The sequence below is a fragment of the Toxorhynchites rutilus genome, chromosome 3 (assembly GCF_029784135.1).
Source record: "Toxorhynchites rutilus septentrionalis strain SRP chromosome 3, ASM2978413v1, whole genome shotgun sequence".
In the NCBI taxonomy this organism is placed as follows: domain Eukaryota; kingdom Metazoa; phylum Arthropoda; class Insecta; order Diptera; family Culicidae; genus Toxorhynchites; species Toxorhynchites rutilus.
In genome coordinates, this window is record NC_073746.1 from 291,897,707 (window position 1) to 291,964,912 (window position 67,206).

Below are 67,206 nucleotides of genomic sequence, written 5' to 3' on the forward strand. Positions count from 1 at the left end.
AGAAAACCGAAATGGTCGTTTTTTCTAGGAAGCACGAACCCGCCCAATTCCAGCTTCACCTATCCGGCAAAACGATCAAGCACTCGATGTTTTTCAAATACCTTGGAGTATATTTTGACTCTAAATGTACCTGGGGAATACACATTGCGTATTTGAAACAGAAATACCAGCAAAGAATCAATTTTCTCCAAACAATAACCGGAACATGGTGGGGTGCCCATCCAGGAGACCTCATTCAGTTGTACAAAACAACGATATTATCAGTGTTAGAATATGGCAGTTTTTGCTTCCGATCAGCTGCCAGGATTCATATTCTCAAGCTGGAGAGAATACAATATCGTTGCTTGCGTATAGCAATGGGGTGTTTGCATTCGACACATACGATGAGTCTCGAAGTTTTGGCAGGAGTACCCCCGCTTACTCTTCGGTTCACAGAATTATCCTACAGATTTCTCATCCGTTGCAAGATCATGAATCGACCACTTTTTTATTTTTTCAGACAGTCTCAGCTCATTAGAGGCAATCCGCTCAATGAAGGTTGATAAACGCTCATCTTATTTCCTAACAAGAATAAGACAACTATTGAGTGTTTTGGTCGAAAAATTATTCAAGATTACCTTAGCATGGGTTCCCTCTCATTGCTCGATTCCGGGGAATAAGAAAGCGGACTCACTAGCTAAGGTGGGCGCTTTAGAAGGCACTCTTTTTGAAAGGCAAATTGCTTATAATGAATTTTTCCACATTCCTCGTCAATATACGCTCGTAAGTTGGCAGCGCATGTGGAGTGAAGATGAGTTCGGTCGTTGGTTACACACGATTATCCCTAAGGTCTCGACGAGTGCATGGTTCAAGAGATTGAATGTGGGTCGTGATTTCATTCGCGTGATATCTCGGCTTATGTCCAATCACTACAACCTAAACGCGCATCTCTATCGCATTGGGCTCGCAGTAAACAATCTTTGTGATTGTGGCGATGGCTACCACGACATCGAGCATGTTGTCTGGTCGTGTATCCGGTTCCATGCTGCTCGCTCTCAGCTCTCTAGAGCACTGAGAGCTCAAGGCAGACAATCGGATATCCCCGTCCGGGATATCTTAGGTAGCCGTGAACCTGATCGTCTGCTTCATCTATACCTGTTCCTCAGAAACGCCGATGTCAACGTTTAATGATGTTTCCTTCGTTGTGTCCCCGTTTCATATCCCTCCTATCCGATCGATAAACTTTTACTTAGTCGCGGCAATACATACACACACTCTTTACAGACACACGGGCCAAAGGTTGTGCAGTCCACTGATCATTCAACAAGAGCCAAAGGTTGTACCGCTCATGACAACTCTACACGAACTGATGATTGCGCCGGCTAGAGACCATTCTATCCTGGATTCCTCGAGTCGAGAAAGACACACCACGCTAGATATGAGGTACAGACTAGGGGGGCGTTGCTGATTAATGGTCAGCTGCATCCCAATAGGAAGTATCCCGTGTCGGGCACACGTACAGAGCATTGGAGACAGCAACATCCCAATTACGAAAACACTTGCAATACTAACCTCGAGCCAACCGCGAGTAATCGGTTACATATTACTAACATAGATAATAAGAAAAATTGTATTGAACTCCCGGCCTCGTGAGGCTAACGCCATATGAGCCTTTATAAAAATATATATTTTGGAAAAAAAAATAAAATAAAAAATAAATCGGGTTACGGTTGCCTAATGTGTAGAAGGCCTAAATGTACTGAGCTTTAATGTTAGAAATCGTCGAATAATTAATAACCTGGATTTCTATGGGTTCAGCCTTTTGTTTAACACCATTTATGGGTATCGATACTACCTACCTATAATACTAAGCATTTGCAAAAAAGTGACTGTCAAAACCATCAATAAAATGTTTGCGTCAGCAGATTCCGTAAAGCGCCCCATACACGCACAAACCTATTGTACGAATTTATTGACATTACTATTGAAGGTTGTCCACAGACGTAAAATATTATGGCGTCACAGTCATATTTGTGCAATGAAATTGAATCATTTGGGGATGATATGGAAGTCGGTCCTGAATATTGTGCAAGGCTGGCTATTGACGTTCAATATTTCATCGCAAGTACTTGTTCGAACCTGACACTTGATATCACACAATGCCGGGAGTGAACGATTAGTCTCAATAAACTCGAGAATAAAATTCCCGTCGGCGTTTCTGATGGCCATCGCGACACACGCTTCCTCAAAACAGTCTGTGAAATTTTTTAGGATAACACTCATTTCACACCCGAGACGATGTAAATGTAAACATGAGATTTGACATTAACTGACATCGTATTGCACAACGTCACACATAGATCATGCAATATTGTAAGCGTTGCACAATAAATATCTAAATTTTTTGATATCATACAATATATTGTACAACATTTCAATATCTGAAACACACCCTCAATATTATTTCACAACCACCTATGTTGTGCAATAATATTGTAGATGTATGGGCCGCTTAAAAGCAAACGTGAAAGCAAACAACTACATAGAATTGTATTGGTGTGGTTACATTGCTTCCCCCTTGCTTCGTTCGAATTCGCCTGCTTCTAACGAACAAAATTGTTTGTTTCTTTTCTTTAGTACAATCAAATTTTCGTGCGTACACTGAGAGGAAAATTTAGTATATATGACCAATTTTTTGGTAAATATTACCAATCCTCTAGTCATTTTCTACCCTACTAATCATTGGTACATCCTACGAAAAAAAATTGGTAGACACAAATGTCAAACAAAACTATGGTTTGTAAGTCCAATGTTGGCTCGATTTCGGCTTTGGTAATGGCTAATTTGTTGTTCCTCCATTGGTTAAATATAATTTTTTTTTTAAATATTTTAATTTTTATTAATCTTCTTATTCTATTCTTATTTTTATAAAATATTGAAAAGCTTTTCCTGCATGCTTTTAGCGAGCGAGTTGGGTATCACAGTACTCAAAAGTGTGCTTTTTCGGACACTTGCGAAATTTTGCTGGATCGCAAATTGTATCAATTCGTTATCTTCGAAGATGATTTGACGCCGAAAATCGACACCGCGTCGTACGTACTCGAACGGGACGTCAAAACAGTAAACCTCGATAATGCATGCCGTACGCTCTTCGCTTTCTCTGATGTGGCTCACACTGGTCACGGGTGTCTCTTATTCGAATACGTTGCCAAATATGATAACCGCGTTCAACACATGGAACAGCGGTATTTCTATAAAATAAAACGAATTGCGTAACATAGTGCCAAATATTTTTAAAAAAATTGAGCATTTACCTATTTTTCTGGAGCATTTATTGAGCATTTACTGGAAATCCCAATGGAAGCTGCATAGTAAAAAAAAAATTCAGTTCAGTCACATGCGGATTGATCACTGTGGATCAAAATTGGTAGTACTTGTTCTTTAAATTTGATACAAAATTCTCCACTCAGCCACATGTTAGCTTAGAACCGCTGCATATTAGATGTGACTATTTTCGATTTTCCAATACCTCCCCCCTAGAGTTCGATGTCAAAAAAATACTTCTTCACGGTGGAATCTGTCATGGGCAATACCTTCGAAGAGATCCCAGTTTTCTCCAGTGGACTGTTGTTTTCTGATCCTATGCTGATGTTGTCCGAGGGGAACATGCCAGTAGGGGCAGTTGACTCGGTTTGGCGCTAGGCTTTTTTTTCTGCCGTGTCGACGATGGATTTGGATCTCTGTGTGATAATGATGGTTTTCGCTGGGTACCTTCGCCAAGTACTGCTGTAGAATTAATGTTGTCGTGACGATGTGTTTGAAATTGTGATACTTTCGCCATTGCATATCGTTCATCTGCTAGTGGAGTTTTTGCTGCAGACAATATATTGAATAACACAGACGATCTGCGCTGTTGCTGCTGCTTCCATCCGAGTCGATGTTGTCCGAATCGGTAGCTGTTGATTACTCAGTGTAAAACGGTTGTTGCTGGTTTCCTCGCTGCTGACGGCACAATTGGCCCAACTGATATCCATCGTTTCCTGGAACAACAAATGGATCGAGAGGCGATCCACTGCTGCTGTTGGTTGCGATCTGTGGATAATAGAATAAGGGGAAAAATCAAACAATAATCGGATCATCAATCAATTTTGCACAGCGACATCCGCCGTTTTTGGCCTCTGATGTATCTAAACACTTACGGCTGCGTGAAACCGTTGCTATGGATTTCTACGATTTTAAGCTGAAAAAGGAAAATATTTAGGTAAAAGGAATCATTATACAACCAAATGTTTACCTCCGTATCGCTTCGCTTCCATTAGAGAAATGGCAGTTGCATACACACAGTTGCCAGAAATGAAAATACTCAAGGTTACACCCAAGACGGGTCTATGGTACTAGGTGAGGCCGTTTCGTCACTAAGTTGGTTAGGGGAGCGGTAAATGAAAACAGTACGGAAGAAAGCAGAAGGGGAATTATTTGCTTGAAGCGTGAAAGAGACAGACTGATCAGGAACGAGCTTCGGCACTAGCGTATTGTGTTTTGTTTACAAACAAAACACAGTAGACTTCCAAGATGGCTGAAGAGTGGTTTTAGCAAGTTGGCCCACCTTAGGATATACTTCTACGCGCCTTGGTTACACCTAAGACAAGACGTGACAACTGGCTTCTTATTCTTCTTTCTGCATTTTCGTCGACCAAGTGCTAGATAACAGGGAAACGAGATGTGAAGGTTGCCAAATGTTATAATATTTCGAAAGTTTATTTTCCCATGAAAAACATGTGTTCTTCGTATCATGTATTTTCTGAGCTACACCATTTTTTGTATTAATTTTTCAACCGAATGTCACATATTTTAAACAATAAGTATTTTCCTGTTTTTTGGTATGCAAAAAAATTAAATGTGAAGAGATAAAGAAAACTAGAAAACGTAGATTTGATAGTAGGAGTATGATATGTTGAAATACATGAATTCAATTCAAAGTTCATTTCATTGATCAAGGGATTATGGGCCTTACCGTTTACACTTCACGATGAAAACGAAATGAACGACACGCCTTTTAATTTCGTTCTACGAGTTAAAGAAAATGATGGGTTTTCAGGTAGAATGAACACTTTTCAAATAGAAATTATGAATGAAAAGTAACTTTTCCGTTTCAAATTTGTGTTCAATGTGAATGGAAAACTTTGCTCTCTTCATTTGGTAAAATAATCTCGTACAAAAATTGTATCTGAAGATAATTTTATATTATAATGATAAGTTTTAGTGAGAATATCGGAGTGTATAGAAAATAGGTCATGTTAGGGTAAGAAAGACGTGCTTCGAGTGGATAAATAACGCCAAGTAAAAATTTTCATTCAGATTTTAGCAATTTGAAAGTGCCGAGTAGTAAGACTTTTTAAAAGCTAATTTCGTATCCAGATATCGACACCGTATCGTTGTCATCGCGGATACTTTCAATTCGTTTTCACCGTGAAGTGTATACGGGAATAAAACTTAATAATTCAACTTGGATATCGTTTATATACTAACAGTACTGAAATATTGATAAAATAATACATTCCCACATTATAACATAGCGATTATTCAGGTTTTTTTTGTAGGTATGTAGGTATGTATGTTTATTCAGGTTCCAACATGATTTTAAATACTTTTTCTGCTGTTATATTTGTTATTTGATCCTAATTTTATAGCTAACTGCTCTATGGTTGGAAAATAATTTAATGTTCTTCTTTGCTAGGCCGCTGCTATTATGCTATGTGTAGGGACCTACTACTACTAAGATATCAAAATAGAGTACTTACCTGAACGGGAGAGATCTTGGCTGGCGATGAGAGAGGCAATAGTGAGGGATAAAGATAGAAGGGATTACGAGGAGGACAGTGATACGCGAAGGTTGTGAATTAAAGAGTGGTGTAATAAAAGAGTCTATTACGGAGTTATAATTGATTAATTAATTTTTAATTTGAGTGTCCGAACGAGTCGATACATTTGGCGACGAGGTGAAGTAAAAAAGGGTATGTAGGATACAATTTTTTTTAATTGGAAATTTACATATCTATGCCATGGTTTTTCGTTCGGCGACGAATTCAAGATGGCTGACAGAAAAGCGAACGAAAAAAGAAAATATATTTGTGGAATGTGCTAGAACGTATGCCGTTATAAACCTAACGGATGTCTTATAATGAAGTGTGTGTATGTGTATGTGTGTTATTCATTGGAGGAATGGGAACATTGGGAACGGAACATATGACAGTTCGGGAAAACAAAACAATTAATATGAATGTCTTCAAAATTAGTATTTTCCAGTGATGAGAGAAGAAAATGTGTCTCAATGAGTTTATACAGGTAAGCTGAACAATTCTGTTAACTTTGTATTAAAGCGTGATACCGCTACTTTATTATGAAAAAGGAACCATCGTGTTAAGAAAGATGATGGTCGGTGTACTGTCTGATGGGAATCAGCTAACGGTGAATTGAATTTCTAATTTGGGAATCAGCTAACGGTGATCGGAGTGTCTGATTTGGGAATCAGCCTGTGGTGAGAAAAGTATCTGATTTGGGAATCAGCTAGCGGTGAATAGAATGTCTGATTTGGGAATCAGCTAACGGTGAATAGAATGCCTGATTCGGGAATCAGCTTGTGGTGAGCGGAAAGTCTGATTTGGGAATCAGTTATTGGTGCGTTTAGTGTATCATTTGAGAATCAGATGATATGGTGATATACAGTGAAATGATGCAATCGACGGTTTAACTAGATGCTCCTGCGTATGAGAAGAAGGCTCATGTTCCGATTTGGGAATCGGTATTCGAGTTGACTGGTCGGTGTGGAAAGAAATTTTAAAACAATAGTCAGCATTATATCATGTGTACCGGTTTGGGAATCGGTTATCCTCGAAGGATGAGATGCTTTATATTCAGATAATGGGTTGTATTGATATAATTGTTGTTTTTAATGCACTGTTTTATTAATTATTGATGGATAGATGATACCTGAATACACACATACACCCACTTATTTGGAATCACAAATGAATTGAATTGATGGAAAAGATAAATTATGTTTATTGGATTTAACAATATTGTTATGGTGTTTTATTTATTCTGTTCATCATACTTATATTGTTTTCAGATGGATTCGTCAAGGGTCATTCCGTCATTTAGATGCAATGAAATTGAAAAAACAAAATTGCATAAAGAATGGCAAATCTGGAAGCGATCATTGGATTATTATTTTGAAGCTGAGGACATAACTTACCAAAAACGAAAGCGTGCTAAACTTCTTCACCTTGGAGGTTCACAGCTGCAAGCGATATTTCAATCGTTACCTGACAGTGAAAAATTCGCGGTGGTATCTTTAGAGAAGGCTTATTATGATGTGGCGATTCAAGCATTGGACGATTTTTTTCAACCGGGTCGGCAAGATGTACTCGAGCGCCATAACTTACGAAGAATGAAGCAACAAGAAGGCGAGAGGTTTGCGGAATTTGTTATCAGGATTAGACAACAAATTAGTGAATGTGGCGTCGATAAATATGAACAGAGCGTTTGTAAGATTCTTACAGACATCATGCTGACAGATACTATAATAGAGGGCTGTATATCAGATGAACTACGGAAGCAGATTCTGCAGAAAGATCGATCAGTAGAAGAAATCGAAGAAATCGGAAAATCACTGGAAGGAGTTCAGAAACAAATGAAAGATTTTGGATCAAACCGCGAGGAGTTTAGGCAACATGAGCGCGTTTATGGTATTCAAACCAAACGACGGTATCAGCCATTGAAGCAGAAAGAAGACTTTCTACAGAAGTTCAAAAATCCGGAGATGAACTGTTTCAAATGCGGGATTTTCGGACACATTTCGAGTGACACACGATGTCCGGCCATAGGATAATGGTGCAAGCGATGCAAGAAAATAGGACATTTTGAAGCCCGATGTCGGATGCAAGTCAGACCTTTCTCACGTTGGAAGGAAGAAACAGTAGGAGCCAAGAAGATTCGAGCTGTAAAACGTACTGCTGCACAGGACCAGGAAGTCCAAGAATTAAATGTAATTGAGGCTACAGAACCGTCGTCGGATAATTCATCGAAAACATATTACGCTTTCTATTCTGGAAACGAGTCAAATACGGTGAAATGTGTGATCGGAGGTGTTTCTCACCCGATGTTGGTTGACTCAGGAGCAGAGGCAAATTTGATTACTAGTGATGCTTGGAAGGAATTTAAATCTGTGGGAATCGAAGTAATCAGCTGTAACAAAGGGAGCGATCGTATACTGAAAAGCTACGCCAACGACACTCCTCTCACGGTATTGGGCACGTTTACAGCAGTTGTCCGGGCTGGAATAAGATCCGTAGAAGCTGAGTTTTTCGTGATCCAAGGAGGTCAACGGTGTCTGTTGGGAGATTCTACGTCCAAACAATTGGGAATATTAAAAATTGGCCTGGAGATCGATCGTATTTCAGAAAATATAGAGCAACTTTCAAAGATTGCTGGCGTTAGTGTTCATATTCATTTGGATCCAGATGCTAAACCGATTTTTCAACCTATGAGGAGAGTTCCCGTAGCACTGGAGGAAGCTGTGAACAGGAAACTTGAAGAGCTAATTGCGAGAGATATTATCGAGGAGAAAAAAGGTCCGGTGAGCTGGGTATCTCCATTGGTAGTAGTTGGAAAGGCGAACGGCGAACCAAGGATTTGTCTGGATCTAAGGAGAGTTAACGAAGCTGTACTGAGAGAAAGACATCCAATGCCAATGATCGATGACTTCCTAGCTAGAGTTGGACCGAATATGATACGTAGCAAATTGGACGTCAAAGATTCCTTCTTGCAGCTCGAGTTGAATGAGTCTTCAAGAGATGCAATGGTATTCCTTACATCAAAAGGAATGTACCGGTTCAAGCGCATGCCCTTCGGACTAGTGTCGGCTCCTGAAATTTTTCAAAAAACCATGGACGCAATATTGGCAGGTACTGAGGGCACTTGGTGGTACATCGATTATGTGTATATAGAAGGAAAGGACAAGGAGGAACATGATCAACGTGTAAAGAAGGTAGTAAAAATTATGTAATTCTATCATGGTTTTTTTTCTTCTTCCTTTTTCTATGCTTGGTTGCTTGAGATCATCTTATACACAAATAAAATTGAGTAAAAATAGTTTTTCATCGATTTATCGTTGTTTACGTTTTTTTTGTTTTATATCTGATTTAATCCAGGTGCTAGCTAAATTGAAAGCAAGGAATGTGCAGCTCAACTGGGATAAATGTATTTTTGGGGCCGCAGAGCTCGAGTTCCTAAGTCATAAAATAACTAGAACTGGAATAATACCATCGGATGCCAAAGTGGAAGCTCTAGTCTCTTTCCGACAACCTGAGAATGCTAATGAAGTGCGGAGTTTTCTTGGGCTGGCCAACTACTTGAATCGGTTCATACCAAACTTGGCAACAGTAGATGCGCCACTAAGAGACATGATGAGAAAGGAGTTGGCTGGTCGAACATGAAAAAGCCTTCCGCGAGATCAAGACAAAATTGGCTGATTCATCTACGTTGGGTTTTTATCAGAAGGGAGATAGAACATTGGTAATGGCTGATGCCAGTCCAATAGGACTAGGAGGCTTACTGATAAGCATGGAAAACATCGAATTATAAGCTATGCGTCCCAATCATTAACTGAAACGGAAAAACGATATTGCCATACTGAAAAAGAGGCATTGGCACTTGTGTGGTGTGTTGAAAAGTTCTACATTTATTTGTATGGGATTGTCTTTGAAATTTTGACCGATTGCAATCACTTATCTATTTGTTTACACCGCGATCGAGACCTTGTGCTCGGATCGAAAGATGGGTTTTACGGCTCCAAGGATTTGATTATTTAGTAACGCATATTCCAGGGGAACAAAATCATGCCGACGTTTTATCGAGATTGTCAACATTAAAACCTGTAGCTTTTGACCAGCGGGAAGAAATCATGATTAAGGAAATTGTAGACTTTGCTGCAAACGCGGTAGCTATTCCATGGGAAGAAATGGTGGAAGCAAGCAAATCGGATGTGGAAATACAAACTGTTCTAGAAATAATTGGAAGCGGTAAACGTGATGAACTACCAATCGAATTTCGGGTTTTTGGTAATGAACTATGTCGAGTAGGATACCTTCTGTTACGCGGGGATCGTATAGTTGTTCCACGTGCATTACGGTCTCGTGTTCTTCAAATTGCTCATGAAGGTCATCTAGGAACTTCAATGATGAAGTCATCATTGCGTATATCAGTGTGGTGGCCTAAAATGGATAGAGAAGTGGAGCACTTTCTAAAGGATTGCCGGGGCTGTATACTGGTATCAGCACCTGATGTACCAGTTCCTATGGCGAGAAAATTGTTGCCAGCTGGTCCTTGGCAGGAGATAGCTGTTGATTTCATGGGACCACTGCCAGAGGGTCAGTGGCTTTTCGTAGTAGTTGACTATTACAGTCGATTTGTAGAAGTTGCAGAAATGAAGAACGTTACTGTGGCCGACACAATAAGAGAGTTATCAACGATATTCGGCCGTTTTGGAGTTCCTATTACGATGAGAGCCGATAATGGACCGCAACTGAGCGGTGAGTGTAAAGAACTTAAGCAGTTCTGCGAGGAATTCAACATTGAATTGGTTAACACGATTCCGTACTGGCCGCAGGCGAATGGTGAAGTAGAGCGTCAAAACAGAAATATCTTGAAGCGGTTACGAATAGCGCAGGAATTAGGCAAGGATTGGCGTTTAGAATTGAGAAAATTTTTACTCGCATACCATTCGACAATTCACTCGACGACTGGGAAGTCCCCATCGGAGCTGATGTTTGGGCGCAGGATCAGGAATAAGCTGCCTTCAATTCCGGAGCACAAGGAAGATGAAGAGGTTAGGGATCGGGACAAAATTGTCAAAGAAAAAGGGAAGGGATACTCAGACAACAAACGTAGGGCTTGTAGTAATGATGTTACGGAGGGGGATTTAGTATACATGAAACGACAAAGGAAAGAGCATAAGCCAGTCACAGATTTTTCTTCGGAGTTATTCAAGGTCATCAAACGAGTGGGATCGGAAGTTACTGTTAAGTCATTGAGATCAGGAAATGAATACAAACGCTATGTCTCACATCTTAAGAAAGCAGAAGATCGTGTTCAGGATAGAGACGTTCAAGAAGAATCATTAGAACAAGAGGAGGTTGGCAGCGAAAATAGATCAGAAGGCTCAGAAGGTCCTCAACATAATAATGATGAGAATATTGTTGTTCCTGAGAAACGAAAATGTTTAGCTCCCAAGAAGTTTCAAGACTATGTGCCTTTTTGAAAATTAAAAACAAGGTGGGATATAGGGACCTACTACTACTAAGATATCAAAATAGAGTACTTACCTGAACGGGAGAGATCTTGGCTGGCGATGAAAGAGGCAATAGTGAGGGATAAAGATAGAAGGGATTACGAGGAGGACAGTGATACGCGAAGGTTGTGAATTAAAGAGTGGTGTAATAAAAGAGTCTATTACTGAGTTATAATTGATTAATTAATTTTTAATTTGAGTGTCCGAACGAGTCGATACACTATGCTAGATGGCAAGAGAATTACAAAAAGATGTAGGGTGGAAATTCCGATGCAATGTTTCCCTCTCTTCGGAAACTGAACACCGGACGTAATAGAAACGAAAAAATACAAAGAATCCATTATAGGAATTATCGGTAAATTGAAATGTGAACGCAACTATTATTCCACTTTGAATATATTTGGCAACACTGTGAAAATGTTGAAAATCCCATTTTTGTATATTTATCTTTGTCAATTATTTTCCTCGTCAACCAATCAGAAGCCGAGTTGCAAGTGGTCCGAGTTTGACAGAAAAAGTGGTCCGGAATCGGCCCCCCTATTGTCATGTCTCGTCTCAGGGTTACACATGCTATGAAGCAAAATGTACGAATCATTGGTAGGGGTGTACCGAGATGAAAAATAGAAGGTGGGAAGATTCACGGGTTTTGCTTGTGTTAAACTTTGATTGTATTAGTAGCCAGGAAGATAAGAAGTTCACATATCAGGCATAACAGTCAGTTACTCAAATGGTACAAAATTGAATGTGTCAACGAATAACGTTGAAAGAGGATACACAGAAAATAATCACATATTTCCAAAAAATATTTTTCGCGTTACATTCATCATTTGAAAAATAAACAGAACATGTCACGAACCAAAATGTTTCATTTTTGTTATTTCTTCTTATATCAGAATTAGTATTCTAATTTTTATTATGTTTGGATTTTAGAGCATCTTCATGGCAGTTTATCTCTTGTTAGCAATTGTAATTCCTTTTCCCACAATTAGGGTGCTGAACACTTCATTCGTCTAAAACTAGGACGGAAGCAGAAAACTTTTCGTCTCAATTTAGGTCATATGGAGTCTATTCAATTTATTTTTCAAGTGCATTTTACGCGGAAAAAAAACTTGCTACTTTTTTCTCATGCGCTGTAAAATGTTTTCCGCCAAAGGAAAAAACGATTTTGTAACTCTGACTTTGTTCATTTACGTTTTTGGTCGATGTAACGAGAAGTAAAATAAGATTGAAATAAAGTTTAGAACACCTCAACAATACTGAAATTTCAGTTTCTGCTAAAATTTCAGTTGGGCCCCTATGATTTTGAACGCTAGCATTGATTTAAGAAAAAATACTAATTTGTTCATTTCATCTGCTTATTTTTACTTTTAATAACAACACTTTTCCTATGTAGTGGACTATTATAAGAAAAGTAACATACATAAACAAAGTCTGTGACGTCACAGATTTAAAAATCTTCCCACCTTTCATTTTCCATCTCGGGGGTGTACATTGCATCTGACATCAGTTTAACAAAGTTTTTGTAATATTTACAAAAAATTTGTACATTTTACAAATGTTTCGACTACTAAAGATATGGTAGCTGCATTTACTAAAGTTTTCTCCAGTGTACTCCGATGCAATATCACCTCGGCCTGAATAGATTGATTATGGAAATAGTCTTTCTACCTTGAAATTGAACGTATTTCTTAAGTATTTTTCTGTGTGTTTTGATACAATGTTTTTTATCCCTGGGCAGTATTTGACAAATAACATATTTATCAGCTACACTCGCTAAAGTGAGAGGGACTATATTTGTCGTGACTCCGGCACCTGAAGGAGCGAGACAAAGCTAGCAACGGTCGCCGTTGCTGCACTCGCCGTCACACATCGAATCTCAAAGCCAGACCCGTAGAAGTTTTTCGCTGCAATCCGCGCGAGTCATCGTCATCGTCTTCGTTTTCGAAGTGTCGTGCCCGTGTGACGCGAATAAATCCCTCTTTACTTGCTAAATACTAGGAAAAATTTGCTGGAAAATCGTACACAGTTAACGGATATATCTGCGCGGAGTTATTCGTGGCCGCTGATGGCGGCGAAGCGAATTCTGGCCGGATACGCCAGCTACAACAGTGCGGTGGATCAGTGTTAAAAAAAAAGATGGTCGATGAAAAATTAAAACGCATTTGATTCGCCTACTTCGTATCATCGCACACCGTCGTATTTTTTCTTTGCCGTGTGGAATTCATCTATTGTTTATTGAAGAAAGTTATTTTCTGGAACCGTGGAGAATTTAATCGCAAATAGCTATGACTCACTATCGTCGGGTTGCTAGGATTCATGTGACGAGTGTGGCATTAGTTGGAAATAATTATCGTTTTTAGTTCGACAATTGCATCACATCGGTTTTGACTAGAGAAAAACTGAAAAACGACGAAAAAGTTTTTGGATAAATCTGTTTTGGTGCGTACGAGCTAATTTTGCATGTATGCAAATATTGGAAAATTTGTGAAGCAACGATTTGTGGCCAATTAGAAAAAAAATTTCACCCGTCACTTTTCTTTTTGGCTGCTGAAATAAACTGTACAAGAGCTTTTTGATCCGCCTATGGGTGATTGTATGTGTGTGTGCGCCCGCCAGAAAGAGAGTGTGCATCGGCGAAGCAGAAGAGAAGCAAATCCCAAATAAAAATCAAAACACATTTCAACTGAATAACTGTCGTCGTCCTTCGTCGAAAAAATAACACAAGAAAGGTCATCGGATCGTGTGTGCGTAGTTCGCGTGTGTTTGTGTTCGCTGCGAACTGTGAAACAGCTGGAAGCGTGTCGTTTTGCGGCTTGTTGAAGGAAAAGGGTGAGATTGCGGCGGCAGTGCGATTGTCAAGATGTGGAGTCCATCGTACGAGATCATCGTTGAGACGCTGACCGGTTCCGAGTTCGAGGTCACCGTCAGCGATCGGGACACTGTCGGATATATTAAGTCCAAGATCCAGAAATATGAAGGTATAACATTTTCGTTAGAATACTTTTTTTTTTTTTGCTGTTTTCCAAGATATAAATTTTAACTCCTAGACATGACCGTCATCGTGTCTCCACCCTCACAGTGTATTGTGTTGATACAGGTGTACAATATAACCCTGTGGATAAATTAAAGATTTCTCCTTGAGGATATTATTACAGCAGCAGAGCAATAGAGCAATCATTATTCATTTGCAAATAATTTTTCAAATCTGCTTCGCATCGGGCGCCGCTTCATTTGTTTTTGCAAAGAATTATAGCTGCCACCGTCCAAACGGATTGCTTTTGACGTCTTCTTCGCTTACTTACCGGTCCGTTTCATGGCGAATCGGGTTTTGCTTATTTATGAGCGCCATTCGACGTTTAAATTTGAGAAGACGCGAAAACAGAAACGCTGCTTGCTCACGGAGGGACAGACAACAAAGCACGGCTCCACAGATACTAAACTAAAATTAAACGCGTCATGACCGAATTGATTGTAAAAAAAAGGTTATTTTGTCCACTGACATAACCACATCGTTTTGCGCAGAGATCTAGGCCAAGACGCAATTATGATTATAAGCACACAAAAGAGAGACGGTGGCCATCTTCCGAACGACTCACTATTTGTGCGGCGAAGACTAATGATGTTGTGCTATTCGCTGCGGTCAATTAGTAGCTCGTTCCTGCGATGTTTCTTCAAACCATTTTGGATACAATTAAATTGATGTCCGGAATTTAGCGTGGTAATCATTTTGATGAATTTAGCAACTTCTTGACTAAATATGTGGGTGTGAATTATCGGCACTCCGTTCCATATTGAATAGTGCTTGCGAAAAATGCAAAACTAAAACTAGAATGGCCCGGCCAGCAACAAGTCATTGCGTCCTTCATCATAGTCGACTACTTGCAGCTCAGAAAGCTTGCTCGCTCCTAGTTAGAACAAAATCGATTCGTTCTAGAACTAGATCTAGAAAAAAACAAAACTATAAAATAGAGCATTACAGTCAGTATGGAACAACGAACCATTGGTAGAGGCACAATATTGGATTCCCCTAAATACTGTTATCGCTATCACTCAACGGCCGGTGCAGGACAAACCGACACATACACTCTGGAGGGGAAACATTTTATAGCTCTTATCATATTGAAGGTCAAGGTCGGACAGAAAAGTGTGTTTCAGCTGTGGAGTTTGTTCACTCTTCTATTCCCCGATGTGTTTATTTTTAGATCAGTTCATTTTCGTTTGGCCAACATGTTACTCTTACGGATTCCATGACATAATAAATATGTGTATTACTATATAAGTTATTTTATTTTACAGGTATTCCGACCAGCCAGCAACATCTGCTGTACAACCACAAGGAGCTGCACGATGCCACTGAAATCAAGGACATTCCTCTGGCCAACGGTTCCCGGCTGAGGCTGGTGCTCGGTATGAAGGGTGGGCCTATCTCCTCCAAGCGGGTCGTGACCATTTCGGACTACGAGAATTGGTTCGACATGAGTGATGTGCTATCAAGGTCAGTACCGTTTGACGTCGCAACGTTCCATCCATGATTGATGAAACAGACTTGTTAGAATTTTCTATCCACGTGGGATGCTTGTTTTCAATGTTTTCTCAAGCAGATGTACAATGCGAGGTTTGGTACACAGAAGCAGCAACGTAAAAGGGTGTATGTTGCTATTTATAGAATTTTTTTCACTATAGCGTCTGTCTGTGACTCGAACTTTTTGTTTTACTGCAACGTTAGGTTCTGTAGACACAATGTAAAAATTGACATTGCGGGAACCAGCAAGCTAAAAGCTAGAAAATATCCATGTCTCAAATTAAGGCTTCGAAACAGAGCACAACCTGAACAGGTATACCTCGATTTTACGTACATTCTCGTTTCTGTGCGTAATGTGCGTATAATCGGAGCATATCGGTTTTTTTTAACAAAAAATAATTTTAGTAATTAAAAATAGGTAAATAAACATATTCTGAACCATGGATGGTCGAGAAAATTTTCAAACAGTTGGAATTCATCAAATATTGTTGGTATTATTCTATTTTTAGTTTTATAAAAATAGAACATTTCAAATTTTATTTGCCTTAATAAATCTAATCTATCTATCTATCACAAACTATAGAGTCTCGCGCGAGCAGTGATCGAGTGCGGTTGTGTTTTTCATTCGCTCTGTGTATATCTATATTTCGGGTTTTCTCTCGAAGCGTCAATATCGTAATAGAAAAAGGGCACTGTTTCTAAAAAAAATCCGAAGCGCTTGTTTGAAGCAAATGTTGCGTCGTGAGGTGCTTTCAAAATGTGTTTTTGTGTTTAAATGTATCGGAGAAAACTGCAGCAACATGTTTAACCAGTAATTTAATACGCGGTGCGCGAAGTTTTGCGAAGCCTCCATTTTGTTTATCCTTTGTGAGTGACGACACATATGGCTGCGTCCTATGTGTGTGTAGTGCGGAGAGGTCTTCAGAGAGAACATCAATGTAAACCGTGGCATGTGACTGGTGTTTGCGCTAGCAACGGGATGACTTAAACAAGTTAAGTCATTTTACTTTACTTTACTCTATTTATTTTACTTTATTTCTCTTAGTCTCTCTATCTTTCAACATTCTACTGTCGTAACTATTTTTCTGAGCTCCATTTCTATATATCGCATCATCGTAGAAAGGTCAGTCTCTCTCTTTTGTCAAACTGTCGCTTCTTTGCCTGAGTGTAGGGGGAATATGTGTGGTAGTCTAACACGGGGGGACGTGTTGAGTTTGGGCCCGACGGCCAACATTTATGCTCCGGGTGTGTGCAAGGTTTTGTAAATTTCATTACTTTTTCACCGTGAGGTGGCGTTTGTGATCGGGCTCCTTGGGGAACAAGGGTCTGTCATACAAACGAAGAACAAATTTCTGCATTACTCGGAAATTAATCAAGCAAACGAAACCAAAGTTGGCATGTGAAGGTTTTAGGGTGCATAAAATGTTTCTATGGTGGTTAGATTCTCCTCACCCGTCTCTAAAGGAGCGGGGGGCGGTGGGGGCTGCCAAACAAATGAAACGCAAATTTCTGTATAACTCGAAAACAAATCAAGTAAATGGAGCCAAATTTGGCATGTGAAGGTTTTAGAAGGCACGAATGGTTTCTATGGTGAAAAGACACTTCTCCCCTCTCTCTAAGGGGTGACTACCACACAAATAAAACACAAACTTCTGCCTAATTCAAGTAATAATCAAGCAATTTGAGCCAAATTTGGGATGTGAGGAACAATTACATATTGACAAGCGTTATTAGTTCATTTGATGTTTGCGCTAACGAAATTGATCTTCGTTCGAAAGTGTAAATGGGTTTTAATGTAATGAAACGCACTCTCCTATGTTTTCTTCTATATATATATATATATATATATATATATATATATATATATATATATATATATATATAAATAATGCCGTGACTTAACTCGCGGTTTAAAAAAAACTTTTATTTAATTTCTAATTACCCTTTTTATTCGTTTATAACACTTTACATTCGGTTCATAAACCTTTATACCCGTATTCAACTCGGCTACGCTCAAGACTGAATTCTATAGTCGTATTACAAGGCTTAAATAGACTACATCTGCTGATCTCATTATTTCCGTCGGTGGTTCGAACCTGATCGAACCTTTGTTCGCGTCGTTCGATTGATTTCCGCGGCGTCGGCAAATGTTGGTTTACACGCGCGGTGTAACTTTGACGCCTCTGTCTGTTGCTATGGGTCTCGGCTGGGCTTTTGCTGACGTCTTGACTTCTGGGACGCCTTGGTCGGTCGGTTGTGGTGTAACGCCTCCCCCCTTAGATTCTCGTCCGTCCTCGGACGATCTTTCGAAAAGGACGAGACTCGGTAATGGTCTAAATTCTCCTTTTCCAATGGTTTGTTTAAGTTCCGTGGTGGTTCCAACATGGCTTCGAATTTCCAGAGTTGCTCTTTCCTTCGCTTTGAATCTTCTGTCGATGATATAAATGGTAAAAGAACAGATAATGATTAGCATGAGGAGGACTCCTCCTCCGATGGTTGTTGTCCTTTTTGAACGATGCAGGTCTAACTTTATGTCCTGCAGACTGTTAAGGTTTTCCAATTTGAGGTGGTTGATTTCATTATTCTCCTCTGTATAGTTTAATTGTATCAACTTATTTCCGTATATTGGGAGAAGGTATTCTTCACTATTTCCAAAAGTTACTTGGTTATTGAAGGTGATGTTCATCACTTTGATTGTACAGTTGTTTGTTTCGATGATTGTCGGGGTGTTGATCAGTCTGGAATTGTTGCATGAATCAGAGATCAATACATTTTTGTTTGTGTCAACAAGTATGACTCCTTTCTTAATTTCTTCGACACGGATGGGTTGTCTGACGGGTTTTATGATACATTTTGGTGTTTGGTGATTCAGAAGGTTATAGATGCAATCATCTTCGAGAAGGGTTGTAGCTTCGCAAATGTCGCAAAGTTCGCTTTGTCTGTAAATGATGTCTCCATGCTTTGCCACCAGTTTTACGTCTGTGCTGATTCGTGTACTGTTTATGTTGAGCGTCTGAATGTTGATCAGGTCGAACTCGTTGTCCCCGAGGATGGGTATTTTCACCAGTATTATAATTTCACCTTGGCTTACAATAACGCTTCCTGAGCTGTACTGGAATATTTGATCTAAATAGTCTAGCTTTAGCTTTTGAGCATTGAGTCTGTTGAAAATGTACTTCTTCTCTTCAAATGAAAATAAATTTCTGTTTAAAATGTTGAGTTTAGCAAACTCGATTTGTTCTTCAATATTTCCGAGAATCTGAATTATAGAGTCAAGGTTTACAATCATGTTGATATATTCCAAATCTGCTCTGGTTACCAAAGAATTGTTCCTCTGTTCCACAATCTGTTTATTGATCTTTTTGAGTACGTCTGTTATGTTATTAATTTTGTTTTGTATTTTTTCGTTAATGATTATTTGTCTTGATATAGATTTCGATAGTAAATTTTCCTGTTTCTCTAAAGTTCCCAAACTATGGTTTATAATTTCTAAATCGTCATTATCAGGGTTTCCTGCTATTAATTTTATTGCTGTTCCTAATGCGTTTACTAATGCTCTTTTACTTCTGTGGGAATACAAGCTCATCAATTTACCTTTTGAGTTTTGTATTTTGAAATCTAAAGTACTTCTTAAGTGGTCTATAACTTTAATATTTCCTGCGATTTTTTCAATGTAATTGATATTATGTTCGATAGAGTGGATATTAATCTTTTGGATAATTCTCTCGAATCCTATCCTAATCCTGACTTGTTTTAATTTTATGGCAATTATACCATTGTTGTGAGATAGATCTTTAAGTTTTGTGCAATTTATTATGACGATGCATGAAAATCTGCAACGAGAGTTAAATAATTGATTTATCGGTTATTTCTTTATTCTATTTTTGTGGATTTTAATATTATTGACGTCTTCAAATGTTAGTTCGTTGTTGTGTTTAATCGTTGTTATTTTAAACGGATCTTTGTCCTTTGTTAAACGTTGAGAGTTTTTTATGTATTTAATTTCGCCTGGTTGAAGATCTTCAGGTTTTTCGTTATTCATATTTTGTTGTTCGTATTTATCTTTTCGTCTATTTAGTTCGATTTTAACTGCAGATTGCAGGTTTTTAGATTTTTCAGATATTTCTTCCATATTCGTAGATCCAGAGTTATTAAAAATCAAATTTCGCGGTTGGGTTTTTATTACTGAGTGGAAACTATTATTGTAAATGTCGATGGCGATATTTACTTGCTCGTTTAATGTTAAATCTTTAAATTTTGCTTTGTTTGTGCGGAAGGTTTCAATTAAAGTGGAGTGGAAACGTTCCACGATACCATTTGAATTGGATCCACTTGCGAGGTGTATCTCTATATTGAGATCATTTAGGAATCCCATAAAGTCTATGGACCTGAAAGATGGCTCTTGGTCACTCACTATAGTTTGAGGTCTTCCAAAATTTCGAATGTGTTCGGTTATTGCGGTTTTGATATCAACTATTGTTCTTGTGCTTAATGGAATTGCGTTTGCAAATTTTGAAAATGAATCAACTATGGTGAGCCACTTTTGACCTTTTAGGAAGAAAATGTCAATGTGGACTCTGTCGAAAGGTTTCTGTCCAAATGTGCTTTTTCTAATTAGTTTGGGTGGATTTCTGTCATATTTGGCTTTTTTGCAAATATCACAGGAATCGACATAAATTTTGACCTTTCGATCGAGTTGCGGGAAAAAGTGTGTTTGTAGAATCTGGTTCCGGTTTTCTTTGATTCCTCTGTGTCCGTATTGGTGAATTCTTCTTATGATCTCGTCTTGCTCGACTTCCATTCTGATGTCCTCCAACATGGTCTCTGAAATAAATACTTTGTAAATAATATTTGAGGAAAAATGTTTTTTATACGTCTCCTGCACTAGTTGTGCTAATGAGATAGGTACTTTTATACAACTCAAACCCTTCGGATTCAGGGTCCGTTTCAACGTTTCAACTATGTCTTCTTCGGTGTATGTTCTTTTTACTATTGTGTGTCTGTGATATTTTGGAAAAATTTGTTCGTAGGCTGCAAGTTCTACATTTCCTATTTTGAATATGACTTGTGTCCGAAAAACGTTGATAGGTTTCTCAGTATACCGAATAAAGTAATCATCACTCGTATCCGCTGAGTGTACTGTCGTTCCGTCACTTTCGTCGTCTGAAGGTTCGTTTCTTCGCTCAGAAGGTTCAACATTTAGGGAAAGCGATGATTGCGAGTGTGCGTTCAGGTGTTTTTCTATGTTTACGCGCGACAGCGCGTCGGCGACAACGTTTTGTTTTCCCGGTTTGTAGATTAGTTCGTAATCGAATTCCTCTAAAGCCAGCTTTCCTCTAATTATTCTGTGGTTAGCGTTCGTGAAAGAAAATGTTAGTGGTTGGTGGTCGGTGAACATTTTAAACTTTCTACCATAGAGGTATGGTCTGAAATGTTTCACTGCCCATACTATCGCGAGAAACTCCTTTTCGGTAGTGGAATATCGTTCTTCCGTTTTATTCAAAGTACGTGAGGCGTATGCGATGGGTCGGTCGTTACCTGCTGGCCCTTGTGACAACACTGCACCAATAGCGTGGTCACTCGCATCCGTTGTTAGTGAAAATTCTTTGCTAAAATCAGGGTAAATTAATACCGGGTCGATCGTCAGGAGTTGCTTACACTTTTCGAAGCATGTTACTACTTCTGGTGTAATTTCGAATTCAATATCCTTTCGGAGAAGTGCTGTTAACGGCTTTACAATTTTTGCGAAATCCTTAATAAATCGCCTGTAGTAGCCAAGCATTCCTAGGAATTGTCTCACTTCTTTTTCGCTTTTAGGTATTGGCCATTGCCTTATTGCATCAATTTTGTCGCTGTTTGGTCGTACTCCCTCTTCAGAGACTGTATGACCTAAAAATTGCGTTTCTTTCCTAAAGAACTCGCATTTGTCCAGCTGAATTTTTAGTCTTGCTTCTTTCAATTTTGCGAAGACTTGCGACAAATTTTTCAAGTGCTCTTGAAGCGAGCTGGAGAAGATGATGATATCGTCCATATAGACGAAACAACATACTCCTACTAAATCTCTCAGAATGCAATCCATGACTCTTTGAAAAGTCGCTGGGGCATTCTTCAAGCCAAATGGCATACGAGTAAACTCATATTTGCCACCGTTTACGGAAAAAGCAGTTTTTTCTGTATCTTCCTCCGCTAATTGAATTTGGTGGAAGCCAGAAACTAAATCGATTGTTGAAAAATATTTCGCCTTTCCTAATTTATCCAGAATATCCGTAATTTCTGGTATAGGGTATTTGTCATTAATTGTTTTCTCGTTTAGTTTTCGGTAATCGATCACTAAACGGAATTTTTTTCGTCCAGATGCATCGGACTTTTTAGGAACCACCCACACAGGTGACGTGTAAGGCGAGATTGACTCTTTTATGATTCCGTCTTTCAGCATCTTTTTAACTTGCTCCTGCACCTCGCTTTCGTACACGTAGGGGTACTTATACGATTTGGAGTGTATCGGAATACTGTCCACGGTGCGTATTTTATGTTTAATTTTATGGGTGAATGATAACTTATCACTTTCCACATATAAAACGTCGTTGTATTTCCTGATCAATTTCCTGAGGGTATATTTCTCCTCCTCATTCATATGATCGTCTCTTATGGTGTAATTTTCAGAGTCAACCTTTTTCGGTAGCTCTGTCAGCTCGAATGGGTCAACCTCTGTATCCAAGTCATTGCAAAGCTTGATCTCGTTCGAATTGATTTCCATCGATTTTTTTGTATAATTTTGCACTGCTACAAAGGCTGTGTTATTAGCACTTCTGTAGAGGCCTGGCAAGATAGAAAATTTTCCGTGAGGCTTTTCTTCCTCTATAAGAAAATCTCCATTTTTCTTGGTTTTCAATTTTATGAACTGATATTCTTGTTCATTTAAATTGATTTTATGTTTCTCGGGAAATCTCTTTTTCATTGCGAAAGTTTTTCTCCCGATCTTCAATGTATTTTTACTGACGTCGATTTTAGCATTTAAATTTCTCAATGACTCGTATCCGATGAGTCCATCGAAAAATTTATGAAATTTGAAAATGAAAAATTTCAGTTTTTTATTTATAAGAAATGGGTCGAAGGAAGCGGATTTATCGATTGTAAAGGTTCCCTTAATGTTGGTTACTTTTGAAATCGGTTCTGTTTTGCAGTTTTCTATGTTTACATGCTCGGGTGATATGTAATTTTTGTTCGCTCCTGTGTCGATCAAAAATTTCATCTCGCCTTTGGATGTTGCAATGGTGATGTAGGGAATAAAGTTATTATCGTTCATTATTTTTCTTTTTGTAGCGCCTCGGCCACGTGAAAATTTAGTTCATCGTTGACGAAATAATCGTCATCTTCCGAATCGAGGACGGATTCGTCCAGCTGTTCCGAAGTGTCAGGTTCTGTTTGATGATTTTTGCTGTGTTCTGCTGTTTCGTGGCTGTTAACCTCTGCCCGCGATTTCGCTGTCCTCATCGAGACATCGTCATCTGGCGGTGGAGCTCTAGCTTTGAATTTCGCAGACCCGTATGGTTTTTGATTATGCAAGTTATTGTTAGAATTTGAGGTGGATGGCTTCGCGTTAAAGTGATTGCCATTACTATTGGGGTTGGGAGACGGTTTCGAATTATGTGAACCGTTACTATTGTTGGATCTGATATTTTTATTTGTGTCAGATGGTTTTTGGTTTAACTTCTGCCTATATGCAGCGTTGGCATATTGTATGGTGATTGCATACGCTTCCTCCAGACTTTTAGGTCTGTAGCTTCGCACGTGCATAGACAATTCCTCTGTGAGCCCATCTATGAATCTAGTGAGAGTCATAAGGCTCACTAGATTATTTATTGCTCTTGTAGAGTTGTTATAATCATCCATTGTCGCTGCTGTGGATTTAATAGCAGTGTCTATGGTTTTGATTCGGTTGTAGTATTCAGTGATGGATATTTTTCCTTGGTTTATATAAAACAATTTCAGGGTGTCGACTACCTTGAAAATCCTTGAAAATCAGGGAATATCAGGGAATTCAAACAATGTCAGGGAAAGTCAGGGAATATCAGGGAATTTCATCACCAATCTGGAAAAAGTGAAATTCCGTCAATTATAATTTTGATTATTGATTAATTTTGATTATTAGAAAGTTAATGGTACCAAAAAAAAATGTGTTTGACTAGTTTGACTCTCTAGGTTTTTCAGTATATGTTGTTTACTTTTGCCTGTAGATGAACTTAGTCCTTCCGAAGAGTAAACAGCGCAAAAGTAAACGGCTTCCACATTCGCGATGTTTTACTGACATTTTCGGCATCAGTATTTGCCGTTCAGCTTCAAACAATTCCCATCCTTTTCTTTTTCGAATACTATCGATAAATTAATGCTTGAAAATCATACTATGAAAGCTGAGTTCCTGTGGTGCCTGGAAACAGTTTTGTAACACAAATCACTCCACCCTGCTGAAAGATACATTATTGTATTGAGAAGAATGTTTCATGACAACCAGGAAACTGAGAAGGTCTAACTAGGGCATGATAAAATGAACTTTATGACTATTTTTGGTTCGATGAAACTATGTAAGCTATACATTGCCTTTGGTTTCGGCGAGTCTTTGAACAAGACTACAAAGAGGATACAGATGGATCTGTATGTCAGATTTTGGGATGAAAATGAGAAGGGTTTGGTAAATATTTACATGACGTCAATGTTCTTGGGACATGCTCAAGCATCAGGACTTGCAGCATGGGAATTATATATTTGAACAAACTTCAGTTTGTGTCGATGGACGGTATAAACTTGAATTGGTCATGTTACGCGAGCTGCAACTGGTTTTTCAAAATGAAGAGAAAAAAAAGCGACTGACAAATCTTGAAATTTCGTCTGAGATGCGAAGCACTGCGTTGATGTATTCTTGATCTTTCCATCATTGATGCCGATAAAAAATGGAGGGAAAACGATTCGAGAAGCTTTTGACTATTGACTTTTTGATATTTTACGGATTTTGATCATATCAGTGGAGCTACAACAGATTTATCATTGAAATAATATTGCTAGCAACATAAACAAGTTTGCTCACTATGATCCGAAAAATGAACGACTGAACCATTTTTGAAATGGACAGGTTTACGGAAGTCTTACCCAGAACGGTCTTCTGTCTCTCATTACAAACCCCAACGTTGAGAGGGCTTTTCCATGCAAATGTTTTTATGAAAATATGTGGGAGGAAACGGTTGTGATATGCGAAAAGTTTTTGATGATATACTTCACTTTGGAAGGATTGCATCAATAAAGATGTTGCTTTCCTTATCATATGAATCAAAGTTAATAAAACGGCTACGGGAAACAACAGTGGAATCTCTGGAGGTAAAACGGGGAATATTTTGGAAAACGTACAGAAGGAAGCCAATAGATTACGAGATAAAACATCGTTAAAATCGTAACAGTTTCATGAAATTGATCCAAATCAAAATGAAAATGTCTCATTCTGTACTACTATTTGAGACTCCTTCAAGATAACTTTGAACTGTATTAGTAAATCCATTTTTTTAATCTTTTAGAACCCTTATCAGTCGTCGTTAAACTCAATTAAAAATCACAAACAATCCATTTATTGTAAAATATCGACAACCGTTCACAAATTTCATTGTTTAAGCTATCTAAATGTTTTAGGAGCTACAGCTAAAGTACTTTTAGAGAATTTAATTACTAGTCTATATCTGGAATTTTTCTGAAAAATTGCTGGAAAATCAGGGAATGTCAGGGTATTTATTTTCGGATTTTGAGTCGACACCCTGACAACGATTGGATATGAGATGTCAAATCTCTCCTATCGCCGTATGAATTTAGAATAATTTCTTTGATTTCTGCCCAACTGTTCGGGTTGCCGGCAGCAATCAAAATTTCTTTGGCCTCTCCCACGATTTTATTCTTTACCGCTCTGACCAATTGGCTGTAGACCGGATCATCTCTGTATCTTTCAAAAAGATGCAGGGTGTTTTCGGCGTCTTCAAGCCATGCGTTTGTTTCCCGTTTGTTTCCGGAGAATGTTGGTAAATTCTTAATAGGATCCGGAGTTCTAAACTGCATAAACGGATCCTCCGCTTTTGCTTTAAGTGTTCTCAATTGCCCAATCAGTTCGTTCTGATTGTGAGTTAGGCTCCTTATGTGTTGGAGTAACCCTTGAATTGTTATTTCTTGTTGCGGAATTGGTGCATGATCATCCAATTCCGGGGCCAGAAGTTCCGGAGAAATCATTTGCTCCCGCTCGGCCATTTTAATAAATTTGTTTTTTCAAAAGAGTTTGTTCTTTTAAAAAAAATCTTACGTACTTTATACGCGCGAGAAAATGTGTTGTTCTACACTTCACTTGTTAATGAATTAGTTATTCACTTTGTGATATATCAAGTGTCCGCTTACCACTGGTGGGGGCTCGCACTTCTGAATTAGTATTTTGTTGTGTTAGGTTTAGATAATTGTTCGTGTTTACTTACAGGAAGATTACTGCTTTCATCTCCTGGAGTCTGGGTAGGTTGAATCGGTTTCCTCGTAGATCGTTCGTTCCAGGTGGCGGGATTAGTTTTCCTAACGGCAGCGAGTCCTTGATTTTCGCTCAGGGGGTCCTCTCGCTTGTTCGTTTGGTTTCTTCAGTAGATGTAAACTTCTCCTCTTTAACTCGGTGGCGGTGCTTCCAGATATCCGCTCTATAAACACTACTCACTTCGTTGTACCACTTGGCCAATGACTGCGCCAATAATGCCGTGACTTAACTCGCGGTTTAAAAAAAACTTTTATTTAATTTCTAATTACCCTTTTTATTCGTTTATAACACTTTACATTCGGTTCATAAACCTTTATGCCCGTATTCAACTCGGCTACGCTCAAGACTGAATTCTATAGTCGTATTACAAGGCTTAAATAGACTACATCTGCTGATCTCATTATTTCCGTCGGTGGTTCGAACCTGATCGAACCTTTGTTCGCGTCGTTCGATTGATTTCCGCGGCGTCGGCAAATGTTGGTTTACACGCGCGGTGTAACTTTGACGCCTCTGTCTGTTGCTATGGGTCTCGGCTGGGCTTTTGCTGACGTCTTGACTTCTGGGACGCCTTGGTCGGTCGGTTGTGGTGTAACGTATATATACATATATATATATATATATATATATATATATATATATATATATATATATATATATATATATATATATATAAATAAAAATGGATCGCCGAAAAATATTGAACGAAAATTATGTCTGAAAATAATCTGACTTTATAATGAGTTTTGGTGGAAGTTCTAAGAATTTTAGAGTAAAAGGTAATTTTAAGGGTAGATTAAAAGATCAATCAATGAACAGTTTTGCGATTGGACCCATTAACGTGCACTTAATAAGAAAACGTGGATGTGATAACGAAAAATAAATTTCGGGCGAGACGAAGTTTGCCGGGTCAGCTAGTCTTCATATATAAAACAAGGTATTTCCCACGGACGTATAACTCATCATCACAGGCTGATCAGATTGATGTCGTCTATATATCGTTGAGTTTGTCTTCACTCAAATTTGAATGATGCAATACTTTGGAGAATATTCAAGATGAAAATCGAAAAAATTAGTAACGCAATTGTGCTGCAGTGGAAAGTGAGATCGAAATAAATGATTGGGCGTTTTTACTACAATGATAAGTTTGTCCAATAGAAGGTAATATCTTCAATTGGTTTCAATTTTGACGACATTGAGATTAATGTGTCGTTATTGTGAATATAATGATGGATTTTACTTTATTTTAATTATTTAGAGGATATTGAGGATGAATAGGAAAATTCGAAAAAAATCGACAATTTCGCAGTAAAAATTATCAATCAGATTAATTTTACAGATCTGAAACATAACATACAAAGTCTCTAAAAAAAATATTCGTTTTTTTAACCAAACAAATATATTCTCTAGGAATAATTTTTATGGCAGAATAACGTTTGCCGGGCCAGCTAGTGATATGTAATAAAAAAAACTATGAAGAGTGGAAATTTTGACTTGTATTTATTTGCGTTAAACATGTCTCGTTACATTCAAATCGATAAATTTTTAATGATTCAATATAGTGAAAATTCTCTAATAAAAACTGTCTCAAAATAAATTTCTATCTGATACTTTCTCCAAGATATCCGATCTCATCTCACGAAATGAAAATTGAGAATGAAGGGTTCTTCAGCATATCTGATCATAACGTCAATAGAATTCAACGCCGATTTATCAGAATCCTCATGGTCAACAGGATCTGTTATATTTAAAGTGTCATCTTCCGGTAGACTGAATGCATCATATAGGTCAATTCGTCTTCTGCTGTGGGATTGTGTAATCTTTCAACAATTTTTGAATCCTTCAAAAGTTTAAACTCTGCATTCTCTTTGTCTATGACAGGGATTCTCAAACTATTTTGGGCAAGAGATCCCTTTTGCAGAATGAAGTGATACCATCGTCAAATTTCTTGAAAAAAATTATCTCCATTGTAAAAAATGCCCAATACGCAAACTCGGTTGATGCGAAGGAATCAGCCTTGCGAATCTGGATTGGCACTTTACTGGGTTGAAGTAAGAAAAAGTGTCGAGTGAATTACCCTTGTTCCTGGAACAAACTGAATTGACTGCCTTCGCACTAATTCCCTACGGAACGAGCCACGAACGGAAGCTAACCAGTGTTATTCCTTTCAACAAATTGAACTGACTGCTTTCGCACTAATTCCGTACGGAACGAGCAACGAACGGGAGCAGAATCAATCTATTACATATCAACTAAGCGGGAGGATCAACGAGTACAAGATCTTCACGGACTCCGAGCGCAAATTATACAACGATTGCTGCGGACGTTGGAAAACTTGAATCTGAAGAACTCTCGTCAGTCGATTCAATAGGAAGTTTCGGATTTAATCGTACGACACCAATTCAAAGACTACTTACTTTATTCAGAGAACCTTGGGTTTTTATACAATTTTTATCCTATTCTAATTCTAGCCTAAATTCAAATCTAACATGTGAAGGCGAAGGTGGAAGCTAGCCATTGTAGTAGTATAGGTAAACCCACGAGTAAAAATGGGGTAATAGTGTTTGTGAGAGAAGAGCAAAGCACACGTAAATAGATCAATTTACTTATCAGACTGTGTGGCGCTTCATTGACACGAGTCTTTGAATACATTTGAAAAAAAATAACAATTCAATACTAAAGTTAAATGTATGAACGATATGTTCCGATGAACAATTGCAAATATAAATATATATAGAAGGTGCATTTGCATATGAAGCAAAATTCTGATTATACGCGAGCGTAACATGAGCAAATTTATAACACATGCGAATTGGGGGTCTTTTGGTATTAATTTGGTTCTTCCGCATAGTAACTCGATGTTGATAATTCCTTAATATTTTCCTTCGTTGATCGTATTGTTTTCACATATTCACGTTGGAGAGCCTTAATTTTGATTGAATGTAATACTTTTCCGTTTACTGTTTTTGAGAGCATAGGCAGCCATGGCAGTGTTCCGAGCTCTGCGATACAATTTTCTTACCCAATGTTAAAGTTGCTAAAACATACATTATAGACCCATTAAACGTAAAAATAATAATTGTATTGATATCAACACAATTTCATTCTATTGATTTTCATGACATGAAACGCTATGACTCACAAATAACATTTTATTGAGTGGTTTTTATAGCTGTTTCGATGACGTTGTCGGAAAAATAACGATGCTTTCACCAATACAAACAAAACCAATGCCGAAGATTGAAAAACGAAAATTTAACTTTCAGAGCACTTGCTAGAGTTTTCCGACGTTTTTCACTATACAGTGCGACAGCAGATGAAAATTCAACATCTTGTAAGTAATCGATTAGAATTTGGTTGATATTATTTGATGGGAAGTGTGCGAAAACGATCATTTTCTTCACACTGTTTCGCAAAATTATTGATTTTCGGGCGAGAGGTGAGGGAGGGAGATGAATGAAATGAGCGCCATTGTGGCAGCCATTTGTGGCTAGCTTCCACCTTCACCTGAAAGAAAGAGAAAACTATGCACGTTGATACTCCTTTGCATATAAGTCCTTTACTTATCACTTATCTGTATTTCACCACATGCAACTCCTGGCTAAAGCTTATCTTTCACTCATATTGCATTCTAAGGGCTAAGCACGATAGGAGATGTGAGCGATCTTTTTGGTCCCTTTCCTTTTCGTTATTTTATTGCACTGGGTTTTATTGCACCGCTCCCGATAGGTTGTTATTTTTCGATCGTACACACGGTTCGCTCTTATCGTAAAGTGTTTTCCGTCTGTCCTTTCGATCGTTTATGATGTTAAAATTTAATTGCCTAATTCTTTCGATTTCTTACATCCATCTTATTCATACAATATACTTACCAATTCAAAAATCTTGCGGTTGGTTAAGTAAATAAACCCCTCACTGCTCTTCAGGTTATACATTTTGGTCCTTTAAAAGTATATGCATAGCTTGTCATGCTTTCATGTCCCATTATTCCTTGAACGTTACATAATTCTTGTACATTTCCATTTATTACGTATCACTGCAATGGTAATATAGGTCCATCTCACCTTTATAAATTTTTAAAACATATCTATATAAAATGTGCGTATGGAAGCAAGAGACGCCTTGTTCAAACAGTTCATAGGACAGGTAGACAATCTGAGAATAAAATGTATATTATTTCACACTTGTAACATGTATGAGGAATTATCGAAGGTATTTTTTTTGTGATTTCCATGTTATCCCGAATATCCTTATTATGTTTTCTATTTTGGTGGTACTCAAACCCACCGTATAGAATATAATCTGATAATTACATTTCAATAAACCCCAACCCGCGCGCAACACAGCTTTAACGCTACGAAATAAGCAGTAATGACTACCAGGTTCAAACCATTCATCTGAACCCGCCGTCATTCAAACACAGGGCAAACACAGTCAACTACGTATGAAACGATCACTACTACTAATGCGCCGCCTTGCGTAAAAACGACGTTTTCGGTTCAATATTTATGCTGAACAAAACCGATGCAAACGATGGAAAATACACACCACTATTCTTCAGTGTTTGTTCGTAGTTGTCATCGTTTCCCTTTCTGTTTCTCTTCCTATTCCTGACGTCATTAAAATTTGAGAGAGGGCACGAGACCGCGAGAGTACACAGCACCAAACACCCCGATCGAGCATGATACAAATAAAAGAACGAACTAATTCATTCATGATTTCTGTGGATGTGGTGTTATTCTGTTGATGTGTGGTTAATTCGGGCGTTTTTATCGATTTTGTTCATTCGACAACTTGAACCCGGTACATATAGTACATGTATGTCTGCTTACGTTATAGAGACGAACGAACTCCCAGAGTTTAAAGTCTCTTTAATCCATCATCATCATCATCATTGCTTACATTTCAAAACCTCCGCTGCATTGGCCGGAATGTGGATGAAATAGATGCGTACTTTGGTGTTAATGCTGACAAAATTGTGGCCCAGAGCTATGATGGCGCTACTGTAATGTCCGGAGATAAATCTGGTGTGCAAACATTGGTTATTCACTGGATATATTCAACTATGATTGACAGTAACGTCATCAATTGTCTTCGTTTATATGAATCGATTACAGACAAAATTATTGACGAAATGACGAAACGATTTAAGGAACTAGATGAATACAAATTCGTCGCTTTGTTGAATCACAAAAAAATTGCCGAGAAAATAACCCAAATCCTAATGATTCCATTTGTGATCAACATTCGATTTCCTTTTTCACTTTCATAAGCGGCCTACTCACTTGCGCAGATCATAAAATCAACTCTTTGCACATGTAAATAAGCTCCTACTGACACCTTAAAACAAACAAAACAAAACATGAGAATGGGAATCAACTGACACAGTCCCTATGTAGAGCGATAGAATACATATCAAAGATAGTAAAAAATGAGCGAATACTTCATTTTCTTTCAAATACCGCACAAAAAAGTCGCACCAAAAAAATCGCATAAAAAACCGCACAAAAATTGGTTTTACTGTATATATAAATGTTGAGAAATAAAAATGTTAAAATCTGTCATCGCAATACTGTTGATTTAATGTTGCAAATGAAATTGAACAGGTAGCTTAGTTGGTCACGCGTCGCCTCTGTATGGAAGGAGATCGGCTCAAAATTTGGCCATTTCAACGTTCCATAATTTGTGAATGGTGGTTAAAATATGTAGCATTCGAATGAAAAAGTTGATGGGTCTGAGTCTAGGGGCACAGACGAGATCTTGACATAGGACCGTGATTGTGTGTAGTAATTGCATTTGAATTGAGTTTTTTCATAGTTCAAAATCTGTACGTTTTTCTTCTTTGAAACATCAAATAGAAGCCCTGAAGAAAAACCGTTACCTGTATGAACTTGTATCCTTTAAACGGGTTAGCTGAGATAATGTAGAATCCGAAACCACATTCTATTCCAAAATGTACACAAAAATTGAAACCATTACAGGTCGGATTCGATTATATACAATTTCGGACTCGATTATATACAGTTTGGATTTTTTTTATATTTCAAATATGACTTATTTCAAGAAGAAATGTAACCTTTCAACGTTAAGGTGTAATTTAAGTGGCTATTACATGTACAGCGGGGTCAAAATCGTGATTTTTGAAGATTTTGCTTGAATTTTCACCTGGAATTGTTTATATCGATATTGCAGCCAAATTAAGAAAGATAGAAGTTGGGTGTCAAAGAACAAATTGTAGAACGGTTAGAAAGCTTAAATTTCATTGATAGAAACGTTCAGGTTTAATATAAATTCTTAGGATGAAATTAACAATAACATATTAAAAAATATTAACTTTTTTTGTTTTTCGCTTCCAAAATGTTATTAGAATCCACTAATTTAGATGTTCCACTACTATATCCTGTACTAAATTCTTTCATCTTTCAAATGAAAGCAAGCGAATCGTCTTCTGTAGCGTACTTTGTAATGTAGAGCCAGTTTGAGGCAACAATATACTGTTTTCCGAATTAATCGACCGAATGTTTTACTAAAATAAAAACAGACCGAAAAGTAGAACATTTTTTCGATGATTACTCGTATGGACATCTAGTGGGGGAGTATGGACAGGTTTGTAATATTTACGTATGAAAGTGGAGAACAGGGTTGAGAACTTATGAAAACTAACTATGAGATTAGTAAAACATAACAATTTATAATTTCCCGATAATGTCAAGAACGGGCGGCGACAAGCCAAGTAATCCGAATTAGCGCTGCCGGCGCCAAGCGAATATTTTTTTACGAATCGTGCGGAAGTGTTAAAAAACGATCAGTTACAAGATTTCATAAGCAATTTGGCTCATAATATCATGAAACCGTGAGTTATTCAAACATTGTTTTGTTTCTCCCATATACATTGCATATTCGATGCAAATAATGACGACACCATATTTTGTTCACCAATCCAAATATACTCTGCTACTGCTCCACCTCATATATACCTCATTGGGGCAACCGCATTTTTAACGTAACGTAATTTGTGTACCACGACTAAGTGACGAAAATTCATTTTCCTTGTGTCTTTGAAAAGCAAGACTTTGCTTAGCCAGGAAAAATGTTATATCGAGTAATTTATTTATGCAACAAAAAAGAGATGAGATGTTCGCAAAAAAAAAACAAACCCATATACACTGGGAATTGGTACTACCTTCTTTAATCTCTTGCTAATGGCCTCCTAATTTGTTCTGGACATTTGGCCAATACAATGGGCTGAAACAAATAGGAGGATACAATTACTCATTCATTGAAAGAAACCGGTTTAAATTGAACCTCTGAAGAAGACGCAGAAGAATCATATCAAGAGTTTCACTGGTTTAATTGTGCAGCTATTGATTTTTTTCAAATTTGCAGAGTTTTGATGAAGGTGTAAGTATGTGTACGATGTCAAAATGAATCTTAGTATAAACCAACTAACGAGCTGTTCCGCCGCAAATGACGATTTTTTTCATAAATTTTATTTTTGTATTTTTTGATTTGGCTCAAAATATGCAGACGCATTATTTATGACCAAGAAGGACAATTTGCATTATCGGTTTGCCATTTTGACTCTAGCTTTACGCACGATCTAAAGCGATCAGTATGTCATAGCACGCGATGAGCTTCAATTAATCGCTTTACATCGCATCGCGTTTACTATGTCTTCGACCTTAGTGTCAAAATCTTTTAGATATCTTTCGGTCCGGATCCAGATGTAATCAACCCAGATAGATACTGATGGATCCGTAGAAAGATTGCAAACTTTTTCACAAGCTTGAAAATGAGATCTGGCCGAGACGGAATCCCTTTATTACACTGCCTCGGTTCTTTGGAATGGCGTCTATCTCGATTGGGCTTTTCACAACATCATCATATGAACGGTCGATTATTAAGTCACGAAACATGAATTTGATTACATTTAAAAATAGAAATTATCTCCAGAGGCTAGCGGAAGGTAACAAAATATTTCCAACTTTTGAAAGCGTTCGACCTCATTTATCGTTCGTCACACATAGCTACAGTACATCGCACTTTTGCGGGCCTTTTCCAAAGCACACCCCATTTCTCCTGCCAATCGATGCTGAGTGATCTATATTGATATCCCATTACGGTGATTTCCTGTACGGCTCAGTCTAGCCAGGCTTCATTCGCTCCTCTATAAATAGCTGCACAATTCCTTCCTTCATTCATCACCTCACACTGACATGATTTTTCACTATCGCTTATTCTCGGAAATAGCATTATAAGCAATCTTGTTACAGCCCCGCTCCCGAATAGTTTTACGTCTGTCTGTTCGCATATAGAGGATAGAGTAAACTATTTCTATCTATCCCTCCTCACAGCTGTGTGGCGAGGCGCTTCGAACAATTCCAATTTTCAACTCAAATTGCCTTCGTCCATAATATGCGCTTAGAGATTCCATACGAGATAAGTGACACGACGTCAGCGGTTCATTTGTGCGCCTGTAAACTGTGGTCGGTTGGTTGTATGCGGGTTCCGAGAGCTGCTGCAATGCCATATTCCTTCCGTACGTTGCTTACGTGATCTGTTAATTGATTTTATTGTGTTTCTGCCTCTGCGAGAGAGGGATGTTTTTTTGCGAATTATTCCGGCCGAGTCATCATCGCTGTTATTTCCACATGAATCTGCTTTGCACCCTGCCCTCGACAGTATGTGGAATGCGGAGCGCATTGCATGTCTAGGTGGGGCAAGCCAAATGGAATCAATGGAATGCTGTTTTTGTGACGTCGGCGTTTTTCGATTCCTTGTTATTATTGGCGACGGATGTAGATTGTTTTCGAGAGAATTCAGTTGTGTTTTGATAGTATTTTTCTTTATTAGTTCCCTTGAATCACTAGAAACCTAAAAATGTTTTTTACCTTCTGCTTTACAGACAAGATGCAGCCAACTTGAAGACTCCCGGATTGAAACTGCTAGTCAACAAAAAGAACATACACCGGTTGATGAAGGTTCGCGCAGAGAAAGCTTCAGACAGCATCAAGGGATCGATTTCGAAGATCATTGGTAGTCAGACCGGTGACGAAGCCGATAGTGAGGATTTAGAACGTGTGCGAAAAGTTCGTGATGATAAAATTACCACAGAGGTTAGTATTGATTTCCATTTCATTTTTTCGACATCGCATTATGCTATTGTTTCCGGTTTGATTAATTTCAGAAACTCAATCAAATAAAGTCAAAACTGAACATGAAGAAGAAGAAAATGAGCAGCTCTGCTCTACAGGTACCGGAAACTGAAATGGTGATCAAGGAGGAAAAAACACCCATCGCTCGTCCCACTTATTCGGCTGGTCCGATCGGTTCGGCGATTCCCCACAGCTCGCGTTCTTTTCCACAGGCGGCCACCATTGCAACAGCAACCCGGGAGCCGTTCCTTCCCCAGATCAACTTCCACAATGCCATCACTCGGCAGGCGGAGCTGGACCGTCACTCACAGATCCGTGAGAATCTCCAGCGCAATCGTTCCTTCAAAACCATCAGTGCTAAAAATTTAAACGTATCCGCCCACGATATGACGGTGCACGATTCGAGCAGGCTCGAACGCTCATTATCGTTTCACTCCAACGGCATCCTCAACCGCATGGATGCTGATCCCACGGGAAGCAGTCGCGTTGGTTACAGCCAATCGCAACATCAACTTTCATCCGCCTCGCTGCATGATATAATCGAGCTACTCAAGTACAACCCAACCAAGCTGCGCACCATCTCCAACGACGCGCTTAACAAGATGGTCAACAAAAAGTCACACCATCACAATTCAGCTAAACTGTTGGACAATAGTTCACTAAAGAACATTGATGAGTTGATCCGCGATTACGACGTGACAATGACCAATCGTGTCAAGGCGGCGACAGCAGCCGCGGCAACTGCGACAGCTGGCGATTGCTCTAATTTACTTGCGGAAAGTGTGTTTAACAAAGAGCCAGGATTCTCAACGGAAATCGCATTCGATGGTGGACCGAATGCAGCTGGATTGGATAAATCGTTTCGGACGGTGTACAAATCTACTTCGGATGGTATGTATAGACTGTGTGCCATTATCCTAGAACCGATGAAAAAACTAAAACTACCGTGTCTATGTGATGTTTGGGCTGAAATGCTGTCCGATTAGGATTCAAAGTTATTGTTTGACTAAAATAATAATCTTTTCGGCTCCTTTTGCTGTTTTTTTTTTTTTTTTTTTTTTATCTTCGCTTATTTTTCGTCGGCCTATTTCCGCCACTTTAGTGCCAATCACCGACATCAGGGAGGCGACTCCACCTGTTCCTACCTATCAGACTCAACAACTCATGAGCCGGGCCAACTTCTTTTACTTCCGCTCCGAAGGAAGACGTAACCAGAGATTTTTCGCCTCAGAAAATCCCAACGACGCCAGCTGGGATTGAACCCAGGCCGATCGGATTGTGAGGCTGTTACGCTAACCATACAACCACTGGCGCCGTCACCTTTTGCTGTTGTTTGAGCATTTACTTATAATATTGTTCAAAGTTGTAGAATGGGTAGTAGATTTATGGATGGATAGTGCTAATATTGAGCATATATTTAGTTTCTTTCGTATAAATTTCGATAACAAATCCCGTATGGACAAATCGTCCATATAAAATACTATTTGAAATTTAGATGCATTCATTTCAATATCACGATAACATCGATTCGATTGCTTGACGACGACTTTGTTTGAAACTGTCAGTCACAACTATGAAAACGGTGTTGACCACTGCGACTGCGAAGCCCAACACATGTATACGTGTAAACTTTCTCAAAGTTGGCATTTTATCTTGTCCGAGCCCAGAAACAAATCGATAAATGAAAGGAGGCTAACTATCGGGAGCTCGGCTCAAACGAGTTCTTGCTGTTATCAACACAATGTTTTTCTATATGTCTATGGGTATAATTTAAGATCTATAGGGATGTACAGACCCAAGGGAAACGAATATGCTATTCCGAGGGTTTCTTTCTTTATTTATTTTTGCTCAATATCTTTACAGCATGGTTGGATCCACTTTTTTCTTGTGTATCGTTCGTTGCTTGTATTTTGTTTGTGATGCGAATTGCAGAGTCTGCGACCAATTCCATTTTTTACAGTAAGGCCATCTAGATACTGTTGTTTTACGACCTACCATCAAGACTGGACAAAGCCGCTCATAGTGGCATTCCGGATTTGGTGGCTTTTCTTGGAGTCAGGCAATGCTCATTTGCTCATACCACTACATACTAGACCAGGGATTCTCGATTTATTTTTTGGCCGGATACGGCCGTTCCAGCATCTACAACATCTTGGCACTATTGGACAACAATCAGAGCATCGAAAAAAAGCCCGGTTCCGGACGACCGACGACCCTGAGCGACAAGAAGCTCCAAAGGATGCTGAAGAGGAAGATCGTGGGAAATGTGACTACACCACTGCGTGCGCGTGCGTTTCAGGAAGGGGAAGTCCCGTCCACTGGTCTCGAAACTTGTGGAGGTTCAACCCGATGTAGTATACAATTTCTATCACTTTGGGGCACTTGTGATATATTTTCGGAATGAAAGAACTCAGGCACATTCCACTAATATAAATATCACTATATTCTTAGTTCCGTCCTCGCGTGCATTCGACACTTGTTAACTTGATTGGTTGGAAATGTAAAAGACCTGTTGCTTGCATTCGACATGTACTTTTTATAATGCTTAAACTAAAACTCTACACAAGGTAGCTTCTATTCTAGAGGAGGAGGAGCCAGCAAGGAAATATGTGAGCGCGTTCGATTGGTTCGAACGGGTCAATACGGAGAACAAAAGGGTAGTGGTTGTTTCTGTGTGTTGTCATTTCACACTTGGTTGAAGTGGGTTAGTTCTGCATAATGTTACGCTGCAAGGGTGAGTGGTTGTTATTTAATATTATCGTATGCAGCTGTGAGCTTGTGACATAAAAATGCATTTGGCCTACAAACATGTATGACGATAATTTATGGCGTGGGAATGAATTTGTGGGAATAGGATCGTTGGGATTTTATGACAAGTGGGAAAGGATAATGGTAATAGGTTATCCCGCTACACCATCCCTCTTTGGGAGAATGATGTAACCGGGTGGAATCATTTATTATTATTATATTCATTATTATTGGGTGTTATAGCTTCTCCTCTTACATATGGTTATCTAACTATATTTACAGGTTGTGATAAATTCGTAAATTTAATTATATAGTGTATTTAATTTATAATAGTTTTAATTTGTTCTGTGATGCTTATTGTATAATATTTGTATTTAATGATTGTCGATAATTATGATGATAATAACAGTGATGATTTTAATAATAATTATAATTGGGAAATAATTGAGTAAAAATGAACTTAATCTCTGATACGTACCAAATTTCTAATACCCCCTTCCCCCTAACGGAGGAGGGAATTATAAGTAATTAATCTATTTTTATGTACAGTATGAGTGTTTTGGGTTTTCTCATCTAATAATGTCGCGTTTGGGTGATTTATTGATATGACCTTGTATGGTCCTTGATATACCTTGTCTAGTTTTCTTCTGTTTTCGTTAGTCATCATAACTAAATCATTCTCATGTATTTGTATTGGGTTTGTATCTTTCTGCTGATCTTCACGACGCTTTTGTTTGATTCTGTCAATTATTTCTTTTGCTGATTTTGTTGCCGTTTTGAGTTTGAATTGTAATTCTTTATGATATTGCTCGATATTGTATACGGGTTCAATGTGTGATTTTAGGTTGTATGGCAGTGTTGCGTTTCTGCCGAAAACTAATTCAAAAGGTGTGTATGAAAAATCTGTATGCGGAGTGGTGTTGTAACAGAATGCGTAGTAAGGCAACCAATCATCCCAGTCGCTCTGCGATGGGTTGATGAATTGTCTCACGTATTCATTAAGACAACGATGGTTTCTTTCTAAACTTCCGATTGATTGCGGGTGATAGGGGGTAGAAAATTTTTGTTGAATTTGGAGTAATTTTGAAATATTGTCAAATAATTCATTCTTGTATTCGGTTCCTTGATCAGTTTGAACAATTGACGGAGTACCGTATACGAGAATGCAATTTTCTATAAATGCTCTCGCTATTGTAGATGCTTGTTTGTCTGGGGTTGGTTTTATTATTACGTATTTGGAGAGGTTACATTGGATAGTTAATGCATATCTATTTCCTGAATTAGATTTGTTAAAAGGTCCGATAGTGTCAATAGATACACAATCAAAAGGTTTTTCTGGGGTGGGTATTTTTATAAAGTTTTCCTTGGTCGGGGTTTTGTGTTTATTTTGTTTGCATTGTATACAATTTCTAACATATTCATAAATTTCTGATTTCATTTTGCTCCAGGAATAGAGTCTACTGAGCTTTTTATATAATCGATTGGCACCTATATGTCCTCCAATTGGTGCATCATGATAATTTTTCAGGATTTTTAATTTTTCTTCTTGGCTTTCTATCACACGCTTGGGTGTGTAGAGCACTATTTGCAAGTCTTTTAGCGAGTCGTTACAAGTCTTCTTGAAGAATTGAACGCTGCATAATTGGAATATCACGCTTGATAACGCTAGAGCTATCGCGCTTATTCTTAATTTTTTGGCCATATTTTCAACTTTCTGTAATAGATTCCCTAAGGTCTCTTTCGAGTTGCTTGCAATTTTTGTATTTGTCGACATTAATTCTTTGAATCCTGTTTTATTTTTAATTGCGCATTTCATATTATTAAATTCATTCTCGCTAGCGTTTTCATTATCTTCGAGTGCGCGTCCGCATTGAAGTTTGGGTAGTTTTTCCCATTCGGTTGGTTCAACTGCCTCGTATACTTTGAGTTGATCAGGCTCATTGACATCGAGTACAGTGTTATTATTCAAATGTTCGTATTCCGTCTGATTCATATTTTGTTCTTTTCTTGTCATTGCTCTCGTTTGAACGGCTAGGACGTTTATTGTTTTCAAAGTTTCAGAATCAATTGCTATTCGTGATAATGCGTCGGCAGTTACGTTTAGTTTTCCTTGTACATATTGTACGTCAAAATTAAATTCCTCTAAATCTAGTCTCATTCGTGTTAATTTGGAAGATGGATTCTTCATTGAAAAAAGGTAAACAAGCGGTCTGTGGTCTGTTTTTACCGTGAATTTTCTTCCGTATAAGTATGGTCTAAAGAATGTTATTGCCCAATGAATGGCAGTAAGTTCCTGTTCAATTGTTGATTTATTTGCTTCACCTTTGGTGAAGGCTTTACTTGCGTAAGCGATCGGTAATTCGATTCCATCGCAATCTTGGGCCAATACTGCGCCACAGGCAGTCTTTGATGCATCGGTTATTAGTGTGAATTCTTTTTTAAAATCGGGAAATTGTAAAATTGTGGGAGAAATCAGTGCTGATTTTAAAGAATTGAATGCTTGCTGACATTCAGAGCTCCAATCGAAGACTGCATTTTTTTCGAAGGAGTTTGTTTAAGGGATGCGCAATTTGGGCAAAATTTTTAATAAATCTTCTATAATAGTTGCAAAAAGCAACGAATCGACGGACTTCATCCGATGTGTTTGGTGTAGGGTAATTTAATATGACTGAAAATTTTGATTTATCTGGTTGGATGCCAGATGCGGATATATTATGACCTAGGTATGTGACATCTGGTCTAAAGAATGAGCATTTTGCGGGGTTAAGTTTCAAATTATATTTTTGGAGTTGTTTAAAAACTTTTTCCAAATTACTTAAATGATGATTTATGGAACATCCGACTACTATAATGTCGTCAATGTAAAGGAAAGCACACTCTGGTGGTAAGCCGCTGAGTGCAATTGTCATCATTCTTTGGAAGCTGTTTGGGGAAATATTTAATCCGAAAGGTAGTCTATTGAATTCGAAATGACCGTTTGAAGTAGAGAATGCTGTTAGTTTTTTGGAATTTTCGTCAAGTTCTATTTGGTGGAAACCTGACATTAGGTCTAGAGTAGTAAAGTATTTGGCTCTTCCTAAATGATCGAGTATTTCATCTATTCTTGGAAGGGGAAATTTATCTGGTGTAATTTTTTTGTTGAGCTGGCGAAAGTCTACCACTAATCGCCACTTTTTATCTTGTGTATTAGATTTTTTTGGCACTAAAAGTATAGGGGAATTATATGGAGAGGTTGATGGTTGGATGATTCTATTTTCTAACATATTTGATATTTGTTTATTTATTTCTGTTATTTGGGCCTCTGGAGTTCGATAATTTTTTATGTAGACGGGGTTTTTGTCGTTGAGTTGAATGTTTTGTTTATAAAAGTTGTTGGTAGTTAAGAAGTCATCTTTTAAAGCGAATATTTCGTTATAGTTTCTGCAGAGATTTATCAGTTTGTGTTGGGCTTCACGGGGAGTGTTAGTTAGATTTAATTCTTCAGTTAATTTTGGTATACGATTAGGGTTGTTAGTTGTGTTGTGGTTGATTGTAAAATGTGTTAACGGTTGGGTTAGTGGCTTGAAATTTTTGGGTAGAAGTATTTCAGACGTATTGGTATTAATGATTTTAACGAATTGTGTTTTAGAGTTAACTATGGAATTTGCGCAAAATACTCCAGGTTTGATTTCTTGAGAAATTATGACAGTGTCTTCTTTTATATGTGGAATTTTTATTTCTTTGATAATCTGGCATCTGGGGGGGATGACTAGATGATCGTCCCATGTGTCATGGATCGGTACTTCTAGATTAGTCTCATTGAAGAAAAAGGATAGTAACCATGTCTTCAAACACAGATTACATTCATATTTTGTTAAAAAGTCTTTTCCTAGAATGCCGTCAGCTGTAATTGGGAATTGTTTATTCACCAAATGGAATTGGTGTGGAATTTTATTATTTTCTATAAGTAGACTAGTGTTGGTACTACCTATTGTTTCAAGTTTGCCTTCGGTCACGCCGTTTATTATGCATGTATTATTTTTGTTAATTTTCTGGGTACGTTTGATCAAATTTTCCTTTAGGATTGATATATCTGCCCCTGTATCAAGAATAAGAACGCATGGTTGTTCGCACATGCTTAATTTAACTATAATAAACATTGAACAAGTAATATTTAGGTTGAAAATATTTGATGTTGATTTCGGTTTTCCTCCTGTTCTTCGTCCGACAACGCGCGGAGGTTCGCAGCCGGGTTTTCGGAGTTTTCCGCAATTCTAATGAAATGTTGCGGTCTGTTGTAATAGTTTTGGCTGCCATTGCCCCTAAAGTTTCTGTTTTGGTTAGGGAAATTCTGTTGATGATATTGGCGATTTTGGTTAAAATTTTGGTTTTGTTGAGGTTGATTATTGAATCTACCACCTCTTCCTCTATAGTTATTAAAATTTCTACCACGATTGTTCTGGTTGAAACGGTTAGGATGCGGGTAGGGCGGTTGTCGCTGCCCGCGATTGTAAATAAGCACATTTGCTGATTTGGTTGTCAGCGATTTATATTTATTGACCTTCTCCACTGCGTCAGCTATGCTGGTGAAGGCTCCCGCACGTAATATAGTTTTTAATTCAGGGTTATCAATGCCTTCGATGAGGGCATCGATTCCTGCTTGGCAAGCGAGTTTTGCTGCTCGTTGCGGTGGTGTCTCTTCCTTGATGTGTAAGTCGATGAGTTGTTCGGTCAGCTCTTCAACTTCCTTACATAATTCGTCTGCTGACTGTTTTTTTATAGACTTCAACTTCGCTAATATGCTGTCGGCGCTAGTCTTTGATATACATGTAGTTTTTAAATTTGTTAGCAGTGAAGGTATATCCACGCTATTATTAATTGCTCTTCGGGCCTTTTTGTCGAGTCTGGTCAGTAGGAATTGATATACCAACGCTTTATTTGCGCTGGGGGAGATCTCATTTAGTAGTGTGGCTGCACTGATGAACATATCGAGTCCATCAGGTGAGCCGTCGTAGATTGGCACCATTGCGGCTGCCTCTTTGTAATCGAATTTGGACATTTTCGGTTTTTGTATTCCAACAACGAACAATATCGCAAGAGCTACTTCTTTGAAAGATTTTTGTTTAATGATAATGTTTATTTTATTTCTAATATCTTGATATATTAGATTAGCATTTTCGGCAAGCAATAACAATTCTTCAGCCTCTTTATTGTGTACGAGAGGGTCTACTATTGTTTTAATATCTTCAGCTAATTTTTCAGCTTCTGCGAGCTTGGTTCTCAATGTAGCTTTTCTTAACTTTTTAGTTTGCTCGGATCGCAGTGATTTTGCAATTACTTGTAATTTCTGTATTTTGTTTTCTATTAAACTTGCCATTAAATTAAAGGCGAAATTTTTTTATTTCTGTTTTTGTTGATGTCTACAACAAGTAGTCTTACAGCTTAGCACATATTTTACATGAACATTTTGTGTTTTTTTTTTTTTTCATTAACAATTTTTACTTCAAAAATTTTTTTTTTTTCATATTTTACATCTTATAATTGACTTACCATCTCTGTCGGCGGTATCCTACTACAGTATCAGTAAGGCTGAGCTTTGTGAAAGGTGTGACATAGATGGTTGCTCCATGGATGTCTTCAATTTTGATATTGAAACCTCTTTTCGGCTGCTTCGGGTGTTGCTTCCTATATTGCCGCCATCCGATTTTTTCCACTAATGCGATGTGTTCCGCTTGGGCCTCCGCCTGGGCCAAGATGTCCTTGATGTTCTCGTTCCACATGTTTAGTTTTTCCAATGGTCACTAGTTCGTGTAATGAGTTTCTATTGGTTCGTTCACATGGGTGGTTAGCACAGTTCCGTTTATTAGTTCACTTTGGTCTAGTTGGCACGTCTTCGTTGATTAGTTCACTTTGTTCAAATTTTGAGAAAAAAAAAAAAATAGTTCACTTCTGCCCTTTATACCTGGTTGAGCTGTGCCGCTCTCACTGCTCGGGAGGCTACTCTCTCCGAGTGATTCTTATAAAACGTGTGCATTAACCGCACAACACCGTAACCTAACGCAGCACCAGCAAGGATGCATAAAGCAATCGTTTGCGGTGAACTCGACACTGGGGCGCTCGACACTATCTCGTCTGCCGAGAAAAAGCCCATTTTTGAACGTTCACTGTTTCGTCAAAACAAAAAAATTGTTTGGTTTCACTCATAGCCGAAGATTCAGGCTAAAGTCTCGGTCGCCATGTGGAGGTTCAACCCGATGTAGTATACAATTTCTATCACTTTGGGGCACTTGTGATATATTTTCGGAATGAAAGAACTCAGGCACATTCCACTAATATAAATATCACTATATTCTTAGTTCCGTCCTCGCGTGCATTCGACACTTGTTAACTTGATTGGTTGGAAATGTAAAAGACCTGTTGCTTGCATTCGACATGTACTTTTTATAATGCTTAAACTAAAACTCTACACAAGGTAGCTTCTATTCTAGAGGAGGAGGAGCCAGCAAGGAAATATGTGAGCGCGTTCGATTGGTTCGAACGGGTCAATACGGAGAACAAAAGGGTAGTGGTTGTTTCTGTGTGTTGTCATTTCACACTTGGTTGAAGTGGGTTAGTTCTGCATAATGTTACGCTGCAAGGGTGAGTGGTTGTTATTTAATATTATCGTATGCAGCTGTGAGCTTGTGACATAAAAATGCATTTGGCCTACAAACATGTATGACGATAATTTATGGCGTGGGAATGAATTTGTGGGAATAGGATCGTTGGGATTTTATGACAAGTGGGAAAGGATAATGGTAATAGGTTATCCCGCTACAAACTGCAGGTGATGACGCAGCGACAGCGGCCGAATAAGATGATCAAGTTGATTTTCCCGGCAAATCGCAACGTCACGGTGGTGATGGACGACGAGAACTATCTCACCCTGGATAGCAACGACTGGCAGGGCACTTCGTATTTTACTTCCCCCACGAAGGAAGTAAGGTTCGAAGTGCAGTTTATTTCACACACCAAGTTCCCCAAGAAGTTGCTGCTGTGGCTGACAATCAGCTAGAAAAGGATTTCAAGGCCGCTCTTCTTTAGGACTTCTTCAAGACTTCCGGACTGGCCGTGAACGGGGAAATCTATGGTACCAAGCAGGGATGCAAAATTTCGAAAGAACTTATTGAAATCGAAAAGCTATTTTTATCAGTGCAAAATATCTCCACCGACACTCTTCTTTTCTTTCTATCGCGGTGCCGTGGTGCCTATGACTGCTGACTCACCATCACGTTTGTTTTGATATAGTTTTCGTTCCATCGACAGAAATATCAGTCCATTCTCGATGTCAGTGAATGCCCAAGCCAAAAATATCACCTTTCATTGCGACCTGGTGAAATTTTCGTTGGTCATACACCCATAAACTCAGCACTCGAATGCGCCGTTGCCCATCGATGTGTGTGCAATAAGCGGCACAAAAATGGGACCGGGGCTAGAAACATACCAGGGAAACATACACACGAACACGCGTTTAAACGTCTGACGCGGTGTCAGTGAGATGATATTTCTCTGGATGGATATTTGTTCCCATCCACTGTCAGCTGATCGAAGATGCGTATGATTATTTCGGGTGTTCATTGTCAGTGAGACAGTAGGTCGTATGAAAAAAAAAAACGTATTTACTTATTCTGCCCGTTTCCAAGTAAAGTAAACTTTCCTAGTATTTACTCGAATCCGTATGAATAAATGTTTACTTTACTAATTTCATTTTCGAATTCGAACATAGTTTTTACTTTGTCAAACATCTGTCAACTGATTGTTTAGGTTTCGTTTCAAAACGTTTTTTGGACAAAGCGTGAATTCGCGATGAAAAAGGAATAGTGTCGACGTCTGGTGGCGACTTTCAATTAGGGACAATAGTTTGGGTCCCTATCTTGTTAGTATAACCTATCATATTAGAAGACACGAAGCCAGTTTTCAAATGTTAAAATTTGAATGAAAATGTTCACATCATGTTATTTAATCACTTAAAACACTTTTTTCCGAATTTTATTTAACCCTTTGTCTACATTTTCAACATTATTAGTGAAACTTTTCATTATAATATAAAGTTGTCTTCAAAAACAATTATCGTACATGATTTTTTCACCACCTGCAAACAAAAGTGTTTTTCATTTAAACAGAATGCCAAATTTGTACGGAAAGGTTATTTTACATTCATAATTTAAATTTTAAAAACGTTTTCAGGCGGAATGAACGCCTGAAAATCAATCAATTTTTTTACGCTCCCCTAAACTAGTAAACGAAGCTTAATGCCATCAATGCGGATCGTTAACTTGTTTAACTTCAAGCGCAAGATAGCAGCATTGAACATATATAGGATATGAAATCAAAACGAATGAAAGTGTTTTCAGATCCAAAGTATGCTCATGAGCATACTTGATAATTACGAAGTAAATACTTGATGAATGCTGTTTTATTCGTACGAAATCAGCTAAACATCCATTTTCGAAAAGTAAATACTTTGTTGTTTCTTCTATTCATACCAAACGTAGTAAAAACTTAATCTCACTGCTCGACTGCACGAATGAAGTAAAGTAAAGATGAATTTTGATTTTATTCATACGGCCTAGTGAAACGAATGAGTGAGGAGAATAATGCAAAAACCAAATGTTGCACCTGACGGAGTGTCAGCTGCATGTAATTAAGTTCGGTTCATTTGTCATGAACTGCAGGGGCATTGGTGATTGAATTTGGTGTTGTCTCAATATCTCGCGCTGTCAGTAAAATGAGTGTGAGATTTTGCTACTCTGGTACCAAGTGCTTACCGAAAGTTGCATCGTTCATCAAGAAAAAACCATAAGGGTTAAGACGCGGTGTACTGGCAGGTTCTGGTGGCTCACTACTCGAAGCGATCGTTAGACGAGATGAAGCGGCTGAATATCGATGTGGTACCCAATTCGGTGAACCCGCCCAACGTCCCCCAGTTGCGTCCCATCGAGAATTTCTGGGCAAGCCTGAAGATCTACTCCAACAATTTTGTCGCGAAAACTGAGAAGGAATTGATAAATAAAACAAAGAAAGAACTCAAAAACATGAAAGCATGCCTACACACATGTTTTCGTCCGCCATGGCGAATGTTCTGGTTAACTGCCAGAAGAATTTTTTTGCAAGTAAACTAATATAATTACCTTCCATGGGAAATTTATCAAACTCAATTATCTGTCTTAGTCATATTCATATCATATGTATTAGTCATCACTGCCGTTCTACGCATAGTTGTCCCATGTTACTTTTTGACAATTGTCACTTTTCTTCATAAAACGATGTTGTTATGCATAAGCTTTCGGGAAAACACAAAAAAAACTTAAAAAACTTTGTTCCCAATATTTCAAAAAACAATATCAAGTTCAATCGTCCCATGTTGATATTCTAGGCATAACTGTCCTACCATGGATTTTTAAAGTTAAAATCAAACTTGATTGATTCCTGTGAGGAGAACTTTTCAAAATTCATTGGACAATAGTTTACTGTTCATAAAAAATCCGGTGTATTGCTAAACTGAAATGCTCAAAGCTTCTTGTAGACAAATATGCTAGAAAACTTCGATGGCGTTTTTGTCAGATGCTGATTTTGAAACATAGGACAACTATGCGTAGAACGGCAGATCATCCGAAAAAAGTCAATTTTTCAAGGCAAACGTTATAAGTCATTCTTATAACAAGTTGGTTTACGTAACACAACTTATACAGTATTTTGAAAGTTTCAAATAAAAATTCGTGTTGATCAATAAGGGTCGATTTTTAAACACCGTCGACTCCCAAAATATTTTTTTGTTTATATTGACCCCTGGAAAACCGATATCGAACCCTTGGGGTCCCTGTCCTGTCCCGAAGCCCCCATCATGGTAAGCGCCACGCTAACCACTAAACCATGGGAGTTACAATTTGTAATCTTGCAGTTTCTGAAATATAATACCAGATGAAAGCATAAAGCTATTCGCTACGGAACGTATATTTTCCGCGGCTTGTTGCACGTGACGGTACGGTGAAGAAATCCCGGCGGTATCAAATCCTAGGTGATGATGCAAATTTCTACAGGTAATCAGTGGACTTATTGTTGCTGCGATCCATGCTGGAAGCATAGTACTTTCGTTAGAAGCTTCCATCCTGGGCGATCTGCAACTCTCGCCTTAACCCGTGTCCAGACCAAATTTGGGTCGATTCCTCTTATCTCGTTTGTGAGGCTCCGTCGCCAGGAACCTCTGAGTATGCCTCTGCTGCGATGTCCTTGCGGGTTCCAGCCTAATGCTTGTCTGCAGATTTCCGTATCACTCTTCCACAATGTGTGGGCAACCCACCGCCACTTACGCTCTGTATATATCGGCGTCTGCCGGCAACGACGATGGAGTTCGTTATTCGAGATCCAGTTGTCTGGTCACCAGGTACGAATTATATGCCTCAGGCATCGGTTCACCTGGACCTGAAGCCTCCGCGCGTTCTCTAATGTCACGTCCCACGTCTCATAAGCATTAAGCAGCACTGATTTCACGTTCGAATTAAAGATCCGGATTGTTGTGTGGTGATTGACTTTGATTGACTTTCATGTTGAGCTTGAGCTTGAGCTTGGGCGAACTGTACAATTCGTAGCTGCTCTCCGTGATTGACCTGAACCAACCAAATTGCACAAAGAACACACAGAATGACGCTTGGGATAAGCAAATCATTCTCGTTGTGCAATTTTCGGCGATTCCAGCTTTAAATGGTCAATAACGAAGCCGGCCACGTCCTTACAGTCACCAGGGGAAGGGAAGGAATGTTAGTATGATATCCGCCGCCCGAAGGCCAGAAGGGTTGCCTCTATAGCGTGGTTCTCTAGCGTTTATCATGGGAGGGAGAGTTGTTAGTGGGAGAGGTAAGAATCAGGATTCACTCCGGTAAGTGATATGATTATGTAAACGTGAACTGACGACCACTTGACGAAACTGAATTCCAAAGATCTTATGAGTCATAACACATAGTATATTATCTTTAGGTATCCTGTATAACTAATTGGATCGGCTATATATTCTGTTATTTATCACGCGTACCCTTAGTTATCGCGAATACTCTTTTTTGAATTCCAATCACAACTACGGAAATTTATCTTTAGTAAACCTGAGAAGGTAACCGATAGAATTTCTTCGAACGTGTACTGTTTATCGAACACTAATCAAGACGGCGAAGAGTTTGTGAAACCTGAAAAGATAACTGAAAAAACTCCTCTATAATCAGTTGGAAACCGGAAATATATTATAATCAACGAGTGCACTCTTGATCGAACTCTAATCGCGACGAAGAAAAGTTATCCTTGTGAAACCTGAGGAAAATAAAAATTCTAGAATGAAAAAGTCCAAAACCTAAAGCTCTAAGCGTAAATCTCGCAAACAAAATCTAACCCAATATTTGAAATGAAAAACAAAAACATTATTCACAATACCAAATACACGATACAATTTTTTCATTCCTTCATCTAAATGCAACAGGTTTCTAAAACCTACTATAAATCTTCATTAACTATAAATCTAAAATACAGCAATCGCAAATTCGAGCCTGACACGTGCCGCCGTTATACTATTCTTGCACTTGCAGCTATCACCTACTGTTTAAAAATCATCTCTGATGTTGGGCAAAATTATTGGAATCTATCACTGAAAATATATAATACGATGTATTACGCAATCATTGGAAGATGACTGAAAGGAACGAATTTTCTTATATGTAGCATACATCATTACCCCGGAATTCGCTAGAAATTAAATAACGAATTGACTATGAATAATATATAATAAATTATATTAGTGAATAATAATAAAAACGTAATTGATATTATTGAAGAAAAACGAAATAACAACCACCATTATCGTAAAGGCTTTCCCGAGGGATAGAACGAATTTTAGAGGCGAATGAACTTTTAAGTCCATAGCCTACACAATACGAACAAGATAATAGAAGGGATAGTGAAAGCAACATTCGAAGAGAGGAGATATGGAAGCAAGCGTATAGTTCGTTTTCTAATTGGAATGAAGGAAGGAAGGTATTGTATTTTAGAGACTTTAAACTTTTGCAGTTCATTCGTCTCTAGCCTTGAGAAAAGCCCTTTGAAAACTCTACTCTATTCTACTCCAGCGCCTCCACCTCCGCCCTCTTGCCTTGAGAAAGGCACTCGATCCCTCGCTGTCCAGCCCGTCCAGCAACGATGTTGTCCATTCGGTGTCCACACAAAGAATGTTGGAATGAAACTAAATAAAATATGTAATATAGGAGGGAGAAAATCCTTAGATATATGTGAATGAGAGAGAGGAGAAGAATTCGAAAACGAGAGAACTTAGCTCACGCTACTGCCTGCTCAGACCGGTACCATGACGGTGATTTTTGGACCGTGATATCTACACTCCGAAAAAAAACAACCACTAGAATCCATAAACGATCAACGAGTTCATATAGATATAAGATGAAGCTAAATCGTTTGCATCAATATTGCAAACACACGTCGACAAGGGAACTACATCACGGAACAAATTGCACGACGACTGGTTAACACAACGAAACGGAAAGTTTTCACCAACATAAACGAACTGGAAAAAATGGCTTCGTTCGTTTCACTTTACAAATTTTTGTTTCCAATTTATTATCTATGCAGTGAATTTAATAAAACCTCACTGCTTCCGAATTCACTAGAAGCACACAAAGCACACGTTTCAGCCATTTTCAAAATAATAGGTTATTAAAACACAATCAATCGGAAATAACGAAGCGCGCACATCTTGTCCATTACGTTGCTCAACCCGAACTGATTGACTTTCATGTTTTCGTTAAACTCGCAAAAGCAGCTCTCACCTTTTTTTATCCTTGCGATGTCGATGTTGGTTCCGCCATCTAACGCGATCTGGCAGCCAAGATATTGGAAATGGTCGACCCTCTCCACTGCTTGCCAAGCTACTGCAATGTCATCAGCAAAAGCAAAGTCGTTGAGGGGCTCCAGCCTAATACCCCCCAAAGAACCCCAGCTCATAAGCACTCCCTTTCGAACAGAAATATCTTCCACTACGATAAGAAACGATGGTCCTAATACGTTTAAATATGGCCATCCAATCGCTATAAAACCGTGACACTCAACGTGTTAAACATCTTTGCTAGATGATGTGATGCTGAATTTTCAATTTTGTGAATTTTGATAGAATTCTGAATGAAGCCTATCACCCTCATTCTTGTTTTCATTCAAATTAGATGCGTTCGAGAGTTCTGTCCATTTGTATTCCTGTTTTCGCTCGAAGCACGAAAAACTTCGTTCGATTCGAATTCTTCTAGAAACGTTGTTGACATCGGTTAGAAAAGTTGAAGTGCACCTGGTATATGTTCGAATCGAGTGGCTCGAACGAAAGTCAGACATAATACCTATAAATGAATAGTAAAATTTAACTGATGTTTCTCCCTCTCTTTCTTCCTCAGACAACGGTTCGTACGAGCTGCCGAAACTTCTGATCCGAGAGGATTCACCGGTCGAATCGTTTCACAGTTCCTATCCACATCTGGAAACGGTCGCACTGCGTGGCGAATCGCCGAAGAATTTCAACTCGCTCGCGAAGCTGCAGGACACCGGCCACGCTGGATTGTCTGAGAATCAAGCATCATTAGCTCCCGGAAGTGTAACGAAGGCCAACAGCGAGAAGAGCAAATTAGCGTCTGGTTCCCTGTTACAACTGTACGAGCATCCGCCGTCGGCAACGGCCGCTGCAACTGCGATCGGGAGCATAGGAAGCGGGCCCTCGAACAGTGGTAGTACCTGGACTCCTCACTATGGCGGCGTTGGACACCACCATCACCACTCGGATCTGGGAATAAATGAACTCGAGCTGAAATTCATCAACAATGGACTGCTGGAAAAGGGTGCGAGCAGTGGTTCCGTGTTCAAGCTACCAGCAGTTTCGAATTTAGAGATCAATCATTGGAATGCCTTGTCCAGTGATTCGATGAATAACTATGCGACTGCCGGCGAGGGCAAGGAAAAAGAGGAGGTCCCGAACTCGCGAACATCTAATGGGTTTATACACAGTGATCTATCGATTTCATCCGATGAGGATGACTTGTTCAGTATATCGGACCTCATCTACAAGAACCAGGCCAACAAGTCGAAATCGATCGATCTGAATGAATTTCGTAAAACGTTCGGCAGTAGTCCTACGTTGTTAAATAATTTCGGAGGGACCAACTGTAATTTAGCCCCGCAACTGTCGCGATTGGACGCAATCCCATCACAATATCGGAGGGGTTACACCAATTTGAACGATGCGGGTCTGTCAAGTTCAACCTCCGAGCTGGAGTGCGTGAACGCTACCACGAAGAAAAAGACTGGAAGTGGTGACAACGGAGAGTTGTCGCCATTGCTAAAACATAGAAATAATGATCATGTTTCCTACGTCAGAAGCTACGAGAATTTAAACCGATATAAGGCTTTTTCTATGAAGAACGGAGAAGCAAGCGATATTTTGCGATATCAACAGGGTGGAGGGCAATTGTTGCCTGGTATTAGTAATTTAAGTAGTATTGCAGATCCGGTTCTAAATAACAGCGGTGGAAGCGGTTCGAATCTGATTGACGATAGTTTCACAGATTTCGAATATAGGTTCTCTAGGTTAAGTTGTTCGGGTGGAAACATTCATCACAATGGAAGTAGTATTAGTAGCAGTAGCAATAGTAGTAACAATACCAGTAGCAATACCCAGAATACTACCAGTAGTCAGCAAAATAGCAGTTATCACAGTGGTAGCAATAATCGAATGCCATCCTCGAACGATATAAACCAACGGAATCGTTTGCTACCCGGTCATCCTCCGTATAACTATACTTCTTCGCCCTTCAACAACTGTTCTACACCTGCTACGAATTACTGTTTTCCATCCGATGAAAGTCTCTTCAATGCTTTCTTCGACGATTTTGTGGAGATTGATACGAGCGATATATTCGACAATGCGGAGTACATCAACCTCGGGGGAAGTCGAAACTCTAACACTTCGACCTCGAAGATGCTGCAAAAGGCCAACAACACAAACCTTCTTTTGCCTGAAATTCTCCAACAAGATGAACTTCTGCTGAAAACCCAGTCAAGTTTCCCCGAAACTGATGATGATTTGCTCAGTGATGACACTCATTACTCGGCTATCCATCAGGTGGATGGTGGGGAGCCAGCCCATCCCACCCAGTCGGATGAGAAAGGATTACCGCCCATTATTTCCCAAGTCAAATCGCTAGATCAATCTTCAATGCACCATCACCCTGCCGAGCCGCTGAAATCGAAGAAACTTCGTTGTGCGCAATGCAACCGCAAGCTGGGCGTCATCATGATCATGAAATGTCATTGCGAGAAGATTTTCTGCGCACAGCATCGTTACGCCGAGGCGCACAACTGTTCTTACAATTTTAAACTCGAAGGAAAGAAACTTCTCGAGCGTGAGAATCCACTTGTGGTGGCTCAGAAATTACCCAAAATTTAGGAAGTTTTCGAATTGAATTATGTTCTGTTGTGAGACGCTGAAATTAATGAAGAGGTTCATTTTTTGTTGCTTTCGAAGATAATTTGTATAGATGAAAAATACTACTCTGAATTATTTTGTAGCTTGGTTTTGGATAAAGCTAAACATTCGATTATAGTCGAATGGAATGTAAATACATTTTGTTTTCCGCTCCAAATTTGTTTTCATAGTAAAAACACTATGCTAATGCTGGAGATGTAATTGAATGGTGTTCCTAGTGGATTCGTCATTAGTTTCATTATTAGTTTCATCGGACATTTTGGGAAGATTTGAGAAAATGTGGTCTGATGAAATTCACTCACGAGGAAAATATCAAATTTATTTTAATTAGTTTACTATGAATTGACTTGTAAATTACTATGAGCAGTTAACTTATAAGTGACAAACCTTTGAACTAACAATTAACTTTTGTGACTATATTATAAATAATTGTGGAACGCTGCAATGAAACACAATGCGATAACACTACCAGCAGTCATATTCACGTATATTTCCGCCTTATATCGCTAGTTCCATTATCTTTGTTAACGTAGAAAAAACTTAATTTCAAGTATCAAATGCGTTTGTAGGAAATAATAAAAAAGTTACTAAAGAAAAAAAGACAAAATACAAAAATAAAACAAAAAAAGGAAAACATATTTAGCTAGATTTTCTATTTCAATTTTAATAAACCCAAGTACACCTATAATACACGAAACGAATTCGATGAAAATGAGGAATTTGAAAGTAAAATAGCATTACATCTAAAATATAGCGCTTCAGCTTAATGACGAATTCAGTTTCAACAAATTTTTATTAGACCGAGAAAAAAACCAAAGATTTTCAAAATTACTATTCGACTGGAACAAATAATGTTGACATTATTTCCCCCAGTTGAGTCTAATTAAGGAACAGGGATTGGAATAATTGCGGAAGGGTTTTTGAAAACAATAGGCATCCATATTAACATTCAACTGGCGCTGATTTTTCTTTTGTTCACTTTGTAATTTTTCAAGTAGTTTCCTATTACCATTATAATCAATAGAAGATATACTAGCGGTAATCTTATATATGATGTGTATAGGATATTGACTGTAAACTGGATCAAAGTAATCTATTATACTACTAATAATTCATCTATAACTGGCAGATATAGTGTTACTTGTTAAGCGCAAATTCAGAAGCCCTTAGGCGTTTATTCTTTGCGAACGTAATAATTTATTACTCATTCAAAATAAAAAAGGGAAAACAAGGCCCAATAAAAAGACAGGTAGAAAAATACGGACATGGTTAGTATCCTGAGATGACATCCTAATAGTCTTAAGGGGATAGTACACTATGAAAACTTGGAAAAATTGTAAAACAAAATTCTGGCCTAAAATGTTTTATGGGACGTCTACTTTACTGTAGTTTTTGTCCCAGGTTCGTCCGATGCTCCGTTCCAAAGTTACAAGCCAATTAGAGGACCTAAGTCTTTGCGTTAGGAGCGCAGATCCAAAATTTTATAACGCGTTTTACTCGAAATTAAGTTTTGCAAACTGGTAGGAGTTCTACCTACGGAACGGTCCAGCCGATTGTGGGCCCTATTCCAGAAGACGAGACGAGCAGACGAGCTTGGGTGAACAAACATTGGCCCCAATAAATCCATAATAACAAAACATCTGAGTGATGAAGCCACATGCTAGAAGAAAAAATATTAATGAAACCAAAAGATATATGAAACTTATTTCTTTTTGTTATGATTTTAGTATTTTGGCACTAGAAGAAAAGTATCGATTGATCAATTTTAAAAATGTTTGTAGTTTTCCTCGAAATAAAAACATGTCCTCACATCTGACATCACTGATCATACCGAGAAAAAGTGACAGAAATCTTTCCAGTTCACCAAATAAAACATTTCTATGAAACTCGTGTACTGGAATAGGATATTTTGCTCGTCTCGACAGTGACTAAAACCGAAACGAGACCGTTTTCTGGAATAGGGCCCAGTTTTTCCCAGATTCTCCACCTGTCATCGTACGTAAGATTTTTTTAATATTTTGAAAAATAAAATTTTGGTGAATGCTTTTGTCTCGATTTTTGAGGCAAAAACGCATTTTTTTTACAAAAAATGTTGCCATTTAGTCAAAAATCAATATTTTTGAAAAATTCAGCGTACGGTAACAGGAAATATATCCAAGTTTACGTAAAAAAATCGTCGGTTGAAATCGGTCCACTAGAAAAACTTGTGGAACTCCCACCAGTTTACAAGGTTTTGGCTGCAAGAGTTCAACAAACTGGTTGCGGCTATTCAGGGGACCGTCCAATTGACACCAATTTGTTTTTTTTTCGTTTGTTAAGTAATATATGCCTAATAAAACTGTGATATCAGATTAATCATAGGGCCCTATTCCAGAAAACGAGACGAGCAATTCGTCTCGTCTCGTCTTGGCTTCAGTCACTGTCGAGACGAGCAAAATATCCCATTCCAGTACACGAGTTTCATTGATATGTTTTATTTGGTAGACTGGAGAGACCTTGGTCAGTTTTTCTCGGTATGATGAGTGATGTCAGATGAGAAGACATGGTTTTTGTTTTGAGAAAAGCATCAAAAAGTTATATATATATATATATATATATATATATATGTGTATATATATGTGGAGTGATGTCTGTCTGTCTGTCTGATTCTTATAGACTCGGAAACTACTGAACCGATCGACATTAAAATTGGTATGTACGGGTTTTTGGGGCCGGGGAAGGTTTTCGTGATATTTTGAGACCCCTCCCCCCTCTCTAAGGGGGGGCTGCCATACAAATGAAACACAAATTTCTGCATTACTCGAGAATTAATCAAGCAAATGAAACCAAATTTGGCATGTGGAGGTTTTAGGACGCGTATTCTAGAGCTTGCCACTCAGAATGCATTGCAAGGCGTGTCATTTGGCATAGAAATCTCAACTAAGTACTAATAAAAATTACGCAAGTAATACTACGTTGAGACGGCGAAGTTCCTCTAGGAACGTTAGTGCCATTAAAGAAGAAGAAGAAGGTTTTAGGATGCAATAAATGTTTCTATGGGGATAAGATACTCCTTCCCCCTCTCTTAGAGGGGGCTGCCATACAAATGAAACACAATTTTTTGCATTACTCGGAAATTAATCAATCAAATGAAACCAAAGTTGGCATGTGAAAGTTTTAGGGTGCAATAAATGTTTCTATGATGATTAGACAGTCCTTCCCCCACTCAAAGGGGGGGCTGCCATACAAATGAAACACAAATTTCTGCATTACTCGAGAATTAATCAAGCAAATTAAACCAAATTTGGCATGTGGAGGTTTTAGGATGCAATAAATGTTTCTATGGTGTTAAGATACTTCTTCCCCCTCTCTTAGAGGGGGCTGCCGTACAAATGAAACACAAATTTTTGCATTACCCGAGAATTAATCAAGCAAATTAAACCAAATTAGGCATATGGAAACTTTAGGGTGCAATGAATGTTTCTATGGTGGTTAGATACCCCTCCCCCCTCTCTTAGGGGTGGCTGCCATACAAATAAAACACAAATTTCTGCATTACTCGAGAATTAATCAAGTAAATGGGCGGGACGAAGTTTGCCGGGTTAGCTAGTATATATATATATATATATATATATATATATATATATATATATATATATATATATATATTAGATTAGATTTGTCGGGCCAAAACCACAATCGTTTAATAGTGTTACTGGTTTTCTTGCGTTTTTAATCATTACTCCAAGATGTTCGATTGTCTTGATTTCTGCTGTTTTTGATGATTCGATAAAGGTGCAATTACTTGTATTTCCTCTTAATATTGTATGTATGCAATTGTCAGTGGAAACATTGAACAAATTTTGGATGTCACAGACGAAATTTTCTTCGATATTTGAACATGGGTATGTTACTAAATATGATTCGTTGTTGCTTATAACAGCATTTGTTGCGTTTATTGCAATAATTTTGTTTCTTACGGGTATTGTTTCTAATTTGAGTAGTTCATAATCGCCTTATCTTAATTTTGGTATTTTAACGAGAATTGTTATGTTTAACCCGCTATGGAAAGCTATCGGTTTTAAAAACTCGTAAGTTTGATCATAGCTTTGAATTTTAATGCCTTGTGATTCTAGGATTTGGGTTGCGAAATCCAATTCTGATGGTTGCAGGAGTAGCTTGGAAATTATTCCGACTTTCATGAGTTGTATAGATTCGAAGAGGTCTTCCAGCTGATGCCTAACTGCGTCGATGTTGAATATAATACTATGTATGTGTAATGTATGCTCGTATTTAATTAGTTTTCTGAGTTCAACCTAGCTTGTTTGATAATATCATTGATTGCTATAGATTGTTTAAATGCATGTATCGTCAAATTGTTTATTCTTTCTTCAAATAATTTGTTTATTGCTATTTCTTCGTTATTTTCTGTGATAAGTGCATTATTTGAACTTTGTATTGTCTGAATTTGATTTTCAATTTTTAATAAATCTTCGTTGTCTAGGTTTCCAGTTATCATTTTGATGGCCGATCCTAAAAAGTTTAGTGACCTCTTCGTCTTTTTCCTAGGGATTAAGTTTTCAATTACAAAATTTGCTTGATTATGTTTTTGTTTGATGATTTTAACAATTTCACAAAATTTTGGATTTTCTTCTAATTTAGCTATTATTGGTTCGTATTGTTTTAGTACAATTTTGAATGAATTCAAATTGAATCTATGTAATAATGTGTGGAAACCTTCTTTTATGAAAACTTTCCCTGTCTTTGCGGCAAAAACGCCATGATTTTGATTTAGGTCCATGATTTCCATGTGGGATGAGTGGATAGGATTGGATAGGAATAAGAGGATAATTGTGATCATCCTTCTCTTCTGTTGTCCTGTGAAGTAAAAATTATAGTTAGTTTCCAGAGTATGATGTGAGGGCTCAAACGGATCTAAGTTGACTTTATAATGAAAAGTTCGGTAAATAAAAGTTTGTTTTTTTACACCACCTATGGAGTATAAATCATAACTATATATATCTATGTATGTATATATATATATATATATATATATATATATATATATATATATATATATATATATATATAATATGTGTTTCCAATAAAGTAGTTGTTATGAATTACTCACTTTCGTTCAATATATGAAGACAATTGATATAGTGAAACAATTTTTGAAGATAAAGACGGAGCAGAACAATACCGATGCTTTCAATCAACAAGGTGAACAAACACATCAAACAAACTAGACGATTCGACTCGTCGTCTCGTTTTCTGGAATAGGGCCCATAGTTATTCGAACCCTCGTTGAAAAAAAACGCGAAAATCACATACTTTTTTATTATGTTCATAGTGTACTACCCCTTTAACTCACCGGCTGGCGCTAACAAGAGTCGCACGGGAGTGATTTACAGCTGCAGTAACATTTGCACCATGAGCATTGTTTTCACCTTTCGTTAAAATGATAAACATACACAAAACTATCCGCTTATTATATACTAAATTTTGAAGTTATGCATAAAATCAGCCCCTTTTTCGCCTTCCCGCTGTCGAGATAAAAAATCTTGTAAATTTGTGTGAAAATAAAACTTATCTATCCCCTTTATGAATTCAGCTCATATTCTACATAGATTCACATACACACACCCACATTCACTTTAACCCTTTTACTTGCAACATAGAGTGCTAACACGATCAGCAGTACAGTGAAAGAGTTCGATGCGTTACCGACCGGAGGGTTTTTCCGCGTTGGAAGTGTATTCGGCGTCACACGCTCTTGCATGCTTAATGGATATCGTCATGGAAAGTAATATGGGACATTAGCGTTCCAGTACTTCAGCTTCTGACGGCCCTTCAAAAAAGGTCCGGACACTGTCTGATACCTTAGTGAATGCAGAAACAAATCAGCTTCTACAGAGCAATAAATATTCGGTGCTGCCGGAAGATAGTGGAAATGGCGACATCGTCACCAAAAAGGATCCCCCGCGTTTCCCCGCTCTTCACACGCTATGGCAACGGGAGCACTGAGTGTTCTTCACATCCAAGAAGGTTATAGGGAAACTCGAGGACGAGGAAAGCCAAAGGTGTGCATCTCTACACATACGATATGCAAATGACGAAGCCGTTTAAAGTGGTTTTGCGTGAACTGCCGCTCTGTAACTCGGAGGACTTGAAAGCTGAGCTGTCTTGAAATCGGAAAACGTCTTCGCGATGACTCGCTGCCCAAACAACATTAACACATTCAGAGACCAACTGTAGCCGCTGGTGTAACCTCGGACAGTTTGGTATCTACCACACAGGAGATACTAACTCTTGTGACGGAAGTCATCACCATAATACCTTTTCTTTCTTTCTTTGTTTTTAAGAGGCTTTAAACTTTGCAGTTCATTCGCCTCTATCCATAATACCTGCAGAACGAAAACTGAGCAGCTGCAAGCTGTATTATCACTGATCGACAAATATGTTCCGTGAAGCTGTCAGCATTGCAAATTGGAACGATTGCTCGTTGAGAATCAAGCACATCGAGCTATTAGATTCAATAACAATAACAAGGAGATCGATGTAGCTGTCATCACCGAGACGCACTTAACATATTAAGGACCGCACGTTTTGTGGTAAACTTGTTTGCTTCATTTGTTCGGATTCTACGAATGAGATCGTTCCCTTCGGTGTCGATGAGACGAATGCGATCCATCGGTAGGCCTTGTTAGATTTTTGGCAGACCAAGGATTTAACCATCAAGTGTAGAAAACACGGGTTATTTCGTGATCCATTCGTAACAGACGGAACGCGAAACACGAGGAAACTCGTGAGCGGTCCGCAATGTGTTAAACCGGAAATCAACATGTATCTTTCGGAATTCCGGTTCTCAAGATTCGACAGAACCAGTGCAGATAAAGGGGGAGTGACCGTTCCTTTGAGGCGAAATATTAACAACTGCCTGCTGCTGAACATCCAACTCAACAGCTTCAAAGTCATCGGTATCAAGGCTCGCATATCGATTGTGCCAATCATCATCATTGCGGCATACTGTCCTAAGCAAGTCAACATCAAGGACGGTTCAGTCGCACTGTTAAGGAACGGCTTGGCGAAACCGAAATGGAATGATCCTTGCAAAGAACTCGGAGAATTGCTATTATAACATTTTGAGGCCGAACAGTTCTATAAGAATCTCCAGATCGGGAGTTCCTTCCATTCTGTACATTTTTTGACCCATGTGGTCATCTCCAAGGATACACTCGTGTTCGAAAAACAATCATCCAATCACTACCTGGTGGTGCGGGGTGCGTCTGCTCCACCGTAGTCTTTCTTTAGTCACTATCACCGTGCAAACTCGGGCGAATACCAGCGTGTTGTTGTTAGCAACATCCCCCTCGAAAAATATGGATTTGGCGCTAGAATATTTTCAACAAGCGATTGCCATAGGTCGTATGAGTGGGGTCCCGATACATCAACGTCAGGTGAGTATCTCTGCAAATAGCTAGCACCACCAAACATCTCATTCGTTTACGAGTCACTGTTGATAAGCTGAAAGGTCTTATCAGATAGTCTGAGAACATGAAGGCCCCCGGTTTCGACAACACTTTTAACATCGGGCTCAGTCACTTGAGCCACGGCTCATTTAATTTCGCAACGAAAATTTTCAACCGATGCGTGGAGCTTAGTAACTGTGTGGAAGTTAGTAAAAGTCATCCCAGTCCTGAAACCAGGAAAAGATCCTTGTGTCCTCAAGAACGATCGACCCATCAGCTTACACTCTGTCCTTTTCAAGCTGTTCAAGAAGTGTATTCTAACATGAATTCTTTCTTTGGCAGATGAACATGGTGTCTTTCCTGATGAACAGTTTAGTTTCTGTAAGGGAAGATCCACAATACATCAGCTCACTTGAGTTGTTAACATCATTCAGCGGAATAAATCGGTTTCCGAGACGTCTGCAATGGCGCTCTTGGGGATTGACAAGAACTTCGTCAATGTGTGGCATGATGGTCTGGTGTTCAAGCTGCATCGATTTTCCGATATCTGGTAAAGATAATGTAACAATAGGATCTGCTAATCTGCGCTTTTCGCGCTAACCACCACATGCATGCATGCAAAGAACAAAAAATCGGTCCCCCTGCACTCACCAATGGTTTCCTTCAGTGATCGTCATCATTTGACCAACGCCGGATGGTTTAGCGGAACCTCCGCCGCGTTGTCCGGTTGTCGCTCGTACCTGTAGCAGATTGCGGTGAGGTGTTGCCTCTCTCATCCTTCGTATGGCGGCCGCCAAACATTGTTTGGCCCATTTCATATAACTTTAGCTGAACCGGCAAACTTCGTCCCGCCAAAAATTTATTTTTCATTATCGTTCCGTTATCCACGTTTTCTTTCTAATCACACGTTCATGGGTCCAATCGCAGAACTGATCATTGATTGATCTTCTAATCTACCCATCATAATTACCTTTTACTAAAAAATCCCTAGTACTTTTACCAAAACTCGTCATTATAATATCAGATTATTTTCAGACACAATTTTCGTTCAAGATTTTACAACCACTTGCAAATAACATGTGTCTTCGTTACGTTGAATAAATTTTTGATACAGAAAATATGATAGAATAAAGACAGCCCTAAATCGGACAATTCCTTTCTCGAGTTTTGCTCTTATCAACACATTCGGCGATTCATTTTTATTTATGTAGATAGAAGACGATATAGGAGTGCGTTTTATCACATCAAAATCCATTTTCACTTACGAACGAAGATCAATTTCGTTAGCGCAAACATCAAATGGACTAACAACGCTTGTCGATATGTAATTGTAGAACATATTAGGCTGTCAAAAAAGTCCTGCGGTATTTTTGACGTAGGATTACGTCTTTCGGGAACATATTGGGGTACAAATTGAAAATCGAGTACATTGTGAAAATTGTCCAATTTCAAATGCTTATTGCTCAGTCATTTCATGATGGATTGATGAAATTTTTGCGTCAATCGATTTCGGCACTCCAAAACAATTTTTTATATTGAAGAAAATAATATATATCATGAAATTAACTGTCAAACAATTGAAAAATCTCAACCCCTAGCCTAACGGAGATATCCACTTCTGATTGGTCGAAATTGGCGACACATGCGGTGGGTCCCTAACAGAGGCATCAAAATCAAGCTGCCTGGGGGAAATTAGCATTGCAAATACATAAAAGTAGGGGGATCTTTAGCTCCCACCGAAATGTGTTCCCTAACAGAGACATCAAAACCATGCTGCCTGGGGGAAATCGATATTGCAAATACATGAAAGTAGGGGGAACTTTTGTTCCTACCAAAATGTATTCCCTAACAGAGACTTCAAAACAAAGCTGCCTGGGGGAAATCGGCATTGCAAATACATGAAAGTAAGGGGCATTTTTGAATTACAGGCAGGGTTGCCAACTATTTTTTTGAAAAATCAGGGAGAATGAAAAAAAAAATCAGGGAAAATCAGGATAGCTCATATTGGGTTGTCCGGAAAGTTCGTACCCATTTTTGAGAAAACAAAAGTATTATTTTTTGAATTTTATATGCACAGTGTTGTTTTGCAAACAATTCAGGAAGTGCTGAAATCTTTCAGGTAGCCTAACAATTCTAAACATTATTTAATTATGGAAGCTAATTTGTTCAGTTGGGAGCAGTATTTGTGGGAATGTATCGACTGGTTGCTTGGTAGAAACTCACAATACAGAATTCCTCTTCAATACCACCTGAACCAGATCATAATTGTTTTTCAGGTGAAGACCGGGTCAGTCTGATTATTTAAAATGACCTGTTTTCATCACCCGCCACGATTTGCTTAAAAAAAATCGATGCATAGATGAAACGCACAAGTCGTAACGATTTACGTAACCATGTTTCAACTGATGCACATGAACGGAGATTTTAAACATATGTAGTGTACCTGCTAATTCATTTGTCGTGTCTCACGGATCATTCTTACAACTTCTTGCTTTACAAACAATTTAATATATTTTCTTCAAGAAATAAAACACTTTTTAATAATAATTACAGTTTAATAAAAAAGATGCTTACACATTCTTACTTCTAAAATTCTTGTAAATTGGATGTTATTTGCTGCGAACATGTAATGAAACCTGTATCGTTTTTATTTAACTGTACATAATTTTTGGTCGCTAATATTCCTTTCATCGTTTTCGTTCCAATTCTGTTTCTAATCTTCGTTTTATTGAGATTGAATTGCAAGAACCTTCGGGCATATGATTCTTATAGATTATATTTCTTTCACGTTAACTTCAAAATTCAAAAAATGTCGACATTGTACCTTCGAAAATGCGAAAAGTATAATCGAAAGAAAAAGTAAAAATTATATAAGCGCGGATCGTAGAGCTTTTTTATGTAGACTATTATGACAGTTTTCATATACAACCAGCAAAACTCCCAGTATATTTATATGTATTTTTTGTTCTGACCAAAAAATAAAAAGTAAAAAATGCAAAAAGCAAAAAGAAAAAAATCAGGGAAAATCAGGATCATTTTATAAAAATCAGGGAAAATTGAGTGTTTGTCAGGATATCAGGGAGCGTGCCAAAAAGTCTGGGAAATCCTGAAAAATCAGGAAGGTTGGCATCTCTGATTACAGGTAAGGTGAGTGATACGATTAAATCTAGCAAATAAAATTCAAATTTGGAACTTAATGTTGGTTGCTTCGTGAAAAATCATATCAATGACCGATCGTATATTGTGAAAAATATAGCACAAATGTAAGTGTGAAATTGTATATGGTAGCAGTTGTGTTGAAAATGACTTGATATATGAAACGATTTTTTTCAATTTTCATAAATAAAACCAAGGTGTGTTCCCGCTCGAGAACGGGTCGATTGGTTTAAGCTGTCTGTTTTGATGTGTTCATTTTTACCCAAGGAAAATTTATACGGCGAGAAAAATTGGAAAAGTGAAGATATATTACAAAAACAGTACCCAACAACCAAACAACACGGCCCTTTTCAGAGCCACCAAATAGTTATCAAATTGTTTAACAATGTAATTCTTCAAATATATCCAAAATCAACAGATAGCCCAACGGAATCCTACGTCAACTATGCGGTCGTGTCTCGCACACAACCCTCCTGTGACTTTTTTTTGAATTTTCATTTGTTCATAAAATTAGTTACAATCATCTTTTTGACGTAGGATTACGTCTTTCGGGAACATATCGGGGTACAAATTGAAAATCGAAAATCGAGCACATCGTGAAAATTGTCCAATTTCAAACGCTTATTGCTCAGTCATTTCATAATGAATTGATGAAATTTTTGCGTCAATCGATTTCGGCACTCCATAACATTTTTTTATATTGAAGAAAATTGTATATGTCATGAAAATAAAAATCTAACAATCAAAAAATCTCCCTATCCTAACGGGAATACCCACTTCTGATTGGTCGAAATTGACGACACTTGCGGCGGGTCCCCAACAGAGACATCAAAACCAAGCTGCCTGGGGGAAATCGTCATTGCAAATACATGAAAGTAGGGGGAGCTTTTGTTCCTACCGAAATGTATTACATAACAGAGACATCAAAACCAAGCTGCCTCCCCCCACCCCACACCTACTCCTCCCCTCTTTCCTTCCCATACCACTCCCACCCCCTCCCAATCCACTAATCCCACCCAAATCCTTTCCACTCCTTTCCTTCCTATCCTCCTGAGAAGGGCCTTTTTGTTTTTTGGCTTTGGAACACGCCTTTCGCTGGGTCACTTGTGCTTCGTTACTGCTTTGGTCCTCGGATCAGTAAATTTTTACTTTTCTTTACAGCATATATTAAATATCTTATGAAGCATAGGATCCCTTCCTACCTTCTTCTTTAACCGAGAGTCGAGCGGACGGGTCTGATGAGTGATTTTGTTGGTTTCCCTTTCGCCAGTCCCCTCTGGACTGGTTTTATTGTGGCTCTTCACTGGGCTGGAGGCGAATGAACTGCAAAGTTTAAAGCCTCTTAAAAACAAAGAAACGTGAAAGCTGCCTGCCACATGATGGTGCTACTGACACTCGACCGCAACGGTTATGTTTTTAGCGCCATTCTAAAAGAGAATAATAACTATAGAAGTTTTCTCCTACAACCGAATGCATAGCTTTTTTCAAAGCTGATTTCGGTCCTAAATATAGCGTTTTTTTCAGCAACAGTTGTCCGGATACCAGGAAAGGAGGAAGCAGCCGAAAAGCCCCCAACGGCCATTCAGGAAGTTGGTTCGGTCGGATTGGCCACTTTGACCGGCAGTTTTCACTGCCCCTTGCGTGTCCCGCTGTTTGCGCCCGTCTCATCAGCAACGTTTTTCCTGCCAGTGACGCGCGATTTTGGCGCAATTTCTACTTCAACCACCAGCAACTCAGGAGGTGTGAAAAGAGGTTTTCTTCGCTTCGTCGCTTCGAACCGCTGCGGCGATTGCCCTGCCGTCGGCGGTATCCGGTCCCTTCCCCGCTACCCCACTACCATTAGGTGGTGAAGTCGGAGTGGTTCTTCAACACGATCGGTGAGTGACCAAACCTTTCTTAATACCAGGAGCTAGTGAGAAATAGGACGCCCATAGGGTATAGGTTAGAAAAATTTTTTACTACATATCCCAAATTGATTTTAATTTAACTGACATTTAAAAAGTGATTTTTTCCAAGTGTTTTTAAAAATAGTGTTTTTCCGCCAAGTGATTTCGGTGTTTAATCTTGTAACTGCGTTGGCATTGTCCCCCGCCGTTACTGTCCTCCGCCGTTTTCGTCCCCCTTCGCACGTCGTATAGTCTACTTTGGTTCGTGAATATTTTTCCGCGCCAGGCTGTATTTCGATATAGCCAGGCCCCGATCATGGCTTCCAGCAGCTCCGGCGCCGGAAGGCCAACCAATATTTACAGAGGTGTTACCACCACTCGTACCTTGCCCAGATGGGCTGATCCTTTTGGTGGCAACTTGCAAATATTACTGTTGAGAGCCACTGAAGGTAACATTCTCCCATCGAACCCTTTCACCGTTTCCAAATCGATCCAAGGAGTGATCGGTACGGAATTTAAAGACGCGAAACCTCAACGCGACGATAAAAATCGCCTGCAATATGTGCTACATCTACGAGATGAAAAACTCGTTCAATTGCTTCTGGGTACAAAGTCGCTGATCGACGAAACACCCATTGAAATTTTATACCATCCCACCTTGAACCAACGCAAATGTGTTGTGTCCTGTCGTGACGTAATGTTCTTAAACGAAGACGTCCTCCTAGCTGAACTAGCCGACCAAAATGTGATCGATGTTAAAAAAATTCTACGATTTGACCCAGTCTTGAAGGAAAGAGTTCCTACTTCAACCATGATCCTCACCATTAACGGAACAGTTATCCCTGAAGCAATTAACTTCGGATTCCTCCGTGCTTCAACAAGAAACTTCT

The 67,206-nt window shown here is 38.6% G+C and overlaps 2 protein-coding genes and 1 long non-coding RNA gene across 5 annotated transcripts; 2 read left to right on the forward strand and 1 right to left on the reverse strand.

The window, feature by feature from the left end:
• Nucleotides 1-2,889: 2,889 nt before the first annotated feature.
• Nucleotides 2,890-4,353, reverse strand: LOC129779677 (uncharacterized). The gene is made up of 5 exons (XR_008743735.1): nucleotides 4,274-4,353; nucleotides 4,179-4,219; nucleotides 3,414-4,071; nucleotides 3,294-3,343; nucleotides 2,890-3,230 (listed from the first exon to the last, which is right to left on the reverse strand). It is a non-coding gene; the product is annotated as an uncharacterized LOC129779677 (long non-coding RNA).
• Nucleotides 4,354-10,258: 5,905 nt separating this feature from the next.
• On the forward strand, nucleotides 10,259-11,299 carry LOC129774305 (uncharacterized protein K02A2.6-like). The gene has a single exon (XM_055778022.1). The coding sequence runs from the start codon at nucleotides 10,259-10,261 to the stop codon at nucleotides 11,297-11,299; it is 1,041 nt and encodes a 346-aa protein (XP_055633997.1).
• A 1,898-nt stretch (nucleotides 11,300-13,197) lies between these two features.
• Nucleotides 13,198-55,089, forward strand: LOC129775250 (uncharacterized). Of its 3 annotated transcripts, XM_055779732.1 has the most exons (5): nucleotides 13,198-14,307; nucleotides 15,626-15,824; nucleotides 35,297-35,507; nucleotides 35,579-36,437; nucleotides 51,743-55,088. In XM_055779732.1, exons 1-5 carry the CDS (start codon nucleotides 14,190-14,192, stop codon nucleotides 53,782-53,784), a joined length of 3,429 nt encoding a protein of 1,142 aa, XP_055635707.1. In that variant the 5' UTR covers nucleotides 13,198-14,189; the 3' UTR covers nucleotides 53,785-55,088. The 3 variants fall into 3 exon arrangements, with proteins under 3 accessions (XP_055635707.1, XP_055635708.1, XP_055635709.1); XM_055779733.1 differs by lacking the exons at nucleotides 13,198-14,307; nucleotides 15,626-15,824 and adding an exon at nucleotides 35,007-35,105 and having other exon boundaries at nucleotides 51,743-55,089; XM_055779734.1 differs by lacking the exons at nucleotides 13,198-14,307; nucleotides 15,626-15,824 and adding an exon at nucleotides 35,093-35,227 and having other exon boundaries at nucleotides 51,743-55,089.
• The last annotated feature ends 12,117 nt before the right edge of the window (nucleotides 55,090-67,206 follow it).

Bases quoted from the DNA above. Each gene is read 5' to 3' on its own strand.
- LOC129774305 (XM_055778022.1), top strand. From the start codon at position 10,259: ATGGATAGAGAAGTGGAGCACTTTCTAAAGGATTGCCGGGGCTGTATA.
- LOC129775250 (XM_055779732.1), top strand. From the start codon at position 14,190: ATGTGGAGTCCATCGTACGAGATCATCGTTGAGACGCTGACCGGTTCC. The intron at 14,308-15,625 runs GTATAACATTTT...TTTATTTTACAG, and splicing joins CAAGATCCAGAAATATGAAG to GTATTCCGACCAGCCAGCAA. The intron at 36,438-51,742 runs GTATGTATAGAC...TTTCTTCCTCAG, and splicing joins GTACAAATCTACTTCGGATG to ACAACGGTTCGTACGAGCTG.